The sequence below is a fragment of the Gouania willdenowi genome, chromosome 21 (assembly GCF_900634775.1).
Source record: "Gouania willdenowi chromosome 21, fGouWil2.1, whole genome shotgun sequence".
Taxonomy (NCBI): domain Eukaryota; kingdom Metazoa; phylum Chordata; class Actinopteri; order Blenniiformes; family Gobiesocidae; genus Gouania; species Gouania willdenowi.
In genome coordinates this window covers 11,769,837-11,830,784 of record NC_041064.1, presented here as the reverse complement: position 1 = coordinate 11,830,784, position 60,948 = coordinate 11,769,837, and the positions used below count along the sequence as shown (strand labels likewise).

The 60,948-nt window shown below is 37.6% G+C and overlaps 3 protein-coding genes and 1 long non-coding RNA gene across 6 annotated transcripts; 2 read left to right on the top strand and 2 right to left on the bottom strand.

Annotated features, from left to right (window-relative positions):
- The first annotated feature begins 649 nt into the window (after positions 1-649).
- On the top strand, positions 650-2,256 carry gcgb (glucagon b). The gene is made up of 4 exons (XM_028436676.1): positions 650-735; positions 844-944; positions 1,859-2,011; positions 2,136-2,256. The coding sequence occupies exons 2-4, from the start codon at positions 853-855 to the stop codon at positions 2,254-2,256; spliced, it is 366 nt and encodes a 121-aa protein (XP_028292477.1). The 5' UTR covers positions 650-735; positions 844-852.
- A 2,502-nt stretch (positions 2,257-4,758) lies between these two features.
- Positions 4,759-35,624, bottom strand: slc4a10b (solute carrier family 4 member 10b). 3 transcript variants are annotated; one of them, XM_028435169.1, is made up of 25 exons: positions 35,344-35,624; positions 34,256-34,297; positions 29,056-29,137; positions 25,708-25,860; positions 24,644-24,782; positions 24,056-24,216; positions 23,178-23,363; positions 22,205-22,296; positions 21,070-21,227; positions 20,852-20,939; positions 19,269-19,415; positions 19,090-19,190; positions 17,038-17,212; positions 16,827-16,960; positions 15,547-15,792; positions 15,285-15,390; positions 14,731-14,892; positions 12,635-12,748; positions 11,916-12,077; positions 11,586-11,837; positions 11,410-11,478; positions 10,012-10,185; positions 9,765-9,884; positions 6,540-6,604; positions 4,759-5,798 (listed from the first exon to the last, which is right to left on the bottom strand). In XM_028435169.1, exons 1-25 carry the CDS (start codon positions 35,389-35,391, stop codon positions 5,723-5,725), a joined length of 3,252 nt encoding a protein of 1,083 aa, XP_028290970.1. In that variant the 5' UTR covers positions 35,392-35,624; the 3' UTR covers positions 4,759-5,722. The 3 variants fall into 3 exon arrangements, with proteins under 3 accessions (XP_028290970.1, XP_028290971.1, XP_028290972.1); XM_028435170.1 differs by lacking the exon at positions 34,256-34,297 and having other exon boundaries at positions 35,335-35,624; XM_028435171.1 differs by lacking the exon at positions 34,256-34,297.
- LOC114454626 (uncharacterized) lies at positions 14,323-42,636 on the top strand. The gene is made up of 3 exons (XR_003672561.1): positions 14,323-14,454; positions 39,185-39,194; positions 42,624-42,636. It is a non-coding gene; the product is annotated as an uncharacterized LOC114454626 (long non-coding RNA).
- Positions 40,074-44,746, bottom strand: tbr1b (T-box brain transcription factor 1b). The gene is made up of 6 exons (XM_028435172.1): positions 44,027-44,746; positions 43,495-43,649; positions 43,204-43,325; positions 42,772-42,930; positions 42,397-42,458; positions 40,074-41,010 (listed from the first exon to the last, which is right to left on the bottom strand). Exons 1-6 carry the CDS (start codon positions 44,719-44,721, stop codon positions 40,167-40,169), a joined length of 2,037 nt encoding a protein of 678 aa, XP_028290973.1. The 5' UTR covers positions 44,722-44,746; the 3' UTR covers positions 40,074-40,166.
- Between the last annotated feature and the right edge of the window lie 16,202 nt (positions 44,747-60,948).

Genomic DNA, 60,948 nt, shown 5'->3' with positions numbered 1-60,948 from the left:
TGCTGCTTTTAGTTGTTATGCTGCAAAGAAGTGGAACAAACTGCCAGCGGAGCTGAAGTCAGTATCTAATGTGAACATTTTTAAATCAAAGTTAAAGGCACTTTTTTTCTCTACTGCATATGATTGAGAGAGAGATTTTTTGTCATGTTGATGTAATTGATTTTACTGATGATTTTAAATGTTCTTATTGATTTAAATGTTCTTATTGATTTTAAACAATTGAATGTTTTATCATGTAAAGCACATTGAGTTGCCTTGAGTATGAAATGCGCTATATAAATAAATTTGCCTTGCCTTGCCTAAACAAGAGAAATATACCTTATGTGGCTGGATATCTCATATAAAAAATAAAATATAATATAAATGAATACATTTTATATCAAAAAAGGCAGGAAATTAGTTGTCAAAATTACAGGAATATGGAAAAGTATGAATGGTAACGTACTGTATGAGTGTGTTTGTCAGGGCAGAGGTCAGCTTAGAGTGACACATCCAACACTGTTATTTTAACCAAAGTCAAATACATTGAGAGGGTTGATGGAAGCTGACTAATGGGTTGAAAGTAACAGAGGATGTGTGAGGTTTCTGTGACGGAGGAGTCACCTGGGAGCGTCTCCAGCATATAAGCCAGAGCAGACTGGGAGGTGAGCATGAAGCAGGTGCAGGAGGCAGAAGCACCGACCAACACACTTTACAACCTCTCTCTGAAACTTTAAGCGCTGAGGAACACAGCAGGTGAGAAATTCTGGCTTTTATTTTGAAATGATCTCAAACTTGAGTTGTTTTTTTTCAAGGGGAATTTTTCTTCCTCATTTTGTGACTTTGTTTATATTTTATGCACAGGTTGGGAAGATGACGGGTGCTCATTTAGTTGGATTCCTGCTCCTCATCATGATCCAAAGCAGCTGGCAGGTGTCGGACCACGACACAGACCAAAGCTCCATGTAAGGCAGACTTTATTATTTATATTAGATTCATCCAATGTTTGGTTATGTGTAACAGTGACAGCGTCAACTTTCTTAGTAAGAAGCGTTTCAAGATGTTTTTTTTAAAGGCACAGGTCAAACTAAAGGCCAAAAGACTTGCAGGAGAAATTAAAAATGACAGAAAATTGTTTATAATATAAATTTAATAATAAAAATATAAAATTCTTTCTCTACCTTATTTTTATTCACCACTTTTAAATGAAACGCTAACAAGAAATCATTAAAATGCAATCAATCTTAAACATCCTAAAGTGTTAAAACTTTTTCTTGGTTGTGATTTGGAAAATAAATTCCTTTTATTCAGAAAGACAGTTGTTGGGACTATGATCTAGTATTTGCTTTGGGTTTTTTAGGAAAACGACACTGAAAGATATGAAGAGAACCATCAGACAAGGGAAATAAATTAAAATCGGGCTGTGGCTATCCGTACGGTTGCCATATCAATATACCGACATTCCATCTGTACGCAGCTTCCCTATTTGGCCAGTTAAGGTCACATGAAAGGTCAGTCATTGGTCACGTGACGAAGATTAAACCTTACCCTAACCCTAGCCCTAACCATAACCCTAAATCTAGCCCTAACCCTAAATCTAGCCCAAACCCTAAATCTAGCCCTAACCCTAGCCCTAGCCCTAACCCTAACCCTAAATCTAGCCCTAACCCTAGCCCTAACCCTAAATCTAGCCCTAACCCTAAATCTAGCCCTAACCCTAGCCCTAACCCTAAATCTAGCTCTAACCCTAAATCTAACCCTAACCCTAAGACGCTACTTACTTGTACTTCAGTGACCGTACCAATAGCACCAGGGGTTGTAAGTACAACAACCGTACAAATAGACAGTTTCTTAATATCCTGTCATTTTGTTTCTTCAGGCTGACTGACAACTCGATGCTTAACGAACGCATTGAGCTCCCAAACCTGAAGAGACACTCAGAAGGAACATTTTCCAACGACTACAGTAAATACCTTGAGACGAGGCGAGCACAAGACTTTGTCCAGTGGCTGAAGAATTCAAAGAGAAACGGGTAAGTTCCAGCATGTGGATGAAACCCTAAAGCCTCATGTTGTCCTTATGATCAAAGTGCAGCATATCAAACTTTACCAAAGGCGATCATGTTGAAACCCAATTACATCATTTGTCATCACCAGGAGTGTATTACGGCGCCATGCGGACGGCACCTACACCAGTGACGTGAGCTCCTACCTTCAGGACCAGGCAGCCAAAGACTTTGTTTCTTGGCTGAAGACTGGTCGAGGAAGAAGAGAATAAACGTGTCCAGTGCTGCTTCTGCTCTTATTATTTCTGATAATGTTGACGCCGTTCACACTAAACCTGTGCAATTATCTTTCACATCTGTACTGGACTTTTTTTTTTCCCCACTGACAACGCTATTAAATCCTTTAAACAAAATTCTCGGTTGGCCTTCACCATGTCACCACTGTTCATGTGCCATCTATAGCTATTCATCGTTGTGAACTCTGCTTAGATCAGATTGGAAGTCAGGGTCGACATTAAACAAGATGCCAGTTCATTACGAGGATAAAAAAAAAAGTGAAACACAATTGCTCCAAAATCAAAATGGGAAATGTGATGTGGGAAAAAAAACCAATGCATTCTCCAGTGAGTCAAACCCATGATTTTGCAGCATCAGCGGCAAATAATCCTTCAGATGATAGAAATGATGTGGGGAGATTAAACAAAGAACACTGACACAAAGACATCACATTTTTAGACAGACTTAATACGCCTCCTTTTGAGTTTAACCCTCTTATTATCCTAGTTGTCATTTTGCTTCATATTTCATGACTTCTCCTTGATAAAGCATAACAATATTAAGATGACATTTTTTCAATGTGCTGAACACAATATGAAAGCTTCTATCAGCGGGGCCCACAAAACTATGATTGTCTGATCCGAGGGCCACATTATCAACATTCATGTTAGCATTTAGAGTAATGACCAATCTGAGCATTAATACAAGAAAGAACAAAGGGTTTTGTCTTTGTAGTCCTGTTGTGTGCAGGGTTTTCTTGGTGTTTTTAGACATTTAATGTTTTTGAATTAATTTTGTCTAGTTTCTTGTCAATATGGCAAATTTTGGTTTCATTTTCATGTGTTTCTCGAGTAATGTGTGTTATATTTTTTGTGTTAATGTTGTCTTTATGTGTATATTTCTGTCATTTTGTTGGCTTTATGTGTTTAGTGTATCTTTGTTATCATTTTGTGCTTCTTCTGTGTTACTTGAGTTATGTGTGTTACGTTAACGTCCAACTTCATGAATTACTATTTTGTTTTGGGGACGCACAAAATTAGACCACCAGTTGCCCATGTCTGGTTGATATCACCACCACAACCAATAGGATTCATACTCTTGTGGTCATTAATGTTTTCATCCAAATTTTGCTCAAATTTACTGACAAATATTCAAGACAAATTAATTCTAATTTCAAGGTTTGGCCTTATGGTGACGCTGGAGAAGTTATTTATGTATTCAACACAAAGTGTTTGACACAAAAACCTGGTCAACAATTTTCTGGAGGCAAATATCCCTGGGGTCAGATTGACCCCAAGGGTAAAATGTGTAATATTTGAGGATAATAGGAGTTAGTTATGGGTATCTAGTAGAATATGAATAAAAATTAGACAGTTCAGGAGCTAGAAATAATACATAGATTAATTATTGAGTCTGTTTTGTACATTGTGATGAAAAAGCAGTTTTCATGATTACAAAGTGACGATATCTGTGAGCTTTAGAAAGCATGTGACTCCCTGAGGAGTGCTATGTTTGGGTTCCCACCAGGTAGCACAGTGATGAGTGTCACCCGTCAGCTGCTCAGTGGAGAAAGATGAGCACCGAGGAGGGTTAAACTCAACCAAAGGAAAGGAAATGATGTCAATCAAAAGCATCCGACGGTCCACGCTCTGGGGTCCCTTTCCTGGCGATGAGACAAATCCGTTATTCACACGAGGCCACGCTTTGACATGTATTGGGATGTGGCTCCTCTCTGAGCTGTCATCTGCAGCTCCTCAAACCATCTGCTGAGTGCACAAAGAAAACCGTGCCCACTTCTGTCAGCCAGTCGGCCAATTCGTGGCCATTTGATGTGACAGATTATAGGCAACATGTGCAGCTGCATGTGGGATTCACTATGTGGAGACAAGGCGTTGCACGTGTTAGCATTCATTTAATTTTTGCACTTATTGTCAGCATTTACAAAATGTGAACACATTTTAAAAATTCAATGAATAAATATGACGCCAGGGTTGGGGTCAATTACATTTTCAATTATCCATGTTCAATTACGATTACAGTGGCCAGCATTTTTTCCAATTACAATTATTTTTTACCCTCAGAAAGTCAAATAGTTTTCACAAGTAATCACAATTACTGAGCATGAAATAAATAACCAAATAAAAGTTAACCTTTCTCTAATGATATCAGGTCCTAAATCAGTTGTAAAAAAAATATCTATTTTCTTTCCTATCTATTGGTTTCCTTATCAGGCTTCCTAATCAATAAAAATATAAGGTTTAATATTTCTGGTGTGGGATTTATATGTTTTTTTTCAAATGGTAAAATGTGGGAAAACTTGATCTGAGACATATTTTAATATTTATTAACTACATATGTGTAGAACTGTACATAGAACTGTAACGTTCCCCAGTTTTGCGTTAAATTATAATTGTCAATTTTTCATAGAATTTTCATGGCAATTACAATTACAAAGTCAATTATCTAAACTCAATTACAATTTAAATGCGATTACGACATTTTTTTTAATTACAATTACGTCATAATTGTAATTCATTATCAGTTATGCGATTACAATTATAATTCACCCCAACCCTGAATGACACCAACAGCTTAGCAACATTTAAATATTTCAACACAATGAACATATTTTCACAATAAAGTGGTTATATTTATATATATAATGATAAAGCCATTAAAAAAAAAAAAACTAAACAATTCAGGATCATTTAAATAAAATTGATATTTACAGCAATAGCAGTAACTCGCCACTAAGTGGCGTATGTGCTTTGGGTTTTTCAAAAACATAAAAGTAATTCTGTAGCAAATATAATTATTTTTCTTTTCAAAATAAATTTTCATTATGGCACCTATATTTTCCCAAAACAAAACAAAAAAAAAAGCATGTTTATTGCTTAATTTTACATCTTTATGAAGTATATTAAATTGACAATAGCCTTTGACATTACATCTATATCTGAAAAAGTAAAGTTTGACTTACAAAAAAAAAAAAAAAATGGTTCACATACTGAATATTTGTTCCACGTCCAATTCATTCACTAACGGATTCTGAGAACTAAATTTGAAGGGATAGGAATGGGACGCAGATACGTCCGTAAACACACAGTAGGAATTGTTACAAATATAACTTATAACAAATAAAACATATATACATTCTTTCCCCACATTGTTATCATTGTCAATTATATTTTTTTATTTTGTGGGAAATGCTGCGAGGACTGAAAATATTCAGAAAAAAAGAGATAAAAACATTAGAACGCGACCCTTAAACCGACACAAGAAGCAAAAGGTGGAAGAAAATACTAGTATTCACACACAGAGCAGAAGAATAAATGGAAAGAACAAAAGTCAAAATGTCAAAGCAGAAATCTAACCATTGGCTGTCAAACACTTTCGTTAGATTTATGATCTGAAAATAGTGAAAAGCTGAAAAGTAGAGGCGTGCATGTTGCTTTCTGTTCCTTAAATGTCACTGTTCCACGAGTTTCCAAACGAGCCTTTGGACATTTCATCAGTGATGTTGATGATAGGGATTCCTCTGTTTTATGAAAAAACAAACAAAAAGAAGCAAAAACAATATTTATATAATTGAAGTAAGTTTATGTAAAGCTGCTGTATTCAATAACTTTTTTTTTTTTTAATCACATAACAGAGTGTAGGCCTCATAAATAAAAAATAAAAAAATATACATATACAGTATGTATATATAAAATTTAAAATTTATTATTGACATTTTCGTAAAAGTTTCGTGCATTGCATTGTGGGATATGGAGTCCAGTAAATGGACGCATAGACATGTTTTTTCCTCATTCTTACTGAGGTTTCTTGTGTTTGACTTCACACCATTTTTACTGTAGATTGTTCCCATTATTCCCCTTGATGTAACATTTCTGTGCAAAAACATTCAATTTTGGCCAGATTTGGATCTTTCCATGTAAGCCTTAAAATAAACATCCGCCATTGTTTTGCCGAAACTTTTCGTCCGTGAAAACACCAGAAAGTTTAGGGGCAAACACACGAAATTACGGAAAGAATGATGGAAAACGGGACTCCATATCCCACAATTCAATGCGTGCAACTTTTACAAAAACGCCAATAACAGAGTGTTTACAGTGGAGATCGAAACAAACTTTTTAACGTCAATTTCAACCTGCAGCGGCATTAAGCAACTTGTAAATTAAAAAAATCAGATTGGTTGAATTACAGAAACCTACAGATTATTGCGTATATAGTGGTTGATTTAGAAGTTAGAGTTCAGATAAAGTGGGCCATAACTTACTTGAATCCTTCTAACGGCACTTGCACCACACCTTCACCTTCTGCCAGTATACTCTGCTCCTCCTCCTGAAATACAAACATGTTCATCTAAAGTAATCTGGCGGCTCTTTGTTTAACTCTGTGGTGTTTCTGTTACAGGTTGAATCTAATGACTAATCTCATTTCTAAATTGACTGTGTTCATTGGTGTTGGATAGAGATTCTCTACATGTGGGTCATGGAATTATTTGAGTCTTCTCGCCAAAACATAGGTAATTTTTGGTGTTTGACAGAAATGTTTTCCCTCCTTTACCATTATTACTGACGAGAAAACGATGGTATTTTATTTTGTGTTAAAGGGGACATATCATGGTTTTAAATCCTTCCTTTTTACATATAAATCATACAGTTGTGGTCTATATAAAGCGGAACTGCAATGCTTGGGTCTGAATTCCTCATTATTATAGCTCCACAGACCCCTTTTCTGATGTGCTTCTGAGAGCAACTCGTTTTGGTGCGGTCTCTTTAAATGCAAATGAGACACTTCATACCCCGCCCCCTCTCCAAGTTCAACTACACCCTGCTCGGCCATTTTTGTAGTTTGATAGAAGAGATATGGCTATGTAGCGGCGCAGAAAATGTTTATTCGGAGGTTATTTACAAAACGTCAACAAAGGAAGGCTTGTCCATCCAGCCTTACATGTTCAAGCCAGAGTCTGACCTGGCGGAGCGAGATGAAAATGAAGATGATGAACCTGCAGAACCCTAACAAGTGAGCTAACACAAGCACCGAGCTAACGCTAGCACCAAGCTAACGTCACAAAATGCATTTTATTACAGTCTTTTCAAAGACAAAAATGGTAAAATGAACTGACTAATGAAAACTTTAGACTTAAATTAAATCACGTAGGCCATATCATCAAGGATCTAAAACGAGCACACAGCGCTAACATATGAAGTCTGAAGACGGTGCAACTGCTAATGCTAACAAAACAATGACAGGGACGTCTTATCATCACACTTTTTAGCGTTATTTACAGCTTACCGAAGTGCTCTGTTCGTCGTCTCCAAAGATATAAGGAATTGAACCCTCAATCAGACAAAATCTTTCGGCAAATCCTTCTTTATACTGGCGGAGGTTGCAGAAGCAGTCATCCTTGAAGTGCTGCGTGCACACAAAAATGACCTTACCCACAGATGTGGGTACATTTCCGTGAAAAATAAAACTCAACCAGGCACTTTGAAAAGGTTCTGATGCTGGGAGACGGTGTAATGAAGCGTGTGGGTTACTACATCCAACAACCCAACATTTTGACTTATCCTCTTATAACTTCGGCATCCTTGAGCTTGGACTACAAAATAAAAGCGAGAAATAAAAATGGCGGATTGCTCGAAGTGTTGGGCCTGGAGTCGATGTCCTAATTTGGCAGTTCCGCTGACGTTATTGTTCAAAAAACGTAATAAAGAATCGAAACAAATTGAAAAATATGACCAAAACAGAATATAAAGATATCAACGGAGCACCTGAAGAGATTAATTTGAACTTTTCTGTGCTTCTAAACACTCTAAATATACATCAAAATGCATTTAAGGGCTAAAAAAGTGGATTTAGCATGATATGTCCCCTTTAAGATAAGATAAGATAATCCTTTATTGATCTCACAATGGAAAAATTCACTTGTTACATTTGGCATAAGATCACTCAGGGTGTGCAGAATATACAAGAAATGTGCAGACAGTTAAATAGTAAAAAAACAAATGTAAAAAAAAAATGTACTAGACTTTTCAGGAATATTTTACTTAAGTACACCTTAATTATGGGGGGCAGAGAATTGGTCTCAAAATCAGACCAGTTATGAATCTGTAAAGAAGGGACGGGCAACTTTTATCACAATAGGGCCACAATCTATTCTTCCCCACCCTTTCTATTTCCTACCTTGAGTCTCTCCTCCCTGCTCCCTTTCCCCTCCCCCTAGGTGTAACACTGCTCTCCCTTTTTATATCCTCCCTATAATAAAAGATTTTACCCTTCCTTAGGGAGGGCTGGTGATGGTCACAATTAAGCAATAAAATAAATCAATTTATTTCATTGCAATAACAAAACATGCATTGCTGTCTCATAATGATTGCACTTTTTGTAGTGTTGACCTTTGACAGCATGTGCAGATGGCGATTTTAAATAACTGTTTTTTTTAATTATTATTTTTTGTGTGTATGTGTGCAATATTTCAGTGGTGCTTACATTGCTTTCAATGTGTTGCAATGGTTATTTGATGCACTTGATTTTATGATGGCAGTGTGTAATGCCTGCAATATTTATGTATGCACAGGCATTTTATTTTCATATAATCTGTTCAGATCAGTGTTTAAACTGACACAATAGGAGAAAATATAAATTTTTCTTATTTTTGTGCAAGGTCAGTAACTCAGGGTGATTTATCCTTAATGTTCTCACTTACAGTTGTTACAATGCCGTCATTATGTTGTCATGGTTACTTTGAGACTTCTACACAGTAGTTTCAGTGAAAAGAAACTTGTTGCACTTTATTTTATGATGGCACTGTATTTTCTTTTTTTCAGTGAAAATGTGCAAAAACACGAATAATAAATAGGATGTTTTGAAGCAAAAAGTTTTGACTCAATTTGTCCTCTGAATGATCAATATCTGCTGATGAACATATACAGCAACTTGATTTTTCATCTCTACGTTTAATTTTGATATTAACTGGGTAGAATATCACAATATGTTGTGATAATATCGTATCGTGACCCAAGTATCGCGATACGTATCGCATTGCAATATCCTTGCCAATACTCATCCCTAACTGTAATACAACCGCAAACAATGGTTGTGCTTTTTTGTTGTCGTTTTGTGTATTTCTGTTCTCATTTAGTGCATTTATCTGTGATTTTGTATGTTTCTGGAGTAATTTTGTGATTTTTTGTTATAGTTTGTATGTTTTGAGTCATTTTGTGCGCATTTCTCTGATTTTGTTTTTTTTTTTTTTTTTTTAGAGCATTCTTGTGTAATTTTCAATAGTTTTGAGTCATTTTGTGTTTTTACTTTGGGGGCCGTACAATACTAGAACAAGGAACCCCAGGATGCCATTTGCTAATTTCTGCCCATAGAGTAACTTGAACATGATAAGTTGGTAGAGCAGTGGGACATGTATAGAAGATGGATAGGTGTGCATACCAATAATATAAATATGTATGCCTGTTTGCTAAAGGAGATGTGTAGTACGTACCTCTTCTGCATCCTCCAGCTTCTTTTTCTTGCTCTCTGGCATCAGGTCATCCAGCCAGCTCAGCTCTCTCTTAGTAAAGATGCAGTCCATTAACTTCCTAATAAACACTAACGCCAACACCTGTGAGATCAGATGTTGTTAAAGTCACTGAAGGAGAAACAAACACCATCTGCATTTGATTCATGTCTCATTAATGCGGTGCCTGGTTAGTAAGGTCTGGATACAGAGCTGCAGTCTGAACCCTCACCATCATAGGAAACACAATGGCAGCCCTGGAGGTTTTGATGACCCAGAGGAGCAGCAAACAGCTGAGCTGGATGATGGTGAAGAGGTGAACCTTCCTCAGGGGAACATGTCGTAGGTAGACGAAGTCGGGCTGGTGCTTGGGTGGCATTCCGAACAACGTGAGACGGTCAAAGAGCTGGGAGAGAGGAGAAGACACAAAATCTAATTAATGGATATTTGTCTTTCAATGAAAGAAGCATGGGAATTTTAATTGTGTTTAGGAACTGCCTCATCAAAAATGACAAAAGCAGATATTTGATCTTAAACCTTCACAATTACTTAAAACTGTTAATTATTCTCATCTGTAAATGAATGAAACCATATCATGTAATGAGTATTTTTATTGAGCTACAATTTTTTCTTTAATATCAGCACCTTTTACAGGGTGTCAAACTTATCTTAGCTCAGAGACCAAATATGGAGCAGTTTGATATCAAGTAGACCACAGATTTTATGCAGGATAACAAGTTATTTCAACATTATTGTGCCCTAGTTTGCACTTCTACGTATACATTAAATACAAAATATGTGAGAAACCGATATCAGTCCAAAAAGGGTGTTCACTTTAAATTTTCTAGTTTTTGTGACAAATTTCTATTGAATTAAGAGAAATGTTCAGTCATAATTTGAGTAAAATAAAAGGATTTCTTAATAATTTTGAGTTTCTCAAAAGTTTACCATTAAAAATAACTGCAATCATGTGATATAAGCACCAGGAGCGTTAAGTGTCAGTTACACAATGAATCATATTTTTACTTTCTCCTGCAGGCCGAAGTGGACGGGCCACAGGCCACATTTGGCCCACAGACCATGAGTTTGACAGGTGACCTATAGAAACATTGATTAACATGGCTTTTTTTTCTGTGGTTCTCACAGTAGAGTTGGTACTTTTTGAAACCTTTAAACCAGTGTTTTTCAACATTATGGTCGGGACCCCATGTGGGGTTGCCTGGAATTAAAAGGGGGTCCCCTGAAATGTCTAGAAATTAGTTAAAAAAAAAGAAATTTAGGTAAAAAAAAAATGAGTAAAACTATTTTTTAATTATTTTGAACGACTGTTCTTATTCAAATACACACCACACTCAATAAATAAAAAATAACTGCATCCTAAACTTTCTCAAATATAAACTTGATCAAAAATGAATTCTAGGAGAAAAAAAAAATGTCTCTGGGGTCACTGGACATTTGTGATATCAGAATGGGGTCATGACCCGAAATAGGTTAGGAACCTCTGCCTTAAACACAATATATTCTTGTGTTTTTATTATTTAAAAGTTATGTAGTTTGTTTGGTTTATAGGTTACAAACCATCATATTTTGTGTGTTTTTTTTTTTACTTAATTATTTCCAAGTGTATTACCTGAATGCCTCTGAGAGACGACGCTCCCATGTAAAGAAACACTCCATACAGCACAGGCATTGGAATGAACTGCAGAGCAACAACAAACACAATAACATCAAAGAGTCACACTTGAGGTAACAAACACCGAGAATAAAATAAAATATATGTGCAGCATTAAGTCATTATTGATTCACCTTAAGCACTGATGTCATGAAGACGGAGCTGCCCATGAGGGTGAAGATCATGAGGCCCGTAAAGCGCTGCTCTCTGATACCGAGGAACTTGGGCTGTTCTCCTGGAGCCGAGCACTCTGACTCCAGCTTCAGGCTGTTCACGTGCGTGATGGATAAAACTGTGGCGGCCACAAACCACGGCAAACCCATGAGTGAGCACACGCCGAGCATCAGCCCGACCATGAACAGATCCAGGTGGTACCCGCAGCCTTTCTGGAGACGGAGGTAACGCAAATAAAGTTCAAACATAACAAATGAAATGTATATTTAGAAAAATATGTGGGAATAAACCTTAAGTTTGTGTTCCTTCCTGTTGATGATGACAGCTGTGATCTGCTGGTCCATGAAGATGAGAATGGTACAAAGCAGAGCAGGGAAAACTGTAATGATTGTTGTCCACCAGGGGTTTGGACCTAGCGGGCTGATAAACCAGCCTCGATCATCCCTCGTAGGCTGTAAGAGAAGTAAATAAATAATGTAAATATCACTTTATAACGGTTGTGCTAAAACAGGCCTGTAGAAAGTTTAAACTTTGAAAAGTGGTACATTTTAGATGCACAGCTGACTTTAATGCTGGTCCTCATAAGGAATAAAAGGCAAGGTAAATGTATTTCTACAGCACATTTCATACACAAGGCAAATTAATGTGCTTTGCATGATTAAAAAGTACAATAAAATTAATAAAAATAATAAAATCAGGAGTCAAACATTTAAAATCTGCAGTAAAAACACTAAATCAACAATTATGTGATTAAAGCACCTTTAACTTGGGTTTAGAAAGTGTTTACATTGGACCAATCGTGACATCATCAACTACTGTTAAACTACAGTTATAAAAACTTAATATTAACTGATTGACACTCGCTTCTAAGGGATAAAGACTGAAAGATGTGCAAAATCAATTCAAAATATTAAAAATAGAAAATAATTTATTAATATCGCATACAATAACAGTGTTTACAAATAACAGGGTTTGTTCATGAATGAATGAATTGTGTGTCACAGCTCACCTTAAATACACTGGGAACTTGAAGTTTTGGAGAGGGGATCCCTAAGGCGTAGTCTATTAGGACCATTGTTAGGATGGTGAAGAAAACGGCAAAGTCGCTGATGATTGCCCTCACCTGGAAAATAACCAAATACAAATTTATAAATGTTGGCTTCCTCGTACCGAAACAAAAGACAAAGTTAGATCCAAGTGCTTCCTGTAATTACAAAAATACACAGAAAAAACCCAATGCCTAATCAGAAAAATATTAGTGTAGGTGTGAGGACTCCACTCCATGAGACTTTGAATGTATATTGCATGTTCTGTATATTCCCTGAACTATATTCTGTGCAGCTTTAACCATTTGAGTCTTTCAGATACAGTTTAATAAGATGTTTTTGTGTTCATTTGGAGCAAAACAATATCCCTTATTATAACGTACCATAAATAAATAGTGAAATAATAGTGACTTAATAATAAACCTGTTGAACTCCTTCCCCACCTGCATTCGTATCACTTAAGATAAATAACAGTAAGTAACATGCTGTAATTTACTGTTTTTCTGTACATAATAATGATTTTAAATCTTAACATCATCTCCAACAGTCCTGTATAGTCATCTTGCTGAAATAATCCTGAAACTTGCACGATTTAGAGCAGTGGTTGTAAACGTTTTGTGCCAAAGGACAAGTAAAAATATGAAGGCACACCAATTGTGCGAAATAGCCTTTATAACACGTGTTATCACTCACATCAAGTACAATATCTGTAAATGTGAATAATTATTTTCTAATGCCAAAAATAATTTGACGATAACTATATTACTCATGAAATATTTATTAACAAATTTTATTTTATTTTTTTAAATTAGGTATAGAGTTTTCCTCTGTATTATGAAATGAGTCCATACAAAGTAGTAACTTAAAATTTTTTTTTTTTTGTGTAGTTGTATATTGCAGTAATTGTGGCCCTAAATCTGGTCGGCTCTGATTGTAGGAGTCAGTGATTATTTGCCTAATTTTTTTGGCAGTTTGGTCGCTGTTTCGCGTGGTTTTGGCGATGGGAGGGGGACGGATGGTGCACCTAATGAGGGGTCCCCGGAAACATTTCCACATAAAAAAAAAAAAATGTTCCTTGCCTCCAGTGACGTGCCATGATCACTAGGGTTGGGTAGGCACTTTGCAAATCGAGACCACCAATGACAATTTCATATGCTTCTGCTGGCGAGTGTTAATCAAACAAAATCAACATCGTAAAACACCATTAAAGAAACACAAGCAATTATTTAATATAGTCTCCATACTCTCCCAACAAAATATATCTCATGACACGGCAGCGCATCCGTTTGTGTTGGAAACACAGAAACACGGAGAAAAAGACAACAACAACAACTCAGAACAGCCTCAGTGATCCACAAAGCCAATCCTTCCTATTGTTCCATTCACTGTGGAAAATACCAACAATTTTCTGACCTTACCTTTGCTGAAGATCTGGTAGCTCAGGTGTTGGTCTCCCATCTTTTAAAAGCTGTCGTTTTTCCTCAAAAAAAAGTTTCTAACGCTGTCATCCTGACTGTAGTGTTATCCCGCCCACTAGCAAGAGAACGTAGCAGCTGCGGCAGCCATGCTGGATCAATTCACTAATGCACTCTGAAGGTATGTATAGCATTTAGCATTGCACGGTTACGTCAAAGGCAGCGTAGAGAGCTGTCTTTTTACGTAAATGGTTTTCATCTTGGGGAACTGACTGCGCATGCGCAAACATGTAAAATGGGGGCAGAGGCAGAGCTGCAATGTGCTTTTAAAAGAGGGTGTGGCCTCCTCCTGCCTTACAGAGGAGTGAGTTTGGCCCTGAATCTATAATCTATGAAAGTTTAACTTTTTGAATGGAATTATGGAAATTAAACAACTTTTACATGATATTCTAATTTTTTGGAAAGGGTCTATATTAAAAAAGCTGACAAAGACAAATACACTAGCAGGAAGCCTAACCACGCAGTCTACAGAGTTCACCACTAGAGGGCAGAATAACACCATCATCATCTGAGGGCCACGTGTTTACATGTAGTCTAAGCACACACACACACACACACACAGACAGTAGAAGTGATGCAGTTACCTTGGTGGGAAAGTAATTGCTGAACTTGAACTCTTTGAGGAAAGCTGACATGAGGACAGTGGAAAAGAAGAGGATGACACACCAGAAGAGAACATCTGGAACATAGGGGCCTTTAGGGCCACACGCACTGCCCACAAACTCTCCTCGCTTTTCAATGCAGGCCTGAACAAACACAATAAAATACAGAGTGGACACACACACTGGTTATTAATAGAAGTGTCTGGTTTTTTTTTTTTTAACTTCCATTAAAAACTTTACTCAGACTAAAAACGTGTTTTTGCAGTAATTTGTTGCGCCGTTTGAGTAATCCAATATAATCCCACCCAAATACTCTTAATCTCCTTTGCACAGCTTCCTCCATCTGGAAGAGCGTGCCACTTTAAGGTGGAAAATCTGAATGAATCCCTTTTTGCTCTCTTGTATTACTCTAGAGTTCAATGTGCTGCAGACTGGGCGTGTCACATAGAGGCTATACATAAGATTTAATTTAAGGGTATTTTATTCTTGTTTGCTGAATTGAAGGCTTTCTAATTCATGTTGGTAGGCTACTATACCTTGACCTCCAAGGCTTCCCAATAAATTTCTGCTGGAGTGACATTGTTGATCTCCCAATACTTCAGGGTGCGGTTGGAGGGGTCAGCGGGCTCAACGCACGAACATCTGTGGTGAGACACGAACATCTGCGTAAGTTAATAATCCCTCATCTATGAGGGGGATTTGTGGTACCTCCAGGAAATGTGTCTCCAGTAATTACACTTCCATGACTCTATAGCATCACATTCAGACAGTTTTTAAAACACACACACATTCACTCACGAGTACATGGTGAGCTTCTCCAGGTTGTTGTTTTTGTTGAAGGGATAATGGTCTCCTAAGTAGATGAGTTTCTCCAGGGCTTCGTATATAAAGATAACGCAAATGAGAGAGGCGAAGGCTTCCTCGGTGAAACGTGTGATGTAACAAACGAGGGAGCTGGCATCTGTGGCCACCAGGAAAATACACAGGAGTGCAGTCCACAGACCAATGCACGTTCTCAGGGACAGATAGGACAAGCCATACTCCCTGAGAGGGATTAACACAAGTGATTATTCACCATCAGAAATGTATTGATTCAAAAAACACATATAATTTTTTTAAATGAAATGCTTCATGTCAACATAATCTGCAAACTGATCAACATTAAAAGATGTGACTTGAAAAAATTACATAATGTATAAATGCAATGTCCACACAGGCTGTGTTCGAAATCACATGCCAACGTATTATTCATACTGAGTCTGACATCAAAATGAGTATATAGTGTGTTCACATTAGATAGTATGGAAAGATTGAGTAGGCGAGAAATACAGGGATGTATACTATAAGGCGACATCTTTTTTAAGTATGCATGGTGGATTTTACCTCCGTACTGAAATTATAACCCTAACATCATCCAATAAACAAATAAAACACGTCTCCGTTCACTATGGAAACAAAAATAAACAAAAATGCATTATTTTTATAGCAAAAATTCATTTTTCGGTAGTGTATATATGCACATATACAATCTCAGTACGATGCGCGCTCAGTACATGACACCAGCTTCAAGCTAAAAGTCAAACGTTCTCTTTTTCAAAATAAAAGCATCTCTTCTTGTCTTCCATTAGTCTTTTTCACACTTTTGTAAATAGGGCTCTTGTTTTGAAGTTAACTGGAAATTTGCTCAGTAGCACAATGGTGGGTCTCTGAAAATCTCCAAAATGTCAGAATGTAATGCGTTTCCACAAGTTTTATGAATAAAATGAGCACATGTTGATATTCTACTTGGTCACTTTCTCACTTTAAATATTTTCAGAACTTTCAAAGGTGGAGAATCTACGGAGATATTAAGCCTCAGTCTGACGCAGGTTTTTGTCGTTGGTTCGAAATGCATCTTGGGAACGCTCATCATCCTAATCCTCCTATCCATACTAATAGTATATAGTAGACAGTATAGTATATACTCATTGAGTTTGTAGTGCATAGTAAGGAGTATGTCATTTTGAACACAGCCACATAGTTTTTTTTCCCAGCTTGGATCTTTTAAGTCTGACAAGAAAAAGTCAAACCATACATACTTGCAGAATTTGAACAAAATCTTCTCAAACACAAGCACAGGCCCAGTGCTTCCCAGTATAGTGAGGGGCTGCCCAGCAAACAGGGAATAAGCTATTCCTGTCAGAGAGGCTCCGAACAGAGACTCAATGGCACTCTATGGAAAAAAACATTTTGATTTCATCACTACGGTTTATTATTAATGATGTTTAATATAAAACATGGGAGACTTGCTATGCGTCCTTCTGTTGCCTCGCCCAGTAATCCTCCAAAGGTGATGACAGGAGACATACAGGCGCAGTAGAGGAAAAGAAAAGAGGCCACACACTGCAGACTGATGGCATCAGTGTAATCAGACAGGTAGTGAGGGGCCTTACGCTTGATGTCTAGAAACAGACCACCAAACCACCTGTGGAAGAAACAGATCCAATATTTATTCATTCAGCTTCTAGATGTGTTTATTTATACTGTACGTCAGGAATGGGCAACGTCTATCACATCTAAATCAAGGCCAACGGCTACATTTGCAACATTAGTTAGCATTTAGAATAGAGACTGATCTGAGCATTAATACAGGGAAGACCAAATCATTTTTGTTTTTTGTTCTCATTTTACATCTTTGGAGTCACGTTTGTGTAGTTTTGTCTATTTTTCAGTCATTTTTGTAGCGTCTTGGGTGTTTTTTCCTCTGTCATTCTGTGTATTTCTGATATCAGATTGTGTTTTTGAAATCATTTTTATGCAGTTTTGCCATTTTATATATTTTTTAGGGTTCGTTTTTTGTGTATTTTTACAGTAATGTGTGTTTTGGGGTCATTTTATTTATGCATGTTGTCTTTTGTGTATTTTTGTAATCATTTTGTATTTTTGGATTCATTTTTGGGTAGTTTTCTGTTATTTTTGTAGTCGTCTTGGGCGTTCTTTGAGTCTGTCATTTTGTGTATTTCTGATATCAGATTGTGTTTATGGAGTCTTTCTTGTATAATTTGTTGCCGTTTTATATATTTGTCAGGTTTTTTGTGCATCTTTGTAGTCATATTGTGTGTTATATATATTTTTATATTTATGTTGTCCTTTGTGAATTCTGTGGTTTTTTTTGGGAGTCATTTTGTGTGTCGGCTTAAATTAGATCGTGGGCTGCATGTGGTCCCCGCGCTGCCTGTTGCCCACGTCTGCTGTGCATAGTCCCATTCTTTTACAATGCAACACAACAAACACACATTTACATAAATTATAATGTGATAATCTATTAATAATGAGCATTTTTGATAATTAATACATTATTTTGAAACAAAACCGCTTATTTTCCTGTCTGCTCCCACATGTTCAATTCCAGCCTCGCTGCAAACACAGATCTGCAGCAACAGTGTTTCTATGGAAACCACTTCATAACTACAACCTCAAACCAAGGTTCTACTCACAAATCTTTTCAGCAACACACTATGCAATAAATTATATTCTGTCCAAGCCTAATTTTTAGTTAAATTATGATATCATATACATATGCATGAAGATCATTTAAAATGTATTTGTATATATACGCACTTAATCTCTAAGACATTTAAAATTTTGATATATACCTGTAGTAATCTTTGTAATCTTTTATTTTCTGAAGGCTTAGTAAACCAGTTGTTCAGAATTTAAAGTTCAAAATCCCGCAAAACGAAACAGCAATGTTATTGTAAAAAAAATCCTATAGAAACCTTAATTTAACAGCATAAAACAATGCACAAAGCAATACATGAGATGGAGTAATTTGCTATTATGCCGTCAGATTTCCTGCTGTGCACAAAAGACGTCAAACTATAAACTCACCCAACGTCTGTGCTGTTTTCTTAAGAATGAGGTCTGGCATCAGTTCAAGTGACAAATGTTTTGAACTTTAAAACATTTGTGAGATCTTGAATTTGTGAGATCTTGAACTTTTAGAGGCTTTAAAATTTAAAGCCTCTAAAAGTTCAAGATCTCACAAATTCCCCCAATTAAATGTGGTTGCACCATGCATGCGAGCAGTGACTATGACAGTAATGTGCCAAAAATTCACCAGGAAAAGGCTGACCAGTAAAAAAAGAGCCTGACAGTGCATAACAGAGTATAAATACGAGTGTTTCCCTGTTTAATAAAAAAGAACATCTAGATCCAGCCACACTCGACTGATTAAATCCAACACTTTCACATCTTCTGTCTGCTGAATATGGCTTTTCAGGTGCAACATGCTGGTAATCAAATATTAAGGGATTCACTCATTTTGCACAAGTTAAAATGAATTGGATTAAACAGTTTTACCTTCCAGTACGCTGCAGTTCTGGACCCCCATGGCCATCATTTTCTTCATCATCAGTTTCTATTAATCCGTTCGGTAGCATGCTAGTTTTCTTTCTTTTTTCCTAATAAACAATCAGTTTTAGCTGCATAAAATGTTGTCTACCTTTAGTAAATAGTGTGCAGGTGATCCGCTAACTGACCTGAGACGGTACATTCTTTGGTGGCTCTATTCGAATAGATGGGTCCCACTCTCCTGGAGGCAAAACTGTTACTTGATCAAGAAATTCGTCAATCCCAGCAATCAGATCATTTCGGTCCTTAGCTTTATATGCAACATCGTGAAAAACCTGCAAATTTAAAAACAGGATTGGTTGTGTTAGTAACTTTCTCCTTATCTCTCTATATGCTGTTATTTCACAATCCATCTCGTTAAGTGTTTTGTAAGTGTTTAAAACTCCTCCACAGTTGTGACAAATACAAATGAAGACACAAGCGCTGACTAACAGTCAACATCATTGTTTTCCTCACTAAGAAGTGTCCTGTCACTTAAGTCACTGAGACTGTGAATTTATGCAAAAATCACTGCAACAAATCTCACCACATACTGACATTTATAACAAGTCCAATCCCTTTTCCCTCAGCTTTGACAGATGCCTGTTTGTATGTGAACCCACAGGCAGATTTGAACACAAAACACTTGATAAAACCATTTCTATAATGATATTTACTGGGACAATACAAGAGAAGTGGCAGAAAATGTCAGCGAATGTAAGGTAAAACCCATCCAGTACACATCACTGTTATTGGTCAGTGACTAAACAGAATCAGGAGCCACTGTTGGATGAATCTACTGATGGTTTCAGTCCTATTATTTAGGTCCTATTTTTGAGAGAAACATTTTCAACTTAATGAGAAACAAACCCCAAGTCTAAATGCAAACTGGGACAGTGTCAACGCCCTTACAAAACGTATTAGCATCATCATCCCTGGTCCCTCCACATCCAAACACAGCATTTTAATTTTACAGTTAATCAATTTATTTATTTATTTAATTTTCATTCTTAAGAATGTCTTCTTTTGAAGACAAATGTTGTTTTGTCAAATTCAAGACTGTTTTGGGGGAGAGGGATACAGCGACGCAGTGACGGGGCGGAAGGAAGGAACTAATAACACTTGCAACAAAACTACTCAAGAAAGATTGATTGATTGGACGATTGGATAATCGGTTGGTTGGACAATTGGTTAATCGGTTGGTTGGTTGGACGATTGATTGATCGATTGATAGAATTTATCATGTTCTTTAAGGCTAAATCCAACCAGAACAAATTCCATCCAATCACAGCTACATTTTAAAGTAAGAGTAAGTAAAAGTGCATAGTTAAATGAGCCAATTAGAAGTGGGTGACAAAATAGACATAGGGCTGTTAGCATTAAGACTAAAGTGGTACATTAATATGATTTAGGTCGTTTTACTCAATCCTCTACACATTTGGTCAAGTCGAATTTTGCCAATTACAAGTATATATAAAAGAAAACCATCTACTGTAGGCATATATCAAATCCCAAACTTTATGAAGTTTTTAGGGATAGCCTATAACAATAAATGAAAACATAATACTTAAAACAAATTATTTTGTCATCAAAACAAACACTGATACCAAAATAATGAATGCGTGAGAAAATTTAGCAACCTGTATCAATACTCATAAATCTTATATCTAAACACGACTGAATCCACCTTTTTTGATGATAAAGTGCCATTTATGTGCTTTATTTTTTTTACCTCATCAGTCATTAGCGTTGCAATGGATCTCCCAATCTCATGATACTGAGGCCCTCTGCCTAGAGGTCCTAAAAGAATAAACAAAAACCTAAAGAGAAAAGCACAAATCATTCACCGACTGTTTAACAAGCTACAAATCACTGAAATCAGACGGTTTCTGAATAAATGAAAATAACAAGACACTTTAAGAGATATCAAGAGTCACAGCCTGTAGTAACCTTGTGGCGATTGGTACTTCAGTCAGCCCAGTGAGCAGGATGGCGGGGGAGAGGCGCACAAACGCCACCACTGGCTTGTTCAGGCATTCCAGCTCCCCAACCAGAACATTACAGGCCTCCGCTCCAACAGGGATTTTCTTCATGAAATGGAGATCTATCTAAAAAAAAAACAAAAAAGTGAACGTGGAGTTTTCAAGATATCACATTAAAAGTCTTCATTGCGTACTTCTTTTGTTATTGTTCTTTACGAAAAGAAAAATAACTTGAGTGAGTTTTAGTGATACAGATTTTAGTACTGGGTGTTTGGCCTAATCCAGCTGTTCCAGCTTTGAGTGTAATGAAAGATAACAAATCACAGATGCATGAAGGAAGAATGAAAATTTATGTTTCAGCCATTACAAAACATTCTGTGAGCCGTCACTTACTGAGAGAAAAATACATACCTTTGATTGTACAGTATCTACATTTACTCACAATAAATCTGTACTCATTGATGAGTCCATCCCATTCAATCATGGTATATTACTGTCAATAGTGATAGTATTTAATCACTTAATTTAATTGAAAATGAGAGAAAATAAATTATATTCCAAAAGACACCTAATTAATAACATAAATTGGAAAAAAAAAAAAAGACTTATTTTTATGATTAAGCTAAAACAAATGGGCAGTTCTCTAATACATATTCACAATTGTTTCTGAGAAAAGAGAAAAAAAATCAAAAAGCTCAAACCCTGATCCAGACACCAGATTAAAGTCGTATACGTTTATGTACAGTACATTCATTTACCATGGTTGTAATCCTATGACCTTAAAAGGTGACCTTTTAATAAAAACACCAGCGTCGGCCACACACAATTAAGTAAAAGCCTGCTTCTATGCATCAGATTGAGTTTTCAATGTCAAATATTCCCATGTACTGTTGTAATATTGTATATCTTTATTGTTGTTACCAGAAAAGGTATTTATCAAAGCCGATAAACAAACTAAGCATATTTTTATGCAGTATATTTCATTTCGTGTTCATTTTCTACAAAGATTTGAGAAGTACATTTTGTAAACAAGTATAAACAAACGGTACTGATAGCGGCATGTTGATTTTAACACACCTTATTAAAAAAAAAGCACGCAATACCTTGCTGAAGTCCACTGAACTGTTGTCTCTGCTCAAGTCTCTTTTGGAATCAGGACTCGCTAAGTGAAAGGGTGAGGAGGACGTCATCTGACCTGAGTGAGGCAGTAAAAAAGGGCCAACACAAATCACTTCCAAATACAAGTTCTAGAAGAATTTAGATCAGATTTAAACAATGTATTCATTCAGAGACAAGGGAACACTTGATCTGTGTAGGAGAAAGTGAACAGGTGGTTAAAGGTAGTCCATAATGCATCTAATGTGTGTTTATATTGTGTAGATTGTGCAAGAAACTGCATATGAACGCTAAAATGAAGCCTATGCTGAGATGACTGATACGGTGTTCATTTTTCAAACTAAAACTTTAACGGAAACTTTTCGTCGACCACCCTGTGTCTCATCTTTATCAAGTATTTTATGACAAAAATGTAAATTTGAGAAGTACTGGAAACAAAAATCCAAACAAAATCTCTGCTGAGTAAAAACGTGATGATGGATGACAGACTCAACCATCCTCAATGCCAAATGATCTTTTTCCCTTTTTAACCAATTAATTATGGTGACTTGAACGCTTACAATTAAAGCTGTTTTTCATCTAAGCTGTAAGTCATTTGTTCAAATACACAGAAAATAATCAAGAACTTGTGAATAACAATTATGTATTGCACTTTTTCTAACAGACGGTTAGAAGAGTGATGTGGTACATTTTCAGTTTAAATGACTAATCACATAATCAGACAAGGTATGCTTAGAGTGGAGTTTTTATTGCCATGGCAAATATCATTTTGCAAATTCTATTAGAGTATAACAAAACTGTCAAATTACTGAGAAAGACTAAAATGAAAGTTAGATTTCCACAGAATGAATTTAAACTAAACTAAAACACTAAAATGTGACTGACTAAATCCGATCTCTGTTGATTGACCAAGACTAAATTGATACTTTAAAAATTCTCATTAAATGTCTGACTGCTCACCGTTTTTATCCAGGTGGAGCTCTGATGCACGTCGGCCCATGTCAGCAAGGGAGCGAACAATGGGCAGACGATTGGCCAGTTTCTTCTGGTTCTGGTGATGGTGCGGCTTCAATAACGTTTCACGCACTCTCTGGCGAAGCTCATCTCCCAGTGGTGAGTATAACTCCTGATGATCTAAAATCATGTCTAATAAAATGGATTATTATATAGTCAGAATTCAAGATCAATGGTTTCAAATGTAGACTTAAATATGCTTTTTAATTGTTTACGGAAGCGGATTATGGGCAATTTTGATGAAGAAAAATGTTTTGGGCCAATCAAGAATAAAGAATCGAAAAGACGAAATTAAAGTGGAAATTTCAAAAATAAACTCAAAATACAATATAGAGATTCGGGGTGTCCCGATCCGATACCGGATTCAACTTTCCGGATTCTCCAATTTTTTTTTTTCTTTCCCCAATTCATTTTTTCTTTATTTTATTTAATTGTAGAATATTGTAGATGTTATTTTGAAGGTTTTGTATGATTCATGCTGATATCGGCTCAATATCGGTATCGGACGAACTCAAGGCTGCAATACCTGTATCGTATTGGAAATGAAAAAGTTGTATCGGGACATCTCTAATAGTGATATAAGTCGAAGGTTTGCTAATAAAGACAAATCTACAGAAGCGGAATAGATCCAATCTCAAAATGTCAACTTTATTCCCGACATTTCGACTTTATTCCATTTTGACGTTATTCCCGACATTTCCACCAAATTATTTTCTCCATCAAAATTGGCCTTAATCTGTTTCCTTAATTGTTTAAATAAAAGAAAAAGAAGAAAAAATAATCAGAATCCCACTATTCATTTTCTACTTGTGATTTGCAACTACCTGCGATCTCATCGATGGTATTTGCCCTCATGTCCAGCAGTACGGTGCTGTTGATAATGCAGCTGCGCAGCTCAAACAAACTGTGTAGAGACAGCGTGGCCACATAGGGTTTACTCCAGCGCTCTCCTCCATCTTCCACATCCTCCTCAAACTTCAACCACCTGTAAGAGAAGTTGGAGTCGCTGTCAGGAGAGGCAGCAGACGGACACCCAGCTGGCCATCTGTTCCTGCTGCAGTAATCATGCTCTCATAGTCAATCTCCCCACATGTAGCTCCCATCTCTCTCTCTCTCTTTGCTTCACTTAATGATTCCCCTTCCCTTATTGCCTTTCATTACCAGATCAATGTAAATAAAAGCTGTCTAATGTACTCCATTTACAGAGAAGCATAAGTCTGAAGTCTTAATACCAGTAAAAAAAATTGACACAATTACAATGTGTAACATTTTATTTACAACAATGAACAGCAATTATTTAAATGGCAAAAGTCCAATCAGGGAAAGTGGGATCACCACAGCCCATTCAATCAGAGCTTTCAGTAATAACCTAGAGATCATGTCTGTGTGTGGACACTGAGGTTCTACTCTACCTGGCACTTTCTCTCCATTCAGAATCATCTCCTTCCCTCACACAGATCTCATCCATCTCAGTAAAGAGATCATGAGGAATGTGCTCCTCATCGTCATCCTCAGCACCGAGCAGGAACTGCACTCTTTGGGAGGGAGTGTCTGCCAACAGAACATCATATTACTTAGTTAGCACAAGCCTCTGTGGTAGCTGTGTTAAACATATGTATGTTACCCTGTATACATGTACTGTATGTACACACACATAATAAAAAGTTGACATTACTTTAAAAATAAATATCAAAACTTGTCTTAAAAAACAAATTTGTGTTGACTTAGATCAGTGGTTCCCAACCTGGGGTACATGTACCCCTAGAAGTACTTGAACACCTCTCAGGAGGTAAACAAAACATTTGTCAGTTTGTTTTTTAACTTTTAATATTATAGATTTTTCATCCACACAGACTTTTCTTTCATCCATCATTAATAATTTGTGGCACAAAATCTCTTTAAAATACACCAAAAGGTGAAGTTGAAATTCTAAAACGGGCAAAACCTCAACAATTAATTAATAAAAAGGCCTAAATTCAAGGTTATTGTTGGACAAGACACAGGAAACAGTTTAGACGAGCCTGCAGACATAAATAAATAATGTATAACATGAGCTAAGGGGTACTTGCCATAACAATTAAAGGCTAAAGGGTACATGGCGCAATAAAGTCTGGGTAACACTGACTTAGATCAATTAAATTTGTTAAGACAATAAATCTAATTGATTTAAGCCAACATAATTTTATTTTAAGACAATGAATTTGCTTTTTTCCCTCATTGTTTGCATGTTAGAAATAAATAATTTCCAAACTTTAGTCCTTGAGGGCTGCAGTTGTGTTTAAGATTAAATGGCCCATGCACGACAACACAACCCCTGATCAGAAGAGAAAGTACATTATCAACTATAAAGCAAAGATACACTTGCATATTAGCATGCACTTGTTTCAGGATAGCATTTAAACCATGCTGGACTGTGACTCTTTGATAGCCCAGCTCTATGTGAAGCATAATGTGAGTCAGTGACTGGTGGAAGTACCGTAAACGGGAGACTCTCTTCCTTCGACCAAAGGTGGGGCTCGATCCCGACTCTTCTTCAAGTGTCTGTTGCCATGATGACGATGCCTGCGATGGCTGCGGTTCCGGGTACTGCCCAGGGGAACATGGACCCCGATGTAAAGCGTCCTGTGGCCTGGGGACACAATATTCAAAAGGGGGTTCAGAACTGTCAATGTGCATGTGTGCAAACGAGAGGTTTGGTGCAACCTTTATATATTTAATAGATTGGGATTCCCATTTTTGTAGATCTTTGATTTGGAATGACAGCTGAGAACTCATGAGGTTTTTTTTCAGCTCTCCAGTGCTATGTATAACATGTTCTGTTTAATAAGCCAGTACAAAGATAGTGTGAGTTGAAAAGCTCATCTGTTCTCCTACAAACAGCCCACTCTGTACTGCAGAACAGAATTTAGCATTCACAAAACTTGCTACAAAATGATGCTGGGCTTAAAAATGACAATGAAATCAAAAGTATTAGAACATAACAATAAATCTCATAGCACCATGGTCACACATCAGCAGCGCAAAAAAGCTATTATTTATAGAATTAACAAATCTCAAAGCAAATATTATCCTTTGGTATCAAAGATACAGAAGTGAGCTTTTTTTTATTGTTCTATGAAAGACACAAATGATACAAATACCTGATTACATCAGTTCAAGGTCAATCAGTATCACATCTTGAGACACATTTCTACTCTTTGGTCCTCAATTCAATTTTGTTGTTGTTCTAAGTGGTGCAGTATTAGGGCCTCATTATGGAAGAACTGGATTTGAGTACTGGTTGGAACAGGAAGGAAATCCCATGTGTCATCAATTCCAAAATCCCTTCAAAAGTGCCTAAGTCGCTTTTTGACCATTTAAAGACTTTATGCCTTACTCATTTATTTTAAATTTCTCTTTTTTTTAGTTTTATTTACTGTATTTTCACAAATTGTTTTAAAATTCAGGATTTTTTATATAAAAAATTAGTTGGAGATAAAATATCCAAATGGCCAAGAAAGGATTTAAACACTTTTGTTTTAAGGGAGACTTATTTAAAATAACCATGATTTGTAGTGGTAACCACTGAAAATGGAGCAACAGATCAACAAAACAAAAAAATACTGGATTAGACACTATGTTCATTTTTGTACTGTACAGTAAACTTTCAACAATAGTGAAGTTCAGGTTATCGGAATTTTCTAACCTCGGGGAGGTATGCTACGAGGCAATATTACCTCTTATCTTGTTAACTTCCGGGATTTAATCAGTATGTGCTGTCCTATGCAAAGCTCGCTAACGTCTTATAAAACTAAATCACCATGGTAACTTAAGCAGAAAGACAAACCTGGTCGGAACCAGATTCTGTTCTGGCTAGGACGGGTGTCTGCAACCCGCGATTTGCCAACCTAAAAATAAATCACTGTGCAATAACTACCACCTTCCTACGTCACCTCCTCAAACATCTACGACCATCAGCTTTCCTGCACCTGTGGCTAACCTTAAGTTTTTAATCCCTGGTAAGATAACTAAACCAACAAATACACTATTCCAGATGTAAATATAAATTTTCATTGTGTGGGGACAGATTAATTTAACCGCCAATGTGCCGGTTAAATATGCATGCTTGATATGTGGCAAGAAATTAGCAATTAGCATGTGTTGACTGACATTATGTGTTATCAAATTCAAGTTATTTTTTGTAGCCCTTCAAATACTTTATCTAAAAAAATATTTACACAACATTATCTGATATAATTTAATACATTATGTTGTCTTCATTAAAAAGGTATTGTTTTGGCTACGGAAGGACTTTAATCCAGGTGAGATGAGGCCAAATGGCTCTTTGGAGAGTAAAGGTTGCAGACCCTGACTAGGATCTTAGCTAGTGCTAAAGCCCCGCCTCCTGACCAATCAGTTCTCTTAGAAAACGACCTGGCCATTGTTAGAAGATCCTGGTTGGTGCAGATCTGACAGCTGCGGTTAGGAAAGAAAGATTATTAATGGAAAAATGCAATCCTTTCATTTACTGACGACATCCTTTAGGAAAGATATAGATTTATATCTGATGGACTGATCTACAGTCAGCTGATAATGCCTGTGTCTCTGTATGCGCAGGAGGATGAATTCATTCATACGCTAGTGAGGCTGACCACATCAGCAGGAACATACTACAGTGAAACAATGTGCTCTCATCCCAGTGTGTGTGTGATAAATAGGTCTACTTGAATAAAAAACGTGAGTGCTGTAATAAAGGGAAAGTGATCAGAGCGCTGTCCGTTTACCATCCCATTTAATGGATTAAGATCATAAATATTCTCACACTTTTACGGCTTCACAGAGTTTCCCTCCTGGTACGTGCTGCATTAACACTGTTGCTCTTCGATGTCATCATGAATTTAAATTCATTATATTTGTTGAAGATGATAAGCTGCTCCTCCATTGTTAAAAAAAAAAAAAAAAAAAAGTCGGTCTGCCAGGTTTCTTCATTGTAATGATGATTGGTCAGACCCCCAACCAGTAGAAGCGGATGCTACCACCTCTGAACCTGGTTCCGCTGGAGATTTCTTCCTATAAAAAAGTTTTTTCTTCCCACTGTCGCTAAATGATTGTTCATGTGAATCTTGTTGGGTTCTTTCTTTCCTTCTTACTACGGACTTTATACTTTAAGCGCTCAGAGGTGACTTTGTTGTAATTTGCGCTATATAAATAAAGTTGAGTTGAGTCAGACGCTGCAATCTCCACCCCTTTCATGGACTTTTATGGAAGCGTGCACGTACCGAAGCTGAAAACACTAGGCTTAAATTAGCGTGTTGTTATCGACCTTTGTAGGACAGCTTCTCTCTGACAGGGAATGTTTGGTTAAGTGAAGCCTGCTAACTGAGATTAATCCAGGATATAGTTATCTAGCTTCGTAGCATAGGCATAAACATGCCTGCTTGTATCTTGTTTACCTTTCAACATTTACACAAAACAAATGTTTTATGCGTGAAAAGCAAATTTCCAACTTAAGACTAGATTTTTTTAAAATGAAATCAAAAGAATAATTATACAAGATACTGTATATCTATGTTATTTTCCTTGTTGCTCCACCTGCAGAAACCCCCAAGTGCTTTCAAACGCTGCATAATTTTCCAGATTGTGTTTGCGGTTGATCCAGTTGTAAACTCTCCTTTCCTGCAGTTTCTGCCTCCCACATGCTGTTATCTTATTTAAAAAAAGGCTCTCAAGAGGAAAGCAGCAGTAGCGAGGACAGAGTGGGCGGATTCAGCTGCAGCAGCACTCCACTTCTCCATGCTTTGTGTTTTCATTCCTGTTTACTCATCTATTCACATATACAGTATACCTTCAAGATCCTCCTCTTCGAAGTTGGTACTTTGCTGGGACCGTGTCCCCCCCCTGTCCACCACTGCCTCATCCTCATGCTTCTGTGGGACACACAGATTCACAACGTAAATATAAATGAATATCTGAACATAAACATTCACATTTATTATACCCTATAGTTTACTATAAAGGCAGCATTAAATACAATGTGTGTTTACTAGGTGTTGCTTCACAGTTACGGACATTTAACACATTATTCAACTGAGGAACACAGTTACCATGGTAACTAATTGCACATCTTAGAAAATAAGAGTGTAGTGTCTGAGTTATAACAAAAGGCAAATAGTGAAGTATTCTGACCTATAATCACACGTTCGGCAAAAGAGATGGTATCAATGAAAAGTGTTTTAATACAGTGTTTCTCAAATGGGGGTACATGTACCCCTAGAGGTAAATGCGAGTTAGCACTCATTCATTCCATCATTATGCTCTATAGTTGTTTTTATTTTATAGTATGAGCAAAATGTTGCATCTGGACAAAGGGGGTACTTGAAATTCAGAAATAAGAGAATGGGGTGCTTGAGCCAAACAAGTCAAAGAAGAACCAGTTTCAAATTGTATTGAATATCCTAACTATTTCTGTGAGAATGTATATCTAGATTTTCTTGTAAATCTACCCCAAGATGAGATGTTAAGATCAATTATTTTATCTTGGCTCTTCCTTCACAGTGCTATAGGCTGATGCCCCTCCCCTTCTCTGCACTTCACATCTTCTGAATGATTAAATCCAAAGAGCATAGATCCATAGTCGATTAGATTCCAAGCTCGGAGCAAAGCAGCAGTCTGTGGTGTGAATGTCAGCCTGCTTATGTAATACGTGAGAAAGAAAATGAGAGCGAGGAGGTGGTGAGACTAGCAAATTCACAAAGCTGACAAATAAAATGACTCCGTGTCATTAAGTAGTGTTACACTGCTATTACTAAAATCATTAGAGTTTTACATATTCACTTTTAGATATGAAACCCATCTATCAACAACTGTATATTGTAAAGTAACAGTAAAAAAAAGAGATCACAAACAAGATATATCAAGACGGAGCAATTGAGTGGGATGGTGTTACAAACTATATGCCTTTAATGTAAATATATCAAAACCTGTAAATACAAACAGAAGCTGAAAATGACAAGAAATGAAACAAAATCAGTGCCTCAGTCTTTTCATTCACTGAGGGAAACATGCAGCAGAGCCATAATCTACATAATCTACAGTGTATTCCAGGGACAACAAGCCAGACTCTATACAGAGGTATCCAATTAAACTACAAGCACCTCCATACAAAGTAGGAGATCCTAAGTAATCTGAAATCTATGAACTAATGGAAAAATATCCACTTATAAATCAGAAATTAGAATAACTTGTGACCAAAAACAAAGAAAAGACTCATCCGACACAGTTAATAACTATTTTTTTGCTGGCCTGGCTGCATCTGCGGGCCCGGGGCAGTTCCTGGGTTTGCACATATACTGGTCTACGATGCACTGGCATGCCTTGGGATGTGGGATAGAACTCATACTGGGCTTAACTTTAGACACGTTAATCCCAAATACCTGCTTTAGGTACAACCAATCACTCATTCCCCCTGTTCACAGCCACCAACTTTATAGCCAAGCTTCACACTTGTGTAATCAAGCCAGTATAGTGACAACATAATAAGCACAATATGTTCTACAACTTCACATCTCACCCTCACTGTAAAATAATCTATTCTTCCCCACCCTATTCTATTTCCTACCTTGAGTCGCTCCACCCTGCTCCCTTTCCCCCCTCCACTTAGGTGTAACACTGCTCTCCCTTTTTATATCCTCCCTATAATAAAAGATTCCTTACCCTTCCTTAGGGAGGGCTGGTGATGGTCACAATTAAGCAATAAAATAAATCAATTTATTTTATTGCAATAACAAAACATGCATCGCTGTCTCATAATGATTGCACTTCTTGTAGTGTTGACCTTTGACAGCATGTGCAGACGAGAAAAAAAAAAAAAAAAAGTCCAACACTTGCATCAGGCGGCCAAACTGGATTATGGCGTCACCAGCGCGTCATCGCGACAGGACGAGCATGCGCAGATCAACCGGAATTAATCTGTTCGGATTTAAAACCACTTAATTCAGATTGGCCAATTGCATTCGGAATGAGGTGTTCACAAAGTAATTTTTTTAGGGGACTTAACTTTCATTCTGATTTAAAGCTCTCATGTAAATGTAGCCAGTATTTATAATAGATTACACAGATACAGTAATAATCCAATACATGACACAGCAACTACTGCTACTCGACAAAGGCGGTCGCATTTTACTTTGCTCCCTCTCTTCCCACCCTTATCTGTTCTTGTTGCTGCTTTGTCTGGTCTTGTGAATCTAATACAAGCCTCTCTTTACATCTCATCCAAAACTGGTCTCAATGCAATCTATCAATTTTTTTTTGATAAAAAGATCAGGCAGTGGTGAGCCTGCGTGTCCAAGCAGGACGTTTGCTGCTGGAAATACACTGGACCCTTGGAACAAGTGGCAAGTTGTGCGTCTGTCGATTCTTTCCGTGGACGACATCTACATGATTGGAATTATGGCAGCAGGTATGCTGCTTTTGGATTGTTTAGGTGGAATTGAAACCAACTTGGAAAAGTTGGGTGCCCGACTTGCTTTTTTTTTTTTTTAATTATAATTACTGTTTAAATGTGGCTTTGTTCCAGCTGTTCCCTAAGCCTAAACCATCTTGACCACTAGTTGACCATCAAGGCATTAGGATCACGAAGGACATTTGTTCACAGCTGTGAAGCCACATGGTCATGCCCCACCGCACGGCTGATGGTGATAATCTGTCTGTGTAAAGGCCTTGGATCAGTATTCCCTCTCAGATTAAACCTCCTGTATGTGTTACTATACAACACTGACCACGTTAGCTCCTTCTAATTGTTCATACATGGAAGAAATCACAGCATCAGTGTTACAACCATGACAGAATGTGTTATTTTTAGAATTCACAAGGAGCTTAAAAATGAAGATAGATATAATGTATGTCTTTTTTGTCCCGAACTACACATCATACATTCGCCATTTTTTCTAACAACACAATCGACTTCAAAGGTCAACTTAAGACAAAACTAACTGGGCATGCACATACACCTCTTGTTTGGACTAATAAGTTTCTGTGTCACATATTAATAGTAGTATGTGTTGCACACTTTTAGCAATGTGAACACCATCACCTTCTTCACTTATTGCAAAGAAATACATTGTATTTATGTTAACACTGCTACTATATTTAAGGTATTTGACAGTTTCAGGCCTTTATTCCATTGGAATCTCTAGTGTTACACCCCCTCAAAAGGCTTGAGGGGCTGTTAAATAAAAGATGCCATAACAGAAATAAGGTGGTCCAAGTATTTATTTACAAAAAGTTTGTAAAAGTTAAGTCAAACAAAAATGACTGGAGACCCTGGCCAAATTGAACAAAAGAGCCAACCCCATACAGGACCATTGTATCCAGTGCCCACCCTCTAGACTACTGAAAGGTACAAATAAGTAACACAAAAACAGGACTACCAGTATCCCCAGTACAAACTAAAAAAACAAACTTACAAACATCAAGTGTGAAACAGAAGGCACTCTCCCCACATGTCTGCTGCTGGTCAAGTGTTGTTGTGCCTCCTTTCTTGTGGTCCTCTCAGCCCTGTTATATAGCTGCCCCTCCCTCTCACCTAACACACCTGATTCAAATCAGTAATCAGGTGGAGAGAGAGCAGGCTGAGAGGCCAGGAGGCACCATCTATTTATATATAGCCTCTATTATTGTGTTGTCATATTTTATTTCCTTCATTGCATTAATTTTCAGGTGTCTTTTGGGTATTCTGTGAGTTGCCTCTGTTGTTTTTTCTTGCACTTTATTTGATCAGAGCTGTCATGTGGTCATACCAGCCTGTCATTGTCTGATCTCGTTAGATCTCTGAAGCTAAGCAGGTCTGGGTCTGGTTAGTTGGATGGGAGGCCACTGAGAATTCCAGGAGCCACAGTGGGGGGGGGAAGTTGCTCCAGTGGTATCTGTCACCGACATTGCCTAGTGTGAGTGAGTGTTGGTGGTGGTCGGAGGGGCCGATGGCGCACTATGGCAGCCTCGCTTCCGTCAGTCTGCCCCAGGGCAGCTGTGGCTACAATAGTAACTTACCACCACCAAGTGTTTCTGTAAAGTGCTTTGAGTGTCTATGATAAAGTGCTACATAAAATCCAAATGCATTATTATTATGACAGTAAATTTCCCCACTGTGGGATCAATAAAGCTACTCTACTCTACTATGGGTGACCGTGGGTCAGGTGGTAGAGGGGTTGTCTTCTGATTGAGAGGATGGGGGTTCAATCCCAGTCTATATGTCAAAGTGTCCTTGGGCATGACACTGAACCCTAAGTTGCTCCCAGTGGTCAACTAGCACCTTGCATGGCAGCTCAGTCCCATTAGTGTGTGAATGAGCTGATATTGTTAAGTGCTTTGAGACTACTTCAGTGTGGGGATTAAGCGCTATATAAACCAAGTTCATTTACCATTTACTAACACTAGTGTTTGAATTAATCTGCAAGGTGAGAGATTTGTGTCGCCAATTAATTGCATCATGTCTGTAGACAAGGTTTTCCTATTTCAAATCTATCAAATGCAACAACACATCATCAGTAGGGTAAAACTAACCTGTCTCACGGCGGTCTAATCCCAGCTCACATTCCCATGAAATACTTTGACTGAATAGAAACATGAATCTGACCCGTCCTACCTGAAGGTGCTTCAAGGTTTCCAGAATACATGTGTTCTCCTTTAACGTCCACAGCTGTATGGTACTGGGTTAAGATGCTGTCTCAGAGCTGAGCACAGTCCATCCATCCTGTTTTGCATCGTGTTTGCTAAATAAATGCTGATGCCCTTCTGTTGTGTCAAACAATTGTCATACTGTATTTGTCATCAAGCATCTTATCGACACTGTTACCTTGCTCTCATCAAGAGAACAGGCAACAACTGTGATATCATTCTGCTGTGCATCAAGCTTGAGTATTTCTTTCTTTTTTGTTTTATTCTTTTGTAAAAGTCACAAATGCATTTGTCTTGTTGACAGATTTGTAAAAGAAAACAGATTTGTTTGACAGTAAGGCAGGTTCTCTGATATTTCCAGAAAAACTCACCGAACTTTTGATTCCAACAGATGAGCCAAAAGAAGGGCTAACCTGCAACAAAACAAAACGAGTTCAAATACAGGAGGCTTGTGTGTGTGACAGAATGACCTATTTTTGTAGTTTATATAAAGCACAGTTGCCATATGAAAGGCACTATACAAATACATTTGCCTTGCCTAAACTGCATGTTTGGCCTCATAATCTGATGAGAGATAGAAGGTTGTGACCTTACATTTAAAAACCAAAGCAGTGTGTATTTAGCTCAGAAAGTAATAACTGGGAAAAGATGCTCTCAGCCCTCTGTTAAATGGAAAGAAACATCTGTTAAGGTAGAAAAACTAAAGATTATGCAGTGAACCAGTATTTGGTTTCATTGTATCATTCTGTTAGATGTAGAAAGAGAAACCATTTCTGAAGCAATATATTAGCAGAGTAAGATTCTACAAAATGACAAACTGGAGCTTGAATAATGATATTAATGGCTTGGATAGCATCTTTTTCGTGGTGATTCAAAGCGCGTACGAAAACTGCTATTCATTGACACCAATCATACCTGGTGGTGGTAAGCTACAATGTAGCCATAGCTGCCCTGGGGCATAAAAACAGAAGCGTGGCTGCCATTTTGCACCTACTCTGACCACCACCAACATTCATGCATGATTCATACAAGGCAATGTGTGTAAAGCGCCTTGCCCAAGTCAAGGACACAAAAACAATGACTTGGAAAGAGTGGGATTCAAACCCCCAACCCTTTGGTTATTGGACAACCCAAATGCTGTATATTGAAAACTTGAGGGAAAAGTAAACTTTGCACCAAATTCTATAGTGCATGAATTCAGACAGTAGTTTATTACACTTTAAAAGACAATTATTCTATATATGGAATAAAGTCACATTCTGAAATTATGGGAAAATACTAAATTAAATAGAAAGTTAGCTAACGCAACAAAGGGAAAGCTATCCACTTTAATTAATCCAGAGTTGGATGTTTTACCTTATAGTCTCACCACAAACAGGAGCTTTCACAACACAACATGAAATATTAACCATATAGAGAGGAAATAATCCATCCCAGGGGATGCACGCACGCTGTTTACCGTTGGCAGCAGTGGCTCTATCTGTGCGCCCTGGTCCGTCTTCTCCATCCTTCCTCCGGGCTGTGTCAGCTGGGAGCTCCGCGGTGTGCGATGTGGCAGGTGCTGCAGGGTGTGAGCGACCACACGGCGGTCACATGTCGGTCAGAGCGTGGTGCGGTGCGGGTGATTAGTGTCTCCTCAGATGCTGCTGGAGCGCGTCTGTGCACAGAGAGACGCTGCTGACCAACTGCTGTAGGAGGATGGAGAGATGCCCCATTAGAGGTGGGCATCTTCTATCACAGCAGGGGCCACAACAATGTGTTTGTTTGATCGAAGGGCCACGTTATCAACATTCATATGTCAGCATTTAGAAGCGTTAACTGGAAATAACAAAGGATTTTTATACTTTTTTTTTTTTTTTTATGTTTGCTCTTCTGTGTATTTTTTCTGTAAAATGTATGTTTTTTGGAGTCATATTGTGTATTTCTTGTCTTCTTGTGTATATTTTTGTATATTGTGGAGTCAATTTGTGTATTTCTGTTGTTGTTTTGTGATACTTGGAGTCATTTTGTGTATTACTGTTGTAGTTTTGTTCATTTTTGTAGTAGTTTTGTGTGTTTTGGAGTAAATTTTGAGTGTTTCTTGTCTTTTGACGTACTTTTTATGTCATTTTCTGTAATTCTGCATATTTTAGAGTCATTTTGTGTATTTCTGTTATGTGTTATTTTGAGTCATTTTGAGTATTACTGTTGTCGTTTTGTTCATTTTTGTAGTAGTTTAGTGTGTTTTGAAGTATTTGTTTTGAGTATTTCTTGGTTTTTTTGTACTTTTGTTGTCATTTTCTTTAATTGTGTATATTTTTTTGTCATTTTGCGTATTTCTGTTGTTGTTTTGTGTTATTTTGAGTCATTTTGTGTATTACTGTTGTCGTTTTGTTCATTTTTGGAGTAGTTTTGTGTGTTTTGGAGTATTTTCTGTTTTTCTTGTCTTTTACTGTATTTTTGTGCAATGCTGTGATTTTTTGTATTTTTTAATATATTCTTGCTTCTGTTTTCTTTTTTTTCTTTTTTTTTCTGTCATTTTGTATGTTTACTTTGGGGGATTCATCAAATTAAACTGAGGGACTGCCAGTTGCCCATGTCTGCTGTAGCTAATGATACACTGTTATATAGTACAAGTCTGTAAGAAATCAATGGTGCACCTTAAATATTAAGTATATGTTTGCACCTTTTTGAAAAAACTACTCTCAGTTTGAACACCTAATCCAAAGTGAGGAGCAAACTGTTGCTGATCATGTCCAACAACTTTTATCTTTTCATGGATGCTTCCTTACAGCATACAGATTCACAGTTTGTTCAAACCATTATAAACTGCTTTCTGATAGAATTTCTTGGCCTCAAAAGTGCTCAATTGTCAACTTTAACATGCACATTTTAAAAGTGGTGGAATGATTGCCTGTATTAGCATCACAGTTTGTAAATCTGACTATTTAGTGCAGTAGAATGATGGTGTCTAATGTGTACTAATGACTCAAATATATCCGAGGCAAGTTTCCAGCACTTAAGCAAATCCGGGACACAACATTTGTTAAGTATGTCTGATGGTAACAGGAGATAACACACACACACACACACACACACACACACACACACACACACACACACACACACACACACACACACACACACACACACATTTGCTTCAGCAAATACCAAATTATTATTATTATTATTATTATTATTATTATTATTATTATTAATAAAACTACCGTCTTTGAAATGTTGCTACATGTGTTCACTTTATTGTGGAAGCAGGTTTAAAAACGTCATAAAAGCATTTTTCAAACGCATCCATGTCCATCATTGATAAAACCATAGCAGAGCATCGCCATCTGGTGTACATAAAAATACTAACAAGTAGATTCACAGCACAACAAATGCACCAACTCATACATTTAATAGTTTAAAATTGTAATATATTTTTTTGAAATGTATTTCTTCTTTTGCCCTTTAAAGGTCCTATATCATGCAAATCGACTTTTTTTTTGTTAGTTTTTAACCTTGTTACAATGTTTATTCCTTATCAAAAACACCCCCAAAGTATTATTGGGCTTCCTTCCTGCATCTCTGAGATATCCTCAATAATCCTGCTCTCTGTCCTCTTCTGAGAAACGAGCGATTCAAGTGCCAGTGACGTCACTAGCATTCTGGACCGCCCCCTCCAGGAAGTGCCTGCTGCTGGTGCCGCCCCTCCACGGAGAACATACACCCCCATTCTCTCTGGTGCTAGAAGCATGCGAGGGCCCTTAGAACATCTGTTTGGAGGGTCATTGTCCTTTCTTATTCAGTCTGCACAGGGAAAATAAACGGACTTTGTTTTTGTACCAGACGATAAACCAAAAATGCGTGTTCGACTGCGAAAGTGTAATCCAGTCAAGTGTGAGGAGAATCGCAGAGCTGGGCAGCACAGACGCAGAGGACACACACACTACACGCTGCAGCTGTGGAGAGGCCACAACCGTAAGTAAAATAACCCTCTAGATAAATGTTAGCCATACTCCTCCTCTGGAACTGTTTACAAAGATTGGTGGGCGTGCATGTGTCCCGTGCTGCCTTGGCTCTAGGTCTACGTCATGAAATGGGAGGCACTCACACGGCGGAGAGGCGGTCCTCCGAGAAACCGGGCATCTCAACTTCCGGGTTGAGAGAAAATAAGTCATATTTCTTCAGAAATTAGTATTTTATTTTTTACAAAATGTGAAATACTGCCCATATGTGACTGTAGTTGATTTTGGAAGGTCTGAATATAGCATGATATAGGACCTTTAAAAAAAACTTTCCCTGATCTTCAGAGCACGAGGCCAAACGTTTGTGGTTTCATGAGCTGTGTTCAGTTATCGCCATATGTTTGTTCCAGAGAAAACCTTCAGTTTACAGACAATGCGTGGTGCGTTCAAAGCCACACCTGCCAAACTCCTTCACCGTAAATCAAGCAGGAATAAACTTGCTTATGTATTTATTATTACTGGTATAGCTACATATCTTCGTTTGGCATTATTTTTGCTTGATTAAATAAATTAAATTAGTTTAAAAGCGGATTAAAGCTGCAAAAATCTGAGTCATGCATTTTGCATTGGTGCTTTTTTTTTTTTTTTTACTTTTTCTTTTTAAAAAACCCTTTCACTTTAAAATTTTATTGCAATTTGCTCACATGCTCACACAAATATTACAATATAACCTAATTAGGCTACTTGTTTACAATAAATTAGCTGCATCAACCTAACCTTGTCTTCACATTACTCTAATCCTATATACAGTTATTTTATATACAGCTTTAAAAACAAGTTCTTCCTTTTATAGTTTCATTGTTGTTGCTGTTAAAGATCATTTTATTCTTGAAATGTCCTAAGAAATACATTTTGAGAAATGTATGCTCATATTATGGCACTAATTTAGCAAATATATTGGCTGTAGTTTTTGTCAGAGTTTGCAGAAGAATGGTAGTGGTGCCTTCACAGAAAATAAGCACGAAAATAAACAATAGATAGCCTGATGAAAACATCATTTATTATGTTTTAATCACATTACAGCAGATATACAAATATCCTCACAACAGTAGCACACATGTTATTAAGTAAATAGCCTGTATGCTGATGTAAATAAATAATAAACATAAAGAAATTTTTTAAAATTAAAAAAAAAAAAACACTGCTCTACATTAATAACATTTATAACGCCTTTAACCACATGTATCGAGAATGCAGCAATGACTTTGGTCGCGTACATGTTTGATACAGAAGTCTACAAAACACAGAGATTTCCACTGACAGGGAGTATTATTATGCCAATATATGCTACACAAGAACATTTCATGTACATAATCCTAATATCTTTTTTTTTTTACTACTTGTAACAGAAGGATGTTTATTTTAAACTACTACTTATGAATCAGATTTCATCTATTTTGTGTACATCCGATCACTATCACCAGCTGTCCAATATTATGTACAGTATATTCATATTTACAGTGATTCTGACTCAGTGGTTTGGAGCCAGGTTTATGGTAAAAAGTCCAGGAATTTACACTTTGGCCCATAATGGTAGATGACAGTCCTCTTTGTCTCTTTGTTTATTTTTTGATCAGTTATAGATAAATAGAAAGACTTTGAGGCCAAAAGTATTGGGACATCTTTGATTTATTTCTTTTCTTTTGAAGAGCGTAAGTGAGGATTGGACGAGAAAGTCTGGCTTGCAGATTCAGATTAACAAGACGTCCCAATACTTTTGGCAATAGAGAGATAGATAGATAGATAGATGAATAGTAGGGCTGGGCAATGTAGCGCGAGTCGTGATTCAAGAAATATCGAGTTTTCTATTATCGATATATATTTTTCATAGCTTATTTTGTATCAAAATACTTGTTTTTAGTAGTCGCTGTTTTTGCCACTTTTGAGAACAAGTTGGAAAGCACAGTTAGATGGATTGCTGTGCGCTGTCCTAACCCAGATCTATACCACCAATCAAGCCACGCTACAGAACTCAATGGCATGTGCTGTCCATTACAGGAGAAAAGGCCAAACGTGTGTAACTGTTTGTTAATAAATGTGCCTGCGTGGTGTTTAATTTAACCCTGAATTATCTTTCTGGTCAATCTTTATTTGATTTGAAATTATCGAGATTTATATGGCCTTTGTTTTTTTGTTTGTTTTTTTTTTAAATATCGAGATATGAATTTTGGTCTATATCGCCCAGCTCTGATAGATAGATAGATAGATAGATAGATAGATAGATAGATAGATAGATAGATAGATAGATAGATAGATAGATAGATAGATAGATCTTTTCTTAACTGTGTGGATAGAAACTGTAGTAGCCGATGTCTTTGATGCAGTTTTTCTCACACTCTCTGGAGGACAGCAGCTCTGATTTTAACGGGGACACAGTCTCTGGAACAGGGGTAGCAGAAGGTGAGATCCGTCTCCGTTTGGCCTGTTCAAAGATTCCAGAATCGCTGGAATCAATGGATTTAATAGAGGACGGCGTCTCTATCCAGCTGGACTCTGATGTCATGTCTTTGGGTTTGGACTCCTCAGAGCCACCAATGGGGGACCTCTCCGTGGTGATGGAGTCCGCCTCCTCGGACAGGTAGTTGGTGCCCACCCGGCCACCGATGGTGTTGGTGGGCCAGCAGGAGAAGACCGAGCTGGATTTGGTGTTCACCCCGCAGTACTGAGGCGGTGTGCGTCCTCCCCACCCGGAGGGGTCTGTGTAGTAACCCAGAGGCCGGTTGGAGCAGCCCGCGGTGGGCAGCGGGAGAGCCTTCACTCCGGCCGCCGCGTAGGACAGCAAGGTGGCCGCGTTACCGGCGAAATCAGCGGCGTCGTATGCCGAGGCTGCGAAGTCCAGTCGGTTTTTGGCAGGGGTGACAAACCATCGCTGCGGGGGGGAGGCCACGCTGGGCTCGTCGCTTTGCTGCGGGGACAACAAGCTGTTGCCGAGTGGGACGCTGCGCTCCGTGCCAGGGCCGCTCCCCACGCCAGGGTGGAAGCGGGATTTGGCGTAAGTGCTGACAAACTGGTCCTGGAGGAAAGAGCTGGGCATGGCGTATCTAGCACCAGGCACGATCTGTGAGCGGGGAGAGTCACCCGGGGACGGAGTGAGACGATCAATGTCACAGCCTGTGTAGACACTGAAAAAGATAGAACACAACAACAGTTCAGGACCTCAACCTCACAACGTTTCACATATACTGGAAAATCAAACAGGGGTGGACTGGGAGCAGCCCACTACATTATTGTAATTATTACTTTTTAACCCTTTTTTACGTATTTCCTTTGTCCAATGTTTGCCCCTTTTCAGACTTTAGCTTCCATTTACCAATAAATAACATTTTCCCCCCCTTTTTTTTGTCCATTTTTGCAAGTTTTTTGACACTTTTATTAAATTTTAGTTTTTTCAATTTTCTCAATTTTTTTTTTTTTTTTTTGTGCCACTTTTTATCCAAATAAGCTTTTGCCCCAAATACCACTTGTTTTATTTTTTTTCCTACATTCTGCCTCTTTTTGTTCCACATTTTTGCCCTTTTTATTATTGTTTGTCACATCTTGCCCTTTTAACCTACCTTTTGACTTTACATACCACCTGGTTTCTCTTTATTTGGCAATTTTTTGGCCATTCTTGACTGCTTTTGGTCTATTTTAGTCACTTTTCACTCTTTTCTTGCCACTTTTAGGCCATTTTTGGCCACATGTTACCAGATCTGCCTCCACTCGCTCGTAAAAAAAATAATTACAAAAAAATTGTAGCGGACTGGACCGACCCACTTGGGGTCGACAATCCCCAAAATCATAAAAAGAAAAGAGAAATGCTGCATTTTTCTCCATACCTATTCATCTAAAATAAAGATGAGCCTGGCTCCCAAAATGTATTTCCTTTTTTTTTTTTTTTTTTTTTTTTTTTTAATCATGTGAACTTCTTACAACATATATGCCTATAAATTATTACGATACCCTAATATAGCAACTCATCAGAATACAAATTAAATTGTTAGACATGTGTTTCAATAAAGCAGCCCTGAACTAAACAGTTCAAAATCACTATCAAAATGTGTGACATCATCAGTGCACAGTGTGTGTATATATATATATATTTATAATTTATTTATTTTAATGGTCAATATTCTCATAAACACACACCTAAAATTTAAGTAGAATCCCGTTCAATAGTTTATGTTAAACTCTCAGATTAAGAATGGAAATTTGACCATTACTTTCCGTATGAAAGCCAAGAAAAAAAAAAAGAAAAAAAAAAAAATATTTATATATATATATATTTGATACAAAATTAAACAATGCAAAATGGACATTATAAGTTAACCCCTGAGTTTAAAATATACATTATTCTAAATGTTGATAAAACGCATCATCAACAAAAGCATTGCTGTCAAAATACACAATTATTTTAGACTTGTGTGTGTCAAGCTAAACCAATGTTGTTATAAAAATGTTATGATATACATCGGCAAGTATATATATATATATACATTAAAACAGAAAATCAAAACACATAAACTTACGTGTCATAGTTGTCCCGGAATCCTTTTGCAAATGGATTGTGGTCGATTTTCAGCTGGGTAATCTAAATAAAAACAATAAAAGAATTAAAAAAAAACATATTTATACACACATTTTATAATTTATTTATTTACAGATGTCCGTATGTGAGTGAAGTTAAAATCAACATGTTGCTCACTATACAATAATATTATTAATAAACATATAGGCCTATATTTATGTTATTAAGATTTTAAAATAAACTAAAAAAATATATTTCATTGTCAGTTTTGATGAATTATTTAAACGTGATTTTTAAAGTAAAGCAGTAATATGTGGTAGATCTTTGTGTGGGTGGACGCTGGCTGCGCTGTGAGAAATGAAAGTGCAGCTCGTACGTCTGTGTTCTGGTAGGCTGTGACAGCGATGAACTGCGTTTCTGTGAAGGTGAAAGTCTGCACTCTTCCTGGCTGGCTGCTGTCCTCTGTCCCATCCTCGTTCACTTCCACCACATGGAGCCTGGGCTGGTACTTGTGGAGAGACTGGAGGACCACCATCTGGAGAGACCGTGAAAAGATGCGCGTCAGAAAGGCCGTTCCAATGAGAAAAAAGAAAAGAAAAATGCGCTCAAATCAGGTCGATATTATTATTATTAGCTGATCGGTATTAAGAAGAATAGTCACTTCATTTGGAAATTGTGCAGACAGTAAAGCAAAGCAGTTTAAAATCCAATAATAATATTAATAATATTTTTAACAAAAATTGACAGGTTAACCAAATTGTCAGAAAATAAAAAATAAAATGAATATGAATACTTTATGCGGCATTACCTGGCCTGTGTTGTTGGAGGCACCTTTGTTGTTTGTGAGCTTTAGTTTTCCAAATGATATTTCCTGACGCATCCAATGCGCGCCTGTGTTTGGAGAGTCAGGGTGCATATAAACCCTATTCCCTATAATAAACAAAATGCGCAAAAAGAGAAAAAAAAAACACAAAATGTAAAACAACACATTTCTTTTTTAAATTAGAATAAAAAAATAATATATATGTATATATATAAAGCTAAAAAAAAACACAACATTTACAAAATCTGTAATTTATTATTTTAATGCATGCAATACCTGTCACATTTGTGTCTGCTTTTCCACATGGCACCCACTTCCCTCCTTGAAATCGCCAGTGGTTTGGATCAGCGAGTATTACATCCACAAATATGTTATAGTGAGCAGTTGGATCGAGGCCAGAAATATTGAAGCTTAAAAATGGAAACATTCGCCTACAAGGAGAGGGAAAAAAAAAAGAAAAAATACACTTGTGTAAAAACGACACGCAATATTAAAATGCTGGAGAATCAGAACAGAGCAGAATTATTTATTTTAAACTTTGGAATATTTAAGAGTATTCGTTTTAAATTGAGCGTGTAATGGTTACATAAATGTAATTTGCTTTGGCTACAATCCAGCATATTCACAGGTACATTTTTTTTTTTTTTTAGCATTTTCTTGTTTTTAATATGCATTGTCCATTGAATAAATCAACAAATAAAAAATAAAAAACAGTTGATACTTTTTTTTTTTTTTTTTTTTTTTTTAAATCATAATAGAAAGGGAAAATTAAGTATTTTCGCCACAGTTTGAGGTTTAATGTGCGTACCGTCCTTGCTTTGTGATGATCATCTCCGTTTGGTGTCTGTGAAACTTCAGCCACAGGGCCCTGTTGCACAAATACACCTGCGCTTTCCCCGGAACCAGCCCCGCTTGCGCTGAAGAGAACTGGTAAAAAGCCCCTCCTTGGTACGTGTGTCCATACTGTTGCGCGTAAGGGTAGCCTGCAGTCGGGTAGCCTTGTGGAGAAGTGTTGGTCAGAAGACTGTTGTAAGCTCCATTTGTGATGACCGGATGATGGGCCATGTACCGACTGGGGCTCCCGATGGAAAAAGCCGGGTGCGCTGCTCCATGCTGGCTCGGGTACGGGAACATGGCACTGGGTGCTGCTGCTGAGACTGAGTGCGTCTGTGTGGATGGAGAAAAGATGCACCTTTCTCCTGCAGATCCATCGAAATTATGACGAATGTCAGAGACTCCGTGAAGATCAGGAGAGAGTTTGCCCCTCTGGACGTCCCCTGATGCGTCCTTGGAGTCGGGAAAATTGTCTGCCTCTGACTGATTCGTCATCTCCCTGGAGTTTTTTTTCAGAGGTGAACTTCTCTCCAGGTTGTCACTTGCACATATAATAGGATGGTCCTGCAACGGAAGCTCGGATCCATTGGAGCTCGCAAAGCCACTGCCCACATTCATAAATTTCTTGGAGAGATCAGTCGTCGGCGAGATGCAATTCTCGACCTGCATATCTCAGTAAGAAAGACTCTATTAGCTCAACCTATAGAACCAGCACACGCCTTTCCTATGTATCACTATGATAAAGCCTTGCGTTGACTCGAGGTAAGGCAGCAATTTAGCCAATTGTCACCATCCTGTAATCAGGAAGGTTTTTTCATCCTGCTTTGCTAATGAAACAAGGGCTGCCATTGGTTAAAGCAAGGGTTGTAATTTAATTAGACAGCTCTTAATTAGGACCATCTCTTCGTGCTGTGAGCAAAGTGATTTGTTTGCAGTGTGACATGGGCCTATATTTGATTAAAACATATGGTCTCCTACTGCAATCCCATGAAAACACGCAAATAAATATACACAAAAATATCGAAGGAAAAAAAAAAAAAAAAAAAAAGCAAATAGTTACAGTTGATGCCCATGTGATATCTATGGATTGTTTTTCCGCAGCTGCGTTATTATTTACCTCTGTGCGCGTTATTTACCTATTTATGCGCCATGAGTGCCAAAGTATGTCTGCCGAGGAAACCCAGATTTATTATTAACACGCCAGAAATGACAGTCCATGACAGGCAGTGCATCTGATGCCTTAAAATGTTTGTGATATAGCGTGAAATCATGGCGTCCCACTGAAGATGTGTTTATGAGTCCCAGTGCTGGTAAATATTTGATGGCCTGAAGTTATGAACCAGTGCACTGACAACACAGACTGTGGGACAAACGCAGCGCACTAAAAAGAGACAAAAAAACAAAAAAAAAAAACAACTACTGAATAAAAACGAGAGTGGCATTTACTTGAAATATTACATTTCATTGAATCTATGGAAGAATGAGGATACAGACTGTATAACTAAGAAAAATATTGTTGATTTTCAGCAAAAGTTAATGCAAAGAGGGTCAGGTTATTTGTGTATATTATTGAAATATCAACTTGAGTTCAAATTGATTTGAACATATAGATTAAATAATCATCACTGACTTAGAAGATGAAATAATGTGTTGGAGTCGCTGAGTGGCAGTGACTCAGTCCTTATACTTACAGACAACAGCTGCATAAAAGCCCTCTGACACACAGTTATATTACCAAACTACCACATACTTCTGTTCAAAAATATTTTTGTGTATATTATATTGTGTGTATATATATATACTGTATATACTCACATTAAAAGTGGGACAATATCTCGTGCGACAATATATTTAACCCCATTTAATTCAACTTTGTTTATATGGCGCCAATTACAACAATTGTTGTAACGTAGCACGCAGTATCAATGATGTTACCTGAGGTCATGTGTTTCTGGTCTTTCAAAATGAAATAATAATAATGTTAATAATAAAAAATAATCATCATCATAATAAGTGTATTATTTGCATTTCCTGAAGAAAATGCAAGTGAGGATGCATGAGCTGAAACACACCCTTATTTGGCTGCTGGAAAAGAAAAAAGACCTCTGAAGTCAACCACCAATCAAGAGCCACCATTTCCCTTGGTGGCTTCTGATTGGCTGGTGACAAACATCAAAGGACCCAGCAGCCATTCCTGTGTGAAGTGAAGGTTTTAAATTGAAGTGGATGGGCAAATGAATGGGGAACTTGAAAGTCAATAAGTTATATATATTTAAAAATAAAAATAAAATGCTGAAATGTAGAAGAGTAGCCAGAAAATATCCACACGTTTTAACACTTTACCTGTCCAAACTTGTGATGTTAGGGTCTTTGGAAAATCATTGTCATAGTGTTTATTACAAAATATATTTTTTAGAAAAAACCCAACAATTCCACATGTACTGGCATCAGTGACAGTGGGGAGGAGCAACTCCCTTTAAGAGGAAAAACCTTTAGCAGAACCAGGCTCCGAAGTGGCAGCCGGCCTTGACTGGTTGGGGTTAATGGATAGATAGAGGAGAACAGAACAGCACAGAGCGATAGAACATCATCACAGATCATGAACTGCCAACTCCAACACCAAGACACCTGAAACATGGCAACACCTGGTGCTAGACTATGTGAGTGGAATGAGAATGAGTATGGGGTGGACATCAGTGTAAATGTTGAGTAATGGGTATGGGTCAGAAGTGGGGGATGAACTATAACCCCATCACTACCGTGCCTGTGTGGACAGCACCTGTTGGAGGACTATGTGTTGATGTAATGAGGGTGTGGTCGGTTGGATGGCAGAGGGTTAAAAGTGGGAGATGAGGCTACACCTTAACCACAACTGTGCCTCTCTGGGCATCACCAGCATCCAATCTCCACCACTCTTCCCCCACGATAAGGTGGGGGTGGGGGTGGATTGCATTTGAATGTAATGTTGGTGTTCCACTATACAATTTAAGTTTTTATTTCCTATTTTCAGGTTTAGGGCTTTGTCTCTCGGTGAGGTTATTCTAAGCAGGCCAGAAACCATCGTACACTGATAGCATTCACCAAGGTCTCTGCCTGAGGAGGCTCCGCTATGTTTATGACTACTACTATCAGCAGCATACATAACACTGAGAGCACTGAACAGCAGCAGATTCACTGAGGCAGTGTTTGGAATAACGGCGTTAGGTAACAGCATTTTTTTCGGCCGTTACGACGCCGTTAACATTACTGAACGTTAAATGTGGTGCATTACATGCATTGATTGAAAAAACTGTTAACTGAAAGCACCCCTGGCTTTATGCGCAGCTGTGGTGAGGAGGTGGGTTAAAAACAAGGTGAGCGATTGTGATTGGCTAAGGTGGCGTCACGTTTCGTGGTAGCCAATCAGAGCCAGTCTTTTTACACATGTGCCAGCAAATGCGCCACACACACAACCGCTACAGATTTGATGAAGCAGCAGAGATGGCGAGCGTGGAGCAGTTCAATGAAAAGTTGGCCTTTTTAAGGTGGCGATACAAACACGACTTTAAATTAATTGTGGTCAAAGACAAGAACGTGCATGTGAAGTGTTCATTATATCCAGGAGTGAAGACTTTGTCGACATCCGTTGTAAGCCACTCAAATTTAATGAAGCACTTCACAACGACACACGCATCTAAAAAATCTGAATTCTTTGACATATAGCAACTTTTTATTTTTTAACAGTAATGCAAATGGTTACTTTCCTTGGTAAGTTACTTTTTTTAAAGAGTAATTCAATTACTAACTCAGTTACTTTTTTGATCAAGTAGTGAGTAACTATAACTAATTACTTTTTTAAAGTGACGTTGCCAACACTGCTGAGGCACAAACACTGAATGCCTCCGAATCCCAGACCGGTCTGATTCCCAAAAACCCTTTGACCAAATAAACCCTGTGTCCGCATCTGACCAGGAACCCTAAAGCTTGACTCCATCTCATTCATCCAAACTGCCACAACAGTTTTGTAGATAACCTTAAAGGTGGAGAGTATAGCAGCCTCCTGTACTGAGACTGGGAGCTGGTTTCAAAATCGAGGAGCCTGGTAGCTGCAGGAGACATAGTCAATGCCCAAAAGTCTCAGTCGCTGCCAGAAAATATAGACATGCTAATATTGTTGAAAGATAACGTATCTCAATGTACTCAGTTTAGGTTTACTAGCGTGCAAGTACACTTTATAGTGAAGCAAAAATGTCAGTACTACTAGTAAGACTTGCTAAATGCAAAGCTCAAGCACAGATATTTTTTTGAAGAATGCCATGATGACATGTTTGGTTTTTATTTTAGACTGGCATGAATTGTCAGTCTCTTTTTTTGCATTCTACTTGCAAAGTGGCACTTTAAGCACTCAAAACAGTCTTGTTTATATTCGTTTTTGACATAAATATATATATTTCAATAATTTCACATTCGTATTGAGTAAGTGGTTTGTCCAAAGTTATAGTCAAATAAAAGCATGGTTATTTTTCCAACTGCGATTGTTTTGGTATTTGCTCTCTTTTCAAAATATCGTCATCATTGTCGTGAGCCCATTAACAACTATTCTACACTGAACTTTGTGTATCGTCCCACCTCTAATATATACATATATATGCACTGTATATGCATTCACAGCCATATTTTATGCAGTTTTACTACATATTCTTGTTTTAAAAGTAAGCATTAATTGCAGTGTTAAACAGGTTGGAATGTAAATGCTCTGCATTGGCCTGGTTTGAGGATACACCAGGTATAAATGTAAATGAATACTGGTTCTCATCTGACCATACCTGGTAAAATAAAGGTACATATATTAAATTTTTTTTTAAATAGTATTAGTATTAGCAAACTTATAATTTGTCCTCCACAGTGATGCGCTGTCGTGTAATAAATTAGATGTGGTTCAGCGATCTGCATTGTTATAATCAGTTTGTACCTCTAATGAACAACAAGGAATCTGAAGCTAACAAGAAAGGGTCATTACAGGAGAGCTACTGGGTCCAGTAATATAGTTTCCCGTAACACATGCATGCACAGGCTTGTCTGTGCACGTGGAAAATAGGCCACTCTCTGCTCTACTCATTACAGGATTATGGTTCACTTCCATCACTGGTTTTTAACAAGCAAATGGTTGTGTGTGTGTTTTTTTTTTTTCCTCCCCACCTGATCAAACCAATTGTTGAATCACGCGTGCAGCTACTCTGTGTTTCCCCAGGTGCTGTGCTGCCTGTTTATCAGATGAAGTCCTCTTGTTAATGGTTCAGCCAGCGAGTGGACATAGCCAAGCAGGAGGAGGAGGGTGGGGGGTGTGATTTGTTATGCCTGTGGCCAGCATCGTCCTTTGGGAGGGATACAGTGTGATGCAGGTTAGGAACGCTGCCAATGGCCAGTGACTTAATATTACTGTCCTTTTATTTCAGAATATTGATTTTTATACAGATGTACATGTCGTGTAATCATTCAAATCATTTTAAGCGAACATACAGAAGTGAGAAAAACACATTTGATATACAGTATATTAGAATAATTAAGTGTTTTTAACAAACTGTAATTTTTTTTTAGCATTAAAATCACATTTTCTTATTGTTGTGCTCGAGGAATGTGTTTGCCATCTGGGTCTAATACAATCAATGTGAATGACAAGGAGAGAAAAAGCCTGAAAGTGAACACCAGCTTAGGGACTTTACCTAATGCCCTGCACTGTCACTTCAATGATATGATCACAGCACACAAAATGACAACAAAATTATATCCAGCAAGGATATGGGGACATAGTGTGCTACTCCAGTCAGGTGAAATAGCTTTTTTTTTTCTGACTATGAAATGGCTTGTCTCTTGTCGGATGGATAAACATTTCCTTGTCAGGCCCAGTAATAAGGAATGAGGCGCACTGGGCTGAATGGAGAGGATAAAGCCAAGGTTATTTGGGATTCATGACAGGTAGTGGCTTATATTACAGCACCACTGAAATTTTCATGGGAATGCATTTAAGATGGCCTTTAAGTTATTTATATGTTGTTTGCTAGATGTCACATTGCAATTTCCATCAATAAATCAAAGTGAAGGGTTTATTTTTTGGGTCTTTCTGGTTCCTTTTTCTTACCAACAAACCAAAAAGCTTTGTGTTTACCTTAACTTAATTAACAAGCATTACTAATCCTATGCAGCGTGGCGCTGCTTTGTGCTATGCTAACACAGCTATTGCCCCTTGTGGTTTGCTGCCATCAGTGATCTGCTCTGTCAGAGGGAATCAGGGGCCTCTCCAACAGAAAAGACAGCTGGAGGCCTGTTAAGGGGCGGAGTGGACAGTTGTGGCTTTTAAACCCTTATTAGCCATCCTCCCTGGACACACACACAGACAGGCGTACACACTCCTACACCTGCTCATTATTGATGTCCTTTAAGGGTCATCTATTCAAACTATAGACTCAGACTTTTTTTTTTTTTTAACCACAAACCTCACAACAAATTAACCTCAGAACAGGTGATCATGGCTCATAATAAAGTCATGCACCTCCTGCGCTATTATCATACCATAACTGATCTTACGGGATCTTACGCCAAAAATTAAATGTATTTATTCCAATAACATTACGAAATTATTTTTATAAAGAAATCCACTAGAACTTATCCAACCTTAAAGTTTTAGGTAAATTTGGCCTTAAACAAGCAAAACAGTTTAGATTTTATTGATTCCCTCCTGGTTTCTCAGATCTATGGACACAGGTCAGATAGTGGAGCCCAGATTGCAGCAAACATGGTGACGCTGCTTTTAGTTGTTATGCTGCATAAAAATGGAACAAGCTATCAGCAGAGCTGAAGTCAGCATCCAATGTGAACATTTTTAAATCCAAGTTAAAAGCACTTTCTTTCTTTACTTAATCACATTATTGTTGATTTAATGTTTTTACTACTGATTTTAATGTTCTCATTGATTTGTAAACAGTTAAATGTTTTCTGTTGCACTTTTTAGTCGTGTAAAGCACATTGAATTAATTACCTTGTGTATGAAAAGCGCCGTACAAATAAATTTGCCTTGCCTTGCCTTAGTAAAAAAAAAAGGGGGTTACTTTTCAACAGACTATACACAGATGAATAAAAGGATCAAGAGTTTTGTAACTTTGATTTCAAGTCATTCAAAAGTTTATCTCAATCTGTGAAGCCAGCTGTTTTAATTCTATTTTATATTTTCACATTTAATCTATTTCACTCAGTCATTGTTGAATAATATACATTTAACTCAGCTGAGTCAATCATATTATCTGTTCTGTAATTGGCAGATGGGTGAATTGCATTATTGAGTAGGGCTGGGCGATATGAACCAAAATGAATATCTCAATTTTTCCTCAAAATGGCGATATATAATATAAAACTTGATATTTTTAACTCAATAAAGTCTTACCAAAAAGACAATTCTAGGTTAAATTTGCTGATACAAAATAGGCACATTTAACAACAAACAGCTGGACAATATGTGCCACTTTTGTTTGTTTTTTATAGATAGTGGTTCCCAACCAGGGGTACGTGCACCCCTAGGGGTACTTGAACACATTGCAGGGGGTACTTGGAAACATTGATGAATCTATTTCCAACATGCTGAGTCATTTTTAAGCCTATTTCAGACACTGTACATACTCATCCAACATCTTTTCCACCCGTTGACAATAAACGGCATTAATGGAATAAACAATATAGGGGCCTTAATGTCCTACTAAATTGTTGCAAACATGTTATGCACATTACTATAAATTGAGGTAACTATATTCTTTGATATACAATAATTGTAATGCACAAAATTGATATTTCGTGTGCGTTAAACGTACAGGTTGACATTTTCAAACTGTAGGAGATTTCAGAGGCCAACATGTTTGCAACGTGTAAATAAAACAAGAAAGGTTACTAAATTGGAGTGACGAAGGGGTTCTCCTAATCTGAGGAGAGGCCTCGGGGGGTACATGAGACAGAAAAGGTTGGGAAACACAGCTCTAAGGGACAGCATGTGTGAGTGAGTTCTGTAGTGTGGCGTGTTTAGGGGAAGGTCTGAATATAGGACACATTCAGAAATCCATCTAACTGTGCTTTTCATGTTGTTCTGAGAAACAGCATATTAGTATTTTGATTAAAAAAAAAAAAAAAAAAAGCTGTAACATAAAAATAAATGATTATAGGCAATATCGTAATTTTCAATATCGCCAAAACAGAAATCACGATTTATCTTGACTTTCGATATATTGCCCAGGCCTATTGTTGAGTTACTTACAACTATAGAGCCCCTTAATCTGTGAATTCTCCATCATAGGAAAATGAGTTGAGTTGCGTGACAATTATGTTACTTCAATGGAAAATCTACAATAAGATTACATGAGGGTGAACCATGAGCACAGCCCACTGCTCAGCTGAGCTCTAGTATAAAGAGAGAGAGACGCTGCTATGTATAATCCATGCTTAATTATAGATGTGTGAATATTGTCTAATACTAAAGTAACACTTGTGAAAGTGTTGTAGGCCTTTGTGTACCGCTGTTCCTGCCTCCGACTGCCTCTTGCTCTCTTATGTGTGTGATTTAGCTTAACAAAGTGTGGGGATATAATGTCAAGGAGCACAAAGTTAGCGCAGGGGCTAATGTACCAACCAAAACTTCTTTTATCACCTGCTACTGACCTGTTATCAACTGTTTGGTTTGTTGCTATAGTCTCATGAAACTTTAAACAGCGTGTGTGTGACCCAGGGAGTGCGGTTGGGGTTTGTGACCATTTTGTTACTTCTGCTGCCATGCACCGTCAGACGTCTGCAAGTGAAGAACATGGCCACTGTCCCCACTAAGCCCATGGCATTAAATATTCGGAATAACTCTCCCACTTTTGAAGCCATTTCTGATGAAAAGTGCTCAGAAATGAAACTGACTTGTGCCAAATGAATATCATTGGATTGCTGTGATTGTGAGGCTGATGTTTGTAACTTGGAAATTATTTATAAAACATCAGTTCCATCTTAGGAGATGTCATGCCATCAAGTGTGCAGGATCCTCTGAGGATTTCACGGCACTACTGGCCCGAAAATGTCCTTAATTCCTTGAAATCTGTTATTTAAGTTTGTTTACAACAAATTACGGTAGGGTGATATTTTGTAATAAAGCACAAATGCCGCATAAAAATTACACAGTAAAAATATTTGGGGAGAATCTGAGCAAACAGGCAACTGCCGTGTTACAAGAATAATCTTCATTAAAATCACAGGCAACAACACCAGGCCAACGCACAGCTCATTGGGAATGCAGTGTGAAAAGAGAGGCCCACAGATTATCACTCTACGTAACTCATGTTTAATTTATCCACAGGCAATATTGTCTGAATCCCCGTCATTCCAAAGTCTTAGATACACACACACAAAAAAAAGCAGGAACAAGGGCTGAGGGAGGAACAAAAATAACACAAGCGTGGAGTAAAAACGCGTTGCAGAGTGGAGGCATCTCTGAAATGTTTAGCGCAATAACTGCTTTGGCTTTGTTAATATTTCAAAGATTTCTAAATGGAGTTCACGGCCATGTGTTCACATAACAAACCGCAGTGATTTGCACCACTTAACCTTTGTTCCCTTAAATTATACTATTAAACTGTGCTCGCGTTCGCAACAGAAAAGGAAAAATGCTGAAATACAAGAAGCAGGTAACAAATAGTCTTACACTTCACTTCAAGAAGCAAACCTTAAACCAATTTCTTTCTGCTGTACAGTTTGCTGCTTCCTCCCATCCGCCTCCTCCTCCTCCTCTTCCTCGTCTCCCCCCCTCCTCCCCACGGCTGAGTGAAATGGAATTGCCTCTCACATTCAAAGACAGCTCTAGGAAGGTGATAATAGAGCTACTCCCTGCTGTCTGCAGGCAGGAAATAGGAAAGTGGCATATGGGGCCAGGAACCAAATAGAGAGGAAATGTGACCAGGCAAGGGAAGGAACCAAAGGAAAGGTTAATGATCAGCTCTCAGAATTCTACTGGGAGGAGAACTATGTTCCAAGTTGAGAGGAAAAATAAATCTGACATGATTTATGTCTCCACCACTTACATCTAAGGCTGTCACAAACAAACACAGAGATGGCAGATTATTTTCCGAACAAAACTTTGGATCAAAGGAAAATCCGAAATGCTCCAAAAATGTGGTTTTTTGATTTGGTGTTAATTCGTTTTTTTCAAAATGAATGTTTCACTGAGCATAATGCGGACAGGATGCAAAGAAATAAATATTATATTATAATGACATTCTTGACTGAAAAACAATAAAAAAGACACAGTAATAATAATAATTGCAGCCTTGCCACATTGTGTTTGGACATGTTCTCCTGTTTGCAGCCTTAAGGTTGTATCAGTTTTCTGTGTGAGAAAAGGTAAATTAATAAATTCACTAATACATGCTGAGAGTGCAGAACTGTGTAATCATTAGGGCAATGGGGTTGACACTCGACGGAAGAGTTTATTTAAAATTCTTATCTTTTTACCAAACCGCTGTTGAAAGAGGTTATGCCCTTTTACCATATTGATAGTTCCCCAGTAAGAAACAAAAAAAAATCCCTATTTTTAGGCAATTTTCACCACACTTAAGCCTTCGATAGCAACAACTGTAAGTTAGATACAGATGAATGAGAGAAAAAGAAGAAAACTTCTTGCACAGACGTACAAAATGTCCAACTGAAGTCATCTACATTTAAAAGTGCTGTCATAAAAAGTTGTTGCAATACAGGGTTAGGTTTACACATTGAAGCGACGTCACGCAGGTTGCCTTTCTGCAGAACTGACAGCTAGATCATTTGAAGCTGACAAGATAACACTTAAATGCAAAGGTGACATGACAGTGTCTTCAGAGCCAGATGGATCGATACTGAGTTTGGCTCAATGAGATCTGAGCAGTGATTGTGCAGCCATGGTTCTTTTTTTTTCCTCTTCTTCTTCTTCGTCTTTTTTTCGACGGTGCCAGTTAAAAAATTGTCTTTCGCTGTCTGGCATAATGTCGGATATGTTATCAGTAAACAGATTTCCTTTCTTATGTTGCTTCTAAAATATTTATTCAGTCATTTTAACAAAACAGCTCAGGAATCTAGAAGGAAAAAGTTGCCATTGCCCTAACAATTTTTTGTAGAAGAGATGAGAGGCCCTTGGTTTAGTTAAAGCAGGGCACACACATAAAGATACTCAGGGTATTTAGTTCTCGATGTTTTCCCTTCCTGACCAAGGATGGCAAAAGCGAGATTATTCTATGATTCATAAGATTGGTGTGGACAATCGTAAATATTAAAAATGTTGAATATTTATGGCCGAAACTCCTCTTGTGTGGGGAAAGCCGACGACTCCCGACTCATGACCCCATGATTTTTGAAGTGGAACAGAATGTAGCCAACCAAGACGTGAGCTGACTGAGGCTACATTCAGACTGCAGGTCTTAATGCTCAATTTAGAAATTTTATAAAAATCAAATTTTTTTGTGTGCTCCTATTTACACATTAAAGGCATCTTCTATAAGTTTGGAATATGAACGAAATGTGACCCAGAAGTGACCCGCATGCACAAAAGAGATCCTGAGGTACTACGTTGGCACGCATTATTTACGGAAGTAAATATGGAAGGTATCTCGTCTTGGCATGTGTGGAGCATCGATAATATGTATAATAAACACTTAATAATTTTAAGATCTCACTCTCCTTCCACTGCCTACTTTTGTACTTATGTCCTCCAACAGGGTTTCCCCCCGTCCTTGCAGCTCCGTCTGGGACGCAGAATCACATTTTGATCACGTAAAAGACGAATAGAATACGAAACCTGACCATTCAGACAGCAGGAACATTGCAAAACATCAGATACATATTGGATTTTTATCCACATATGAAAGTGGCCTGGGTCAGATTAGAAAACATTTAAAACAAATCAGAATGAACCTGCTGTGTGAACATAGCCGGAGAAATGCTGCGTTTAAGTCAACTCGGAATTCAACATTTCTGAGTTTAACCAAGTTTAGCAGCAGCATGTGGACATATCAATGTTTAGGACAAAATTACAGGAGCGTTGCATTTCTGTGAACGTGGTCTCTTTATGGAACAATCTGAGCAAGGATTTAAAAGAATGTAAAGCAAATTAAGATTTAAACATCTAATTAAAACAACTATATTATTAAAATATAATGAACTCCTCTAAAGTGCCATAATGTTGTGTTGTTGTTGTTGTTGTTGTTTACCCCTTTTTTGCTTGTATGTTTTTGTTCTATAATGTTGTTTTCTGGTTTGTTTATTTTTGGTTTCTTATGACAGAAACATTTGACATGAACGCGTGGCTATGCTTATTTTGTAATCATCGTAGACACTGTAATTGTTTGTTGTTGTTTTTGTCATGCTGTTGTAAACATTATTATTACAAAGGGGCAGATCACATAAGATTAGTCTTCGTTCTGCTCCCTTTCATTCAGAAGTTTGTAAACTTTTATGTCATTAAATTGATTTTTTCTTTTTTCTTTTTGAATGAATGGAATAAATACAAATATAAATCTCAAACACAGGGTTGGACTGGGACCAAAAAATGGCCCTAGCATTTTTGGCCACAGTGGCACACCTCCATAGAATATGCAAAAGCACACAACATACGAAAAGACATATCTGCGCATTGTATTGTTTTAAAAATTAAAACAAGGTATAGGAGCCTAAATGGAAGAGAGTAACCAATTAAAATTTTCATATGCTGTTTCAATACTTTAAAGATGCTTATCTTGGGAGAGCCGACCAGTGTCGCAATTCTCATCTTGAAGGAAGAGTGGATGTCAGAAGAACACTGCTGGAGATGTAATTTCAGTGTTTAATAAAATACACTGTTTATTCAAATACGGTAAAACCATTTATCCATGTAAAATGATTATATAATATATAAATATATTCATTTCTATCTCTCACTCTCACACACACACCATGGTGACCACCTCCAAACAGAAGACAAGGTTATAAACAAAACTCTATATATAGACTCATATTATTACGCATGTATTGAGTTTGACTGAATACATTGAGTCTTGTTATAATTTACTAAGTTGAGCAGTTGTACACTTTAGCCAAATATTATTAAGGGAAGATGTGTCTCTAATCATCTTTAATAATAATGCAATTGTATTCATTCGAACTTTTTTCTTACTCTTTTCTGTTTTGATTTATTATTATTATTATTATTATTATAATTACAAACATCCCAAAACATTTTTATTGGTAATTCCACGAGCTATCATCATGTATAGACAGTCCAGACAGTTTTTCTGACTGCTTGGATTTTAGCTCTCCTGCCAATAAATATCCTTTCCTCCTATTTTTTTTTTACACTTTACCAATTTGTGTCTTTTCTTTCACCTTCTTTTTGCTATTTCCTTCAAATGAGCTACCTTTTGCCCAATAAGTACATATTTTGCCTCTTTTTGTTCCACATTTTCAGAATCAGAATTAGAAGTAGGCCTACTTTATTCACCCCAGGGAGAAATTACTTAGAAAAATTAGAAAAATATATCAATAACTGGGGTATTGTAGTTTTCTATATTGCCAAAATAGAAAACTCGATATATCTTGAATCTCAATATATCGCCCAGCCCTAATTCCTACATTTTATTACAGCCTAAATGAAAACGTAAATGGGTATATGAAGCACATTTGTTTATTTAATATACTTACAGTTTATATACAAGTCAAACCTCTGCACATTAAATTTCAAATTGCTTGTCTTTAAGTTAGACATTTACATTTTATTTTCTCATGCTCACTCATGTGGTTCTCTGGTATTCACTAATGACTTATTATACGGCTTTGTTGCAGACTTTACTTCCTTTAACACTTTTTGGAGAGAGTGATTGGTTGATTTTTCATAGTGACATACTTCGTTCCTTCCCCCGTGGGAGACGCTAAAATCTCATTTACAAAGCTTACTGAACGCGTAGTTGTGTCCCATCCTGCTGCTCTTTAGGACGGTAAACTCTCTGTGCCGTTTTCCAAGGTATTTTCACGAGTTCTTTGTTTTTTTCACTGGAACGTCTTCTTACATCCATCTCTCTTCTTAGTTGCTTCCGGGTTTGATCCCGCTGTCGCCACTAATTGCGCGAGAATTGCCATCCAGGCCATTTTAGGTGGCAGTTCTCACTTGACAGCGTTCAGTTTGGAGAGGCAGAGGAAAATTTTTCTTTCAATTATTACTTCATTAAAATGCGGGATATTTACGGGAAAATACTAATACGGGACGATGGCGAGAAAGAGGAATAAAATACGTGAGTTCCCCTGCCAAAACGGGATACTTGACAGGTGGGTCATGTCAAAATACTAATTAAAAAAAGACGGACAACCTCCGGTGCTATTGGTACGGTTACCGAAGTACATATACGTAGCATCTTAGGGTTAGGTTTAGGTTTAGGGTAGGGTTTAGTCATGACCTAAACTGGTCAATGACTGACCTATCACATGTCCTAAACTGGCAAAATAGGAGCAGTGCGTACATAGAATGTTGGTTTATTGATATGGCAACCGTACAGATAGCCACTGCCTTAAAAAAACCTAGCGCACCGGACCGACCCACTTCGGGTTGACGGCTCACCGGGCATTGCCCTGTATGCCAGATGACCAGTCCATGACTGCTCAAACTTGATTCACTGGTAAAATATAAAAAGTTCAAAGTAACTTTTTCAATTAGGAAGTCTGGAAATCCCAAATTCTGAGTTGCAAGACATGCGGCATTAGACCACATTGTTGGATCACATTTGATCACTCAGGATTTTTGGCTAGGACGACGATCGGTGGTGGGACAAAGTGGTTATGTGATTTTTTATTTTCATGTGTGGGGTCTGTGAGAGATAAAATATGTCTTCATATTTAGAAATTCCTCATCTAGCTACCCCTCTTTAAATGTAAAACTCAAATAAATAAAATAATTGGTGAAACTAAATGATCAATGATCTATGAACTCCTAGTTGCCGTCAAACTAGCGCGCTTTTCCAAACTGTTCCCCCGGTGATATCGCCAAGAAGTCCCGTAGACCAGTTCAACACACTCGGCAAGTTGCCTTGGTGACCATCCAGGCTGCATCCACTGGCATCATTTCGGTTTTTCCCCTTCCTCTCCCATCCATACACTTAAATAAAAAATATAATTTATCTTTCAAATATTCAACAGTCCGTCTTCTCTGAAAGAGGTAAGGAGTATTGTTGAATAATGCAGCCAGACGGGGATCTCCCAGAGCTGGTCTCCACAGACCTCACTGAGTAGGTCTGATCCCACATGAGTAGCATCTATCATGGTGACATCATCATTCACACAAGGAGATATGATGAGACAGTGGTACGCTCCTCTCCTACATGAGCCAACTCTAAAGCAAGCAATGGTGTTACTCTTTTAAACCAATCCACTGGCCATCTGTTGATGCTAAAATCTCAGTCTGACTGCCATATCTGAATCAAACACCACCAGCGGGCATTCATTGCCTCTAACTGAACTGGAGCATGTTTTAGAGCTGGGGAAAAAAAGGTAGTTTCCAAGACATTCATTTATTCTCTTTTACCTTGTGTGATTCTGGTGGGCGTGTAAATGTGAAAACCACAGGGACAGGCATCTGCGGAAAAGGAAAACAACATCATGCAGCCGCAGCAGGTCTCTACCTTGCAGATTAGGGCACAGGGAGCACTTTGCAGGTTGTTGTCACAGGTATGACGAGAGAGAGTGGCGCGCGCTATCCCCAAGTTACACAAGGTGTGAACAAAATATGCAGCCAATTTGTTTCTTGCAGATGTAAATGACGAATGTACTGACAGAACACATACTATATATATGTCTTCTGTCGGATTTAGATTTCTATTTGTGAATTTTAGTGTTTTTTTTTTAAATATCTTTGAGTTTTGGGGTACATTAGTGATACAGCTGTGCACATATGTTCAGGATCAAATGGCTCTTCTGTTCTGACTAACATGAAAAATCAACAACCATCCAATGCATCATGCTCAGTCAATTCACAAAGGACAAAGAGACAGTGTGAGCATTGGCAATGGAATCACCAATCTTGGGGAAAATTGGCAAGACCAACAGTAAGCAAGTGCATTACATATGGTGTGCAATTTTCACAGCTTCCACAAAGAGAACACAAAAAGTGTTTTTTTTATTTTTTTTTTGCACAATCCAAGACAAAAAAACAAGCATGGATGCAGAATGGATTCAATAAGAAAGAAAGACTTTGAGGTATCATGAGATTGTGGACGACATTTGAGCCGTTGAGATGATGATGATGAGCTGCAGAGCCGTGAGCTCAGCGAAGGCAGCAGATTCAGACACCATTCCACTAATTCTATGAGGTGTCAGTCAGGAGATTGGCCTGCCAGGGATGACTTTCAGCTCTGAGCCAGCCAGATGGTTTCTTAACACTGCATAAATGAACTGATTGGAAAGTAGCATCATTAACAAGGTTCCTATCCTTTCACACTGACGCAAAGGTGGTCAACATGAGATAAAGAGCAGCGGTCTGATAACCTTGAGGACTTGCATTGTGAGTCTGTGCAGACCTGCTAACATTAGCATGATTAACATCCTCGTAGTGTTTGGATCTGTTATGTTGACAAAGTGTTAAGACAAGGCCTTCCTCATCACACATGTACACAGATATCAAGTGTCATCATCCTCATCCCGTCTAATATGTCTTATATAGCATTAACAGACTGTTTAGTGCGCTTTCCCCACTGTGTGAGTTGCTATCAATTATATAACTGGCTTTCAATTATTGTATATCGTGAAAATATGTGCTAATGAATTGTGAAACTACAGTGTTACAGTGTGATTGTACTGGGCAATAACCAGCTACTGTGCACTTAAGCACCTTTTTCAATTAGATTAGGGTGGTGGTTC

What these genes read in the sequence shown, in the direction of transcription:
- gcgb (XM_028436676.1), top strand. Translation starts at nt 853, where the DNA reads ATGACGGGTGCTCATTTAGTTGGATTCCTGCTCCTCATCATGATCCAA. An exon ending in GACACAGACCAAAGCTCCAT is followed by an intron (nt 945 to 1,858) that starts GTAAGGCAGACT and finishes TTGTTTCTTCAG; the next exon opens with GCTGACTGACAACTCGATGC. An exon ending in AAGAATTCAAAGAGAAACGG is followed by an intron (nt 2,012 to 2,135) that starts GTAAGTTCCAGC and finishes TGTCATCACCAG; the next exon opens with GAGTGTATTACGGCGCCATG.
- tbr1b (XM_028435172.1), bottom strand. Translation starts at nt 44,721, where the DNA reads ATGCAGGTCGAGAATTGCATCTCGCCGACGACTGATCTCTCCAAGAAA. An exon ending in CAGCCTACCAGAACACAGAC is followed by an intron (nt 42,459 to 42,771) that starts GTACGAGCTGCA and finishes GTTTTTATTTAG; the next exon opens with ATTACCCAGCTGAAAATCGA. An exon ending in TTCCGGGACAACTATGACAC is followed by an intron (nt 41,011 to 42,396) that starts GTAAGTTTATGT and finishes TATCTTTTTCAG; the next exon opens with TGTCTACACAGGCTGTGACA.
- slc4a10b (XM_028435169.1), bottom strand. Translation starts at nt 35,391, where the DNA reads ATGGAGAAGACGGACCAGGGCGCACAGATAGAGCCACTGCTGCCAACG. An exon ending in GAATGGAGAGAAAGTGCCAG is followed by an intron (nt 24,217 to 24,643) that starts GTAGAGTAGAAC and finishes CTTCTCTTACAG; the next exon opens with GTGGTTGAAGTTTGAGGAGG. An exon ending in TACCATCGATGAGATCGCAG is followed by an intron (nt 23,364 to 24,055) that starts GTAGTTGCAAAT and finishes CCATTTTATTAG; the next exon opens with ACATGATTTTAGATCATCAG.